Genomic DNA, 72089 nt, shown 5'->3' on the forward strand with positions numbered 1-72089 from the left:
CGACCACGATCATGCACCATTAAGTGCCTGACCCTAAGATGGCGGCTGGGAGGAGAGATAGGCTCCATTACACCAAGGCGCCCCCAGAACATCGGTACTGCTGACTCTGCCTTTGTGTGCCATCAATGCTGCGGCAGTCCTGGAGAAATGTGTCATGGGAGTGCTTTTGCGTGTGCGTCTCTGCGTGTATGAGGGGGTGTGTTTCTGTTTGTGTGCTTATGTCTGTGCCTGTGATGTGTGTGCATTTATTTATTGGAGTGTTTTTGTATTAGAACATGGGATTGTATGTATGCTTGTGCGTGTGGATGTTTCTGTATGTGCGCCCTCTGTTCGTGTATGGTAGTGTGCGTGCACATTTGTTGTGTGCTTCTGCATTTTTTTTTTTAACATCGTTTTTATTGCAGGACCAATCTCACATACGCTTTACAGTTTTAAACAGGTCATCAATGCAGCAATGAAATGGAGAGTTTGCTTGCCTAGACCATGTACACAGCCGATCAGCCCACATCCCGAAGGCCGGGCGTCGTCAAATTTGTATTCATCCTTTCAAGTTGCTTTCCACCTCTTACATTCCGTATTGCAGGATATCAGTGGTCTGCTTTCACATTTTTCGCCCCCCCTCCCCTTTAATTTCAAGCCCGCCCAGAACCCCAACACCCCTGTTCTCCCCTCCACCCCCCCCCCCGTGCCTGCGCCTGGATTTCTAAACAACAAATGTTCTGGTGATTGCAAGGAGGACTACATCATTCGCTAAGAGTGTGTCCCCGGCGTGCTAATGGGATTCTCCGTCTCGGAGTCTGTACGCTCCCCCTCCTCCTCCCCCACCCCATCACGGAGCGCCTGCACTAGTGACTCCCAGGCTGTAGCCCCCTCCAATGCCTTTTCGTTTGCAGTGCGTCTGGCTAATTGATACCGTAAGGTGCTTTCGCTCGCCGCCCATTTCAGACATTCAGAGTACCATCGCTGATATGTAGGCCCTCTCCTGGATTTCCAGTTCCTAGTGATTTCACGTTTCGCTAGTATCAAACCCATGTCTATAAATGTACTTGTCGTTCTATTCTTGGGTGTATGAGGAAACCAGTGCAGTATTCCCACCGCTTTAGTATATTGCAATTCCCTATCCGTAGCATTATTCAGTGCCTCCCCGATCTCCTGCCAGTAGTCCTGCAGCTGCGGGCAGTCCCACAACATGTGTCCGAAGTCTGCCTCCACCATATTACATCTAGGGCAGGCCGCTTGCTCATCTCCAAAGTATTTCTTAAGTTTCCCTGGGGTGAGGTACACCCTATGTAGGATGTAGAAGTGTATTAATTGGAACCTGGCATTTCTCGTGCTCTTTCTCGCTCGCCGTAACATTTGCGCCCAGGTGGTATCGGGGATCTCCATCTGGAGATCCAGTTCCCATTTACCTTTTAAGGTGGCAAGTGGCTGCAGGTTTTCCCGCAGCATCCGAGAATACAGGCAGGTCACTGCCTTGTAAGTACCTGCCGCCATCATTGTGTACTGGCAGGCCATAGAGATAGCGGGTTCCTGCAACCCCTCGCCCTCCTGCATGCTCCTGCATGGCTCCGGTCACTGCAGCATGCAGCAAGTAATCCCCCCTAGGCAAATCAAATCGATCCTGTAGGTCCTGGAACGGGAGCAACACGCCGTCCTCATATAGGTCCCCCAGCATCTGCAAGCCTGAATCTTCGCAGCCCCGCAGTCCCGACCAGTCCCCGCCATGGGGGAGTGCCGTCACCATCCCCAGCGGGATCTCCGGTGCGTACATCCGTCGGATCCCTGCTCTCCGTCGTGCTCGATTCCAGCAAAGTCTAAACGTCTGCTCCTCCATGGACAAGTCCCTGAGGAGCAGCCTTTGATGAAGGGCAATGTACGCCAGCACATGTCGCGGGGTACCCTCGTCTCTCCCTAGTTCTGGACCCCGGTAGACCCTTGCTACCTCTTGCGTGAGGGTCTGCAGTTGAGCCGCCAGGTAGTAGCACTCAAAGTCAGGCACTGCCATGCCCCCTTCGTCCTTGGGTCGCAACAAGGTGTGAAGCGCTATTCTGCGTCTGCCCGCACCCCACAGAAAGGCTATCACCAGTGATCTCAGCCTCCGGAAGATAGAGGCCGGTATCCACACCGGCAGTGTGCGGAAATAATAGAGCAACCTCGGAAGCGCTACCATATTTAACAGGGAGATACGGCCCGTCACCGCGAGCGGAAGAGTGGCCCAAAAGGCCATGCTCCCTTTCAACGCCGTGATGCAACGGACCACATTACCGTCCAGCATATCCGCCGCCGAGTGGTAGATATATACTCCCAAATAATGTAAGCATGTGGGCTCCCACTTGAGTGTCTGGAGGTTGGTCGGTTGCGCCTCTCCTCTCCGTAGCGGAAATAAACAGGATTTGGTCCAGTTGACCGTCAGGCCTGATAACCTCCCAAAAATCCGGAGGAGCCGCTTTGCTCCCTCTAACTCCTCGTCCGCATTCGCTAGAAACAACAGGAGGTCATCCGCGTACAACGAAATGGCTTGTGGTCTACCTCTGTAAACCAGGCCCCTGTAATATCGTCCCATCCGTGCCTCCGCCGCGAAGGGTTCCATTGCCAGTGCAAACAGCAGGGGAGACAGTGAACACCCCTGTCTGGTCCCACGGCCCACCCGGTACTGCTCCGATATAACAGAGCCCACCCCGACTCGCGCCGTGGCCGTGGTGTACAACACCTTGGTCCAACCGATATAGTTATCACCCAACCCGAAGTGCTGCATCACCCTGTAGAGATACTCCCACTCCAGACGGTCAAATGCTTTCTCAATATCAATGGAGAACACCAAAGGCACAGGTGCTTCCAGAAGGCTGTCCCCAAGTAGTCGTGTCAATCTACGGATGTTGTTGGTAGTGTTCCGCGTGGTGATGAATCCTGACTGGTCCTTGTGTATCAGCTCCGTCATATGGCGCAACAGCCTGTTGGCCAGAATTTTGCTCAGTATTTTATAATCCGTCATCAACATAGATAACGGGCGATACAAGGACAAGTTACTACTCTCCCTTCCAGGCTTCAACAGCGGGATCATTCGAGCTTCGCGCATGGACTGAGGCAACCTCCCTCTCGATTTCGCTTCATTATATACCTCTAGTAACTGTGGAGCTAGGAATTCCAGGTACCTACTGTAGAACTCTATCGGCAGACCATCCAATCCCGGGGTCTTTTTACGAGCCATCTGTTTCACTGCACTTCTTATTTCTCCTAGAGTGATGTTACTGCCCAGCTCATCCGCCTGTTCTTGATCGAGCCGCGGTAATTGCAACCCTTCAAGAAAGGCGTCAATTTCATCCTCTTGGCCCATGGTTCCACTCTCATATAGTCCTTCGTAATACATTCGGAACCTATTTAGGATCTCCGGTTGGGTATGATAAACTGCACCCCCTTCCTCCGTAATAGACAAGATCGGGTGGCTGCGCCTAGTTGGATTGGCAAGCCAGGCTAGCATTGTCCCCGCCTTGTCTCCCTCCGCATGCGCTTTAGTCAAATATACCTTATGATCAAAACTCCACAACCGTTCCAGTTCTACCGCTACCGCTTCCTTGGCCTTGCCAACTGCCTCCTGAAGCTCGGGACGATTAGGGCGCTCCCGTTCCACTTTCCGCAGCTCTTTTTCGGCCAGATCAAGGTCATCTAAGAGCGTCTTGCGAACACCCGCACATGCCCCCATGCAATGGCCCCGGATCACCACCTTGAAGGCATCCCATTCCGTTGCCCTGGTGGACGCGGTGCCACCATTTACTTGGAAATAGCTAATCAGTCATTCACCTAAGGCCTCCCTAAATACCAGGTCATCCAGGGCATCTGGCCGTAGCCGCCAGGTCGGGATTCGCGAGTTCTCAGTCATCCAGTTCAAGGATAACAATAGGGGGTTGTGATCAGACAACGTGCGGGTCAGATACTCCGCGTTTGTTACAGCGGGGATTATGAGTGAGGAGCACAAGAACACATCCAACCGGACATGCAGGTCGTGTATACCGGAATGAAATGAATAATCTCTCACAGTGGGGTGTAGCGCCCTCCAAGCGTCCTCCAAGCCCCATCTTCCCTGCCATTCCAGTCTGCGTTTCGCCAGTCTATGCACCGGAGATGCATGCAGCGGTGGGTGAGATCTATCCATGGTGGTATCTGCTATCGAATTGAAGTCCCCTCCCATGAGTATAGGGCCTGTCAAGTAGCTCGCCAGCCTGCCCGACAGCTTCGTCAGGAAGGCAGGCAGATCTATGTTAGGAGCGTATACACTACATATCGATATGTCTCGACCTCTGAGCTTCCCCTCCACAGCCACAAATCTACCTTCTGGGTCTACCACCTGTTTAGTCATCTGAAAAGGGACCCCAGCCCGGATCCATATCAAGGCACCCCTTGCATATGCGAATATGTCGTATTAAACAGCTGCCCTCGCCACCTCCTTTGCGGCACTATGCCCTCCTGCTTCGTAAGGTGTGTTTCTTGCAGCAGCGCTATGTGGACCCCTCTGCGGACTAAGTAAGCGTGTATCTTATGTCTCCGCGCTATAGTGTGCAGGCCCCGCACATTCCAGGTCACACATTTAAAAACACCAACATTACCCATTGCCCCCTGCATTCCCAGTCCTAACATCAGTATACAGTGTCCAGGCGCTTAATTTGGCACATCTCTGAATCCCCCACCCTCTCCCATCAACTATTCCCTCAACCCCACTCCCCTCGCCTCGAGCCCCCCAACTTTCTCTCGGCCTCCGCCCCCCCAGGACAGGACCCCACCTAACCAAAGTAGTTCCCATCCAAACTTTGTCAACTAGGTAAACCTCCCTAATCGCCCCCACTATAGTCCACAGTCTCCACTGCGGTGACCTTAAGGGCCAGTAGGGCACCGCTCGAGTCCGAGGGTGTTTAATACACCATAACATTCCCGCCTCCCCCGCCCCTCAATCCCCCCATGAGCACTCACGAGTCTTCATAGTTCTGTCAGTTAGCCTTCGGCATCCATGGGCACGGCCCCCCACGTCCAATATGCATTGCCGCTTCTCGAGAACACCTCCCTTAACCTTCTATAATTTCTTCCGACGTTTGTGGCGTTACAATTGGACCTCCGCCTCCAGCAAGTTCCGAGAGGTCCGTGTCTGTCTCTGTTGCCTGTACCTCAGAGTCTGAGCCCTTACCGGACTGGCTACGCGCTGCTCCCGACAGGTCCACCACCGCCTGAAGTGCTGCCTTCCTCTGCTCCTCCGTCTGCGACACTGTTGGTTTCCCAGTCCGACGCCGGTTCCTCCGGATGCGTTGCGATTTTCTAACCAGTTGTTTCTGCTGCTCCTCCTCAGCCCTGCGCCGAGCCCCATCCGTCCCAGCCTTGTACGTATCCCACCAAGCCCAGGCATCCGCCGATGTTGGAAAAAAGAGAGTTTTATCGTCCACCACAATTCTGAGCTTGGCTGGGAAAAGGAGTGAGTACTTGATACCCTCCACACGAAGCTCTCGTTTAATCGACAAGAAGCTGGCACGAAGTTTCTGTGTCTCATACGTAAAGTCAGGGAACAGCGTCACTCTGTTATTGTCGACCTGGAAGGGGCCCGCCTCCCTGGCCCTTTGCAGCAACCAGTCCCTATCTTTGTAGTGCAAAAGCCTGATCCCCACGGGACGCGGTGGCAGGCCAGGGGCAGGTGGCCTGGCCGGGACTCTATGCGCCCGGTCCAGCGAAAAGAAGGGAGAGAGCCCCTCCGGCGCCACTTCAGTCCGCAGCCAGTTGTCAAGGTAGCCCACCATGTCGTCGCCCTCCTTTTTCTCCGGAAGGCCCACTAGGCGAACGTTGTTGCGCCTACTACAGTTTTCAGCGTCTTCTGCCCGTCGTTCCAGCACATGTATTCGGACCAGAGCATCATCCAGCCGACCTTCCATAGATTTATGCTCCGGGACCATCTCTTGTAGGGTTACCTCCGTGTTCTTGACCCTGTCCTTTAACTTATCATGGTCCGCACGCAGGAGCCCCAGTCCCGTCGCCACCTGGGCAATGTCTTGCTGCAGGGCTTCCTTAGTGGCCGAGATAGCATCTAGGATGCGGTCCTGCATTCGTTGTAGGTCCGTGTGACCTTGATCCGCCCCATCCGTTGGTTCGGAACTAGCATCCCCGTCCCCTTTCCCCTTCGTCTTCCCCATCTTAGAGTGTCCTTCCGGCGATGAGGCTTCTCCAGGGGTCTACAGATGATGGTCGGGGAATACCCCGTAGTGTCAGGGCTGAGGGCAGGACCCACGTTCAACAGCAAGCAGTGGCCCGAGTAGCCCCAGGGTCCGTGCCTCGACCGGCCCTTGGCATCGCCCCCACTCTCGGATCCTCCGTCACTCAGGGCCCAGGACCCAATCGGCCTCTGCGGAGAGCCGTCCAAGGCTATAGAAGCCCCCCTCCAGTAGCCTCACGGTCTGCTCCCCCGTAAGTAAAAGGGGAGTTACCAGCCCAGGCCAACACGGGGCACTTAGGTCTCCAGTGAGCGTGCAAGCTCCGAGGTGTACAGGGGCTCCGCCCTGCGGTCTGGGACGGGGTGTTCTCGGCCCGGCCTCCCAGTCGGGCGTACCACATTCAGGGTCTCATGAGTCGTCGTTCGGAAGCTCTCCGCCTCATGCCGCGAGCCCCTACCAGCCCACAATTCCACTCGGGGACTGCTTCCGCAAAGCTCCAGATCTATCCCCAGGGTCTGTATGTGGCAACTGGACCAGCGCTCCCCCGCCAGCCCCCGGACAAGGGCTTGCACACGCACAGTCCAGAGAGAGCACCCAGCCTATCCCGACCCCCGGGGGTCGCTGCACGGGGAGCTGGTCGCCCCAGGTTCAAAGTTTATATGCCAATGCCTGTGCTGTAAATCCGGGTCGCGAACGAGGCGTAGGGATCAACACAGCATGTTCTTCCAGGCAAACCGGGGGAAGAGGCAGTGTCACTGTGGTCCCCGCATCCCCACTTTGGTCGCGAGGTCTTCAGCATACAGTTCTCACGGACGCCGCCATCTTAGGTGCGCTCCGGAGAAGCCCTCCATTCGTGAATCGCCGGCTCCCTTCAACGGAGTCATGTACGGTCCATGCAGTCCCCCCGATTACGATCTCGCAGCTTCTCCCCTCTCGGCGCCTCCGGTCGCACTGGGGCTCTAGGGGTGTGGATCGCCGGTCTTCCTTTTTTTGTGATGTCCCCGAGCCTGATCACGAGCCGCCATCTTGGACCAAAGTATCCCGCATCGCAGGCATCTCTTAATGTCAGGCGTTCACGGCAATCAGAAGTCGATAGCCGCGAACACGGGGCGCCGTTGCCTCACCGCTGCCTTCCGCCAATATACCAGTCGACGTCTGCCTGACTTCGTTCCGGTTTCAGGATGCTAGCCGGGATCGGGCGCGGAGCTCCGGGCTCACGCTGCCTACTTCCTCGGCATCCAAGCCACGCCCCTTCTGTTGTGTGCTTCTGCATGTCTGTGCGTGTGATGGTGTGTGTGTGCATGTATGTGTGTGTACATCCTTGGGTATTTTTGTTCTGGAGCATGTGATTGCATGTGTGCTTGTGTTCTTGATTGTTTATGTACGTGCCTTTGTGCGTGTCTGCGTGTATATGAGAGTGAGCGCATTTGTGTGTGATTGTGCATGTTTGTGCATGTGATGGTGTTTGCGTGTGCATGTATATGGGTGTTTTTGCATTAGAGCATGGGATTTTATGTGTGTTTGTGTTCTTGGAGGTTTCTAGCTATGTGCTTGTCTGTGTGCGGCAGTACGCATTGGAGAGTGTGTGCTCTCATTGGTGGGTGCTTGTGCATGTCTGTGCGTGTGATGGTGTGTGCACGCTGGATTTGATATTTTGGTCCCCTACACGTTGTTTTACTTCCCTGGGACAACAATTGCACATTGACCAGACATTGAACCTATCCCCTACCTTGCCTACACATCAGGACTTAGAACCTGTGGAACTTACCCCAGACTGTGGAGACCTAGCGATTTGGCTGATGCCCGGTAGAGCTACCATATAGCTAAAGAGGAGATGGGTTGTGGACTCCCCCTCCCTGACGTCACCTACCCAGCCGGACCTTGGACAGATTTTCCCCTTGTCTCTACGTCCTGTTTTCCTCCTACCCCTTTACCCTATCCTCTTATCCTTCCTGCTCCATTCACCTTGTTCCCTATGTTCTTTAAATGCTTTTCTTGATACTTATATAATTTTTAACTGATGTAATTTGCAACATTATTGTCCCTCATGTAAAAAGCTTTGATTCAAATGGGTCTAGCCGGCGCTATATATTAACTCATTAATTAAATCTGTTCCCATTTAGTACTCTTTCTCCCTTTGTCTACCTCCCCAGCTCCTAGCTCCTATCCACTCTCCCCTGACTCTCTCACCTTCCCTGCTAGTCTGCCTAGCCTAGGGAGCCACTCACAGCTGAGGTATGGTATGGCACCCCTTGCCAAAGCACTCCCTCTCCCCTTTCTGGGGAAGGATCCAGATGTAGGCCTTGGAATCTCAGAGACCCCTCTGAGAGAGTCCACTGCGTAAAGGGAGCCTCCCGCAACAGAGATAGGGAAGCGATACCACTTCCCCTGGGAACACAGCTTACTGGACTTTGGACGTTTCTTTGACTCATCTACCGGTTTGTGCACCCGGCACCCTTCCCCTCCCCTTTACATGTGATGTCCTTCACCCTACCCTCCTCTTTCCCACCTTCAATACCTGTCTACTTCGCCAGTTCCTTCCCCCCTTCCCTGAATCTTTCCCCTTGCCTGCTTTTCCCCTTACGTATTTGTGCTTATTGTTTATCTTGACCTTACAAGTAACTATGTTGCCATGCTCTAATAACTGTGTAACCATTGTAGCAATGTAACCTGTAACTATGATCTGATGCTCATGTAAAGCGCTCTGATACCTCCGGGTCTAGCCAGCGCTATATAAAACCTTTAAAACAAAAATAAATAAAATAACATGTGTGGCACAGTGCCCAGAGCACATGACTTGACACTTGTACATGAATTTAGTTTCATTAGGCCTACCTTACAATGAAAAATAATGCCCAGAGTGTGGAAATCCATTACATATTGAATATATAAATATATATATCTCAACCAAGAAGTGCACCTAAACATATAAATATATGAATATATGAGTATAAATACATTATAAATAAATATGAAAAAGATTTTTTGCCAATATAAATGTGTCAAAATAAATGGATGTCATCTGTATAAAAGTAACCCAATGTTAAAGTTTAAAACAAATGAATACTCCTATTAGACGGTTTACACAGTGAGCCTAGCGGACTTTAATCTTGTTTTCAGCTAAATACTTGTAACGTCACCTCGCCCATGGGTATACATTATTATATATATATATATATATATATATATATATATATATATATATATATATATATATATATATATATATATATATATATATATATATATATTCACTGAAAAAACCATAGGTTATACACCATATATAGTTAGGAATTAGCATTTAAAAAACCTTATGTTACTCACACAAAACCAATGAAATTCCATATATAGTTAGTTGTACTAACTATATATCACGCACCCGCAATCCACTGCTGATCATGTCACATATGACATCATTCATGACATGGTCAGTGACATCACTGATGACATCACTGATGACATCTCAAATGACACCACTGATGACATCACTGATGACATCTCAAATGACATCACTGATGACATCACTGATGACAACATCCAGTGACTGTATTTTTCTGTAAAGTTAAAATATGTCTTACATATTTAAGAATGAGTGGATGTATAAGTGTCTGGATGAAGGATTTAGTAGGTGCATGACTGACTGTATGAGTGAGTGGTTAAATGTGTCTCACTGAGTGCATGGGTTAGTGACTAAACTGTCTTAATTTGTGCATCATTATGTCTGTTGTTCTGTAAACTGCTGCATGTGTTGATCAGTAGCTATATGAGTAACTATATGGGTTATTGATTGGTTGCCCAAGCATTTGTATGGGAGACTGAGAGTGTGTGTGGGTGGCTGGGAGGTGTATGACTCTGTGCATAGATGTATGGGTTCAAAAGTGCATGTGGAAACACCTGTATGGGTGGTTGACTGTGTGCATGACTGTATTGGTGAGTGAATAGATATCTCAGTGCTACATGTCAAAGTAAGTACATATGTAAAATACAGTACATGTGAGAGTTGACATATATAAATAACTGTGCATAAGAGCCAGTGAATGTGTGAGTGGCTGTATGGATCATTGTGCTCTTGTATCCAGGATTGTATAAGTGAGTAAATATGTTTTAGTATATGTTTGAATAAGTAAGGTGTGTATAACTGTATAGTTGTGAAAATGGAGCTGTGATTGATTCTTTGCATGACTGACTAGGTGTGTAAGTAACTCCATGGATGAGTGACAGTCTGTGAGTGTCTGTTTACACTGAGTGTATCTAAGGTTATATTAGAGTCTGAAGAGGTTCATCGTATTATCACATGAATGATGTCATCAGTGATGTGATCATTAATGTCAAATGAGATTTTATCAGTGATGTCATCAGTGATGTCATTTGAGATGTCATCAGTGATGTCATCAGTGATGTCATTTGAGATGTCATCAGTGATGTCATCAGTGATGTCACTGACCATGTCATGAATGATGTCATATGTGACATGATCAGCAGTGGATTGCGGGTGCGTGATATATAGTTAGTACAACTAACTATATATGGAATTTCATTGGTTTTGTGTGAGTAAAATAAGGTTTTTTAAATGCTAATTCCTAACTATATATGGTGTATAACCTATGGTTTTTTCAGTGAATTTTCAAGGTTTTGTAAATGCAAATTCCTAACTATATATGGTCTATAACCTATGGTTTTTTCAATGAATTTCATTGGTTTTTTAAAAGCTAATATCTATAGCTGTAAAATGTATTCTTCTTTAAATACAAAAATATATTTTATATGTTTATTAATAATTTTTTTTAAATATTTTTTTTGTTTCGCTCCCGGTCCGCGAACCGGGAAGCTTTCCGTTAGCTCAAATAGATGCCGCGACCCGGTCCGTGAACCGATAAGAAATCAACATAGTGACGGTATCGCGTTGCCGCGTAATGCGTCTTATGACGTACTGCGTTAGCGCACCCGGAAGTGTCCCGGGGCGCGGACCGAGGCGCGAAGCGCAGCGACCCAGAAGCGATCCGCGGCGCGTCGCGAAAGCGCGACGTATCGCGTTGCCGCGTAATGCGTCTTGTGACGTATCGCGTTAGCGCACCCGGAAGTGTCCCGGGGCGCGGACCGAGGCGCGAAGCTGAGCGACCCGGAAGCTAACCGGGGAGCGTTCCGCAGCGCGTAACATGAGCGTGAGAGGTCATGTGACTTGGTAATAAAACTTTTCATTGGTTCATTTCACTTTTGGTTTCATAATGATGGAAGGCTAGGTCAGGTGACCTAAAAATAACACTTTTCATTGGTTGAGAACTTTTGCTTTTCCCAAATGATGAAAACCCCTCCTTCTTTCCTCACTCTGACTTTCATCTTGGTGAGAGAAAGACCCTTTTACATTCTAGAGAAATGGCTTCCATTGTTGCTTCAGCTAGTGTTCCCCCACCACCACCCCCACCTCCTCAAGGGAAGAAAGGACCACCTGCTCAACCAATCTTTGAAGAAGAGGAAGATCAAGAAGAGGAGCAAGAGGAGGAAGAGCCTGAGTTTTTGCCAGAGGAGCCCAGGAGGTACAATAGAAAAGATAACTACATCTGGCAATTTTTTAAATTTCCAGCAGGGCAAAAAAAAGTCAGTGCCAGATATGTGTTTTGCCGTATTTGCGACGATCGACTTTCAAGGGGCACTGACAAGAAATACAGCTTCGGAAATTATACGATGCACAGGCATATGAGTAGGTGGCACCCAAATAATTATAGTGCTGCCCAGCTTCGTGATGAACAGCAAAATCCCCTGGCAATGGTGAGAAGATCTGTTGTCAAAGAAGTATCTGGACCAGAGGCGAGGGAGGTGATCCCGAACATTCAAATGGACATGGGGGAAGTAAAGCAAGTGTGCGTGTGGTGCAGCCAAACACTTTGCTACCGAGAAAGTAGCATTACTCTTATAATGAGAGCTATCAATAATCATGTTTGCCCGAAACGCCCCAAAAAATAAATTCTTCTTTTTTTCGTTGCTCCTGTTGAGCCCTTTTCAATTAATCATTTTTGTTTCCCCCCTCCCCCCCAAAAAACAAAAAAATTACAAAATGTTCAGAAAAAACAAAAAAAATATAAAAAATGTTCAGAAAAATAATAAAAAAAATTTAAAACAACAAAAACCAAAAAAAAAAGTTCTTTTCAGAACTACCTCCCCATTATAAAAAAAATTGGTAGAATTTTTGAAACTCTGCCAACCTCTATTTCTTTTAGTTCGCTTCCAGTTCGCACTCCGGTACGCGAACCAGGAGCGAACCCAAAAATTTTTTTTAAAAAGAGAACAGTAAGTATAAGGGAAGGAAACAGACAGTTATGTTACAAGAAAGACAGCTACAGGGAGTAAAGAAAACATACTGTTACCCGCAATCCACTTCTGATCATGTCACATATTATATCATTCTTGACATGGTCAGTGACATCATCAGCAGTGGATTGCGAGTAACAGTATCTTTTGTTTACTTCCTATAGCTGTCTTTCTTGTAACATAAATGTCTGTTTCCTATCCTTATACTTACTGTTCTTGTTTTAAAAAAATTTTGAGATCATTCAGAAACAGTAACATTAATAGAGACAGAATGAGTGAATAATAATGAAGAAGTATGAGAAGAGAGGGACTGAGAAAAATACTGGAAGGAGTAGAATAATTAAGTAATAGAGAAAGGAATGAGAGAAGTAGCAAACGCAGGAAAGTAAGGATTAAAGAAATGAAGCAGTAGAACTAATAGATGTTAAATGTGATAGATTAAATGATTGATTCAGGATGACGATAAGGTGTGTCCTCTCCAAAAGTTTGTTTAAGATGAGGCCTACTCAGGGTTGCATATCAAATTTATGCTTGTTGAAGAATACAGAGGAGATAATACATGTGAAGGCCTACCATTGAAGTAAAACATGTCCACTTCACTCTTGAACAACGGCCAGACCTCTTCTGTGTCCATAGACAGACCTAAAGTTCATCTGCACAATGTCATCCGTAAACTTAGAAAACACAAGTAATGTAATTGAAAAACGTGGAGTTTCTTTTGCTCATTTCAAAATCACATCACCTGTGTTGCCTTTGCTTAGGTATCTCATAGTGCAGATGTAGTTCAGCATATGAAACAGTACGCAGAAGTGCAGCAGTGTATGCATTAATACATGTGAAGGCCTACCAATGAAGTAAGTCATGTCCACTTATTACATCATTCATGACATAGTCAGTGACATCATCAGCAGTGGATTGCGGGTTAAAAGAGTAGAAAACATTTACCTTATAATTCTTGTTAACTTTTTCAAATATTTTTTCATACTTTCAATCTGTAAAAGAGAGAAGAAACATTTCAAAAATATTAAAACATGTATTTAAAAATTTGAAAAGACAAGGGAAAAGGTTCAAGAAGAAACAGTTTTTCAAAAACTTTGAGATTTACAGAAGCCTCTGCTGCTATACGTCCCCTACACAATCCTAAAGATATATATTTTAAACAAACAGTATCTTGATGCTGATGAAGTGAGGCCTATTTTGGAACATGGTGCATCTTTTGCACTGCTGATGTCTCACAATAGTGATGCAATAGCAGCGCAAAAAAGATGTAAAGCCATCATAAAATTGTGTCTAACATTTTAAATTATTCTTTCAGGATACAAATAAGATGTGTCCTTTCAAGAGGTTTCTTTAAGGTGAGGCCTATTCAGTTTTCAAAAAAAAACAGTACCCAGAAGTGCAGCACTGTAAGCATTAACTTTGACACTTACAGAAGCCTCAGTTTCTCCATATCTACCTCACATTTCTAAATGTATATCATAAGTACAAAAAGTAGAACATTAATTATACATGTTAAATGGTTTATTTTTGCTGTTCTCAGAATGTATCAAATTTCACTAAAAACAGTGACTTGAAGGTATTCATCATGTAACAGCGGGGAAAAAAAAACACAATCAAAATGATTGTGTTTAAAAAACCCATACAACATAAGAAATCAAAATTCAGAACTCCTTAAAGTTAACTTACTTTCCATGACGTCCAAGGATGTCCTATGAACAGCTTACACTCTTTTGTGCTGTTATTACTTTCAGCCCGCCACTTTCTGAAAGAAAATCTCCATCGTTTTTAAAAACACGTTACATGCAATAAATGACTTCTTGCTCTCTACCACAAGTTTCCACAAGGCCAAATCTGGTCAGAGCCATTTATAACTCTTGGATTTCTTGTAAGCCAATCCCGTCATTTGGCATTTCCGCAACTTTCAGAATTAAAATGTTGAAGATCATTTTCACAATCCTGGAATAGTAATATCTTCCCCTTCTTGCTCAGTCATGTTCTACATTTCCTATGACACTGATACTGCTTACTATGAAGCAGACTTACACTACCTCTATGACTACTACAATTATTTAATTCTCTACATCACTTTTAATCACAAAGCAATGTAAAACAGTAGACAGCATTGCAGACTTACATTCCCTCTACTCCATGTTTTGATTGGCTGCTTCAATTAGCTTATAAAAAGAAACAGTTTTTCTGAACTCATTCAAAGTGCACGTATTTCTCCATGACGTCCAGTCTTATGGTTAGAAGTTATGTCTCTGAACTACACTTATCCTCAAGGCCAAATTGTGTAGGAGCCATTAGAACTTCTTGAAATTCCACAGAGCACATCCTGAGATTATTTCCCTAAAATTTTGGTTTTAAAAACACCAGGTAAGAGTTTTTAAGGTCATACGGCAATTTTTGTGTGAAAATTAAAACAGAATCATTGCAGAATGACCAGCCATTTCTAGACTTTAAATAAGCTGTGTAATGTCCTGATGTTATTGAAGGGCCGTCATGATATATAATTGCTGCAGTTACAAAAGTCCTTCCTGATATTGACAACTGCGAAGCTACAAAATTTTTAATTAAAGTTGTCAATTTTGTTCCATCAGGCCTACATCGTTGGAACATTAAAATTACATACTGGCCATATGTTCGTATAAATAATGTGGACATCATTTCAGATTTACATTGGATACACTCCATGTTGTGATCAGCTGCTTTTACTAGCTTATTAAAAGAGACTGATTTACTGTCTGGCAAAGTTAAATATATAAATCTTTCTGAGTCTACACTAGTAGTACTTGATACCATACAGTTCTCGCAGTCATGCTGCCATTGATAAGAAAGCCCAAACAGCTGATCTACATCTACACCTTCAGCATGTAATACATCAAGCATATACATTAAAAACTCCTGACAATCTTGCTGAATATTTTGAGAGAATTGTGTTTGCCCTGAACATCTGTCTAACAGATTTCGAATTTCAGACACACTTTCTATGTTTCTTCTATCAGTGCTACATTTCTCTAACACAGAATTTAACAAACTGCAAAATCTTTGATCAGAATTGACCACAATCTCTTCTTTTACATTTTCTAGAGAAAACAAAACATTAACCACTACATTAGCATAGCAGTTGACACCAGAACTGTTTTCAAACTGAAAACCAACAACATCTTCAACAGAATCCTTTTTGTTTCTGCTTGTAATTTTAGGTTCATTGACTTTTTGTCTTTTTGCTACAACCTCCACAGTATTGGTCACATTTCTTCGTTTCCGGCCTACCACACGTTTCTCAAACAAAGGATACTGAGGCAAATGTGGCGCATACTCTCTTCTTAACCTATTGTATTCCTTAACACAATCTAGATCCGCACAAATGTTTGTGACATCACACTCAATCAAGTACAATCCCGATAAAGTTCTAACTCGTGACAATGCCACATATGCCATACCCTCCTTGAACACAGAACTGCCAATATTCACCAATGCACTGTCTACACTTAAACCTTGCGATTTATGAATTGTCACCGCATATGCCAAGCAAACAGGAAACTGCTTACGGCGAACATATAAGTCTTTTACAAGCAAAAATCTAGCAGAACAACGACCAATTAGCTGTACTTCCTCAATGCCATCAAATTTAATTTTTAAAAATTCAATTCCATCTCTATTTCTGTATTTCACAAAATCAACAACATTACCCATTGATCCATTTACCAGACCTCTTTCAACATGTAAATTCCTTCTTAAAATTATACGGCAGTTCAAGCACACATTCAGAGTCTTTTCAAAACCTGCAGTTTTAGATATACTCTTCTCTAATGAATCCAATTTTGTTTTCAGATTCTCAGACAAAATAATTGTTGATCCCATATGCTCTACTCTATCAATAGCTTCCAGTTTCACAATCTCTTGCTTTTCTAAATGCAACATTTTGTTGTTAAATTTGGCACATTCTGCAAGAGTTGGCATCAAACATATTCCAGATTTCTTCTCAGTAATTTTCTGAAAAATATTCTCAGGCACAACATCTTGTTCTGGATATAAATTTGACAGTAATCGTGCATGTAAAGCTTCTTTCCCATGCTCGGTCACTTTTCCAATTCTAACATCTTGTAGAATAGTCTTGTAAACTTCATCCTTCGCCTGACGCATATTTTCATGCAGTTCAGCATAATTGAAGTTTAACCATATATTGACGTTGCCAATGCTGCCTAGGCACTTCCTGGTATCTTCATGCGTGAGCATTTTGAACACAGGTTGCCCTTTCACTGGTGTCAGCTGCAGAAGATCTCCGAAAACAATGATGTGTTTGCCACCAAATAACACATCATACTCTGTTTTGAGAACTTCTTGCATCCTCAAATGCACAAAGGCAAGCATGACATTGGAAACCATGCTTACTTCGTCAATGATAAGAAGTTTCATTTTCCTCAAGATTCTTGAAACTTCAAAACAAGCATCTCCAGATAGCTTGTGATATTGTAATTTGTTGTCATGCTCCACTGGCAGCATCAGTAAACGATGTAAAGTAATCCCTTTAATATTATGTGCTGCCAGTCCAGTTGGAGCAGTGACAACACAAGACAGCGATGACTCTGTCCTTTCCTGCAAATAGCATGAAATTGCTTTAATGAGGAAACTTTTTCCAGTTCCCGCTTCTCCACTCATGTACAGTCGGACAGGCTTCAACGACGTACATGAGCACTCTTTCTTATCATGACTTAATCCATGATCAATTTGCATGGTAACTTCGTCATATATTTTCCTCTGCTCAACGTTGAGTTGTCTTTCCAACTCTTCTAAGTTAACCGCATCCTCTTGAGCATGTGCCATGGCTCTTTCCACTTCATTCATAGCAGTGGCAGCTTCATTTTCAATAACAGGTCCTCCTAGTGGATCCTGACTCAATGAAGCAGAACTCTGACTGTCCTGAGAACTGTCTCTGGCAATCTCGGCTGCAATCGTTGCTTCCTGCTCAATTTCCGCATTCAACATTTCTACATATTTGGGAAAAGCAGGACATTCTATGGTCTCCTTGGCGGCATTGAAAGAGTCTTCGTAACAGAGGAAATCTCCAAGCAGTTCCTCTTCTGCACGCCAAGGCTTGAAAAGTTGCAAAAGTGCTAAATAGAAAAACTCCTTTTTTTCAGGAGATTCGCCACTCAATTTTCGATGGTTTACCAAGTGGCATTTTCTTTGCTTGACCAGACATCCCTCACTTCCTATTACAGCATACACTCCTTTCTCACTATCTTCTTTGATGTTCCTCTTGAATATGTAATTTTGAAGAACCTCATACAGACAAACATTCTCGAGGTGAATGCTTCGATTTGGATAATATGTATCCAACATGTTGGTCTTCAAAATGTCGGTACTGTTTGGCTCCTTTTCCGCCAAATACTCAATTTCCCGCACAGGTTTGAGAACTCGATTACGCGTTGCAGCAAGACCAAGACTCGCCCAAACGATACTCCTGGACTTGGCATAGAGACTTGCTGAAGACAACCGGTCAGAACATTCGTACGCTCCGATTTCTCGATGCGACAACATCTTCAGACTGAAACTGTACAACTTCTTGCTGAGGCTCTTTTCATGGGAAATGTCCTCCCACATATCCTTCAATTCTGTCTTCTCTTTTTTGGTGATGTAAGACGTCACATACCGAGCCACAGCCATACAGTTATCAGCCACAAACTGTATATCCATGTTAGCATTCCACATGGACAAAATCACCGGGTTGTAGTCGTTGATGTACTTGGACTCTTCGTTCCTCTTCAAATTGTAAGTGTTTTTAGGTGATTTCTTCATGACATTGTGTCGCAGCGAAGACATCAAACTGTTTACTCTTCCTTTAGAAATCACCGGTCGTGGAAAGCCGAAACGACATTTAGTGTAGAACTTGTCCTTTTTTTCGGAATTTACGACGGCAGTACTTTCCACATCGATGGCTTTGGAAACGCAGAACTTTTTCTCTTAGGCTTTTCTTCTCCTTTGCGTTTGGAACAGCACACGTAGAATACTGTTGGATGAAACTCATCACTGAGTCTTCTGGATCCGTTCCAAATTTAGGTGCATCCTTGATCCACAGCAACATATGTATATGAGGAGCACCTCTTGCTTGGTACTCCTTTCTCCAGAAGAAATCCAACACCTCTCCAAGAGGTGGATTCTTCTTATTCATGATGAAAGACATCATAGCTTCAAATCTATGATTGAAGTACCTACATACATTGACTGGATCCAAAGAGCACAATTCTCCGGGTGTCTTGAATTCGATGTTATCTACTTTAGCATTTGCCTCTCGTAGAAATTCAAGTAAGTCTTCCCAGCCATACTCGGCACAGCTCAGAGTGAGGAACCATGTGGGAGTACCTAAGTTCCTCAGCATACATTTTAAATCACCATGACGACGGTACCAGTACTCATTAGTACCACGCTGACACGCCATGAGATTAATCAGGTGAGAATCCAAAATACTGTCTTGGACATTGACTTTATCCATAAAGTCACTTGCCGAGATGTTTTGCATGTGTATACCACTTTTCAAGATGTGGTTCACTGCATATGACAGTCCAGACAGATCGCTTTCAAACAGGAGATGAAACAAATAAGGAATGCATTGTCGAAACCTAGCATCTCCTGCATACAATCGCAAAGTCCGGTATTCAGAAGCAGGAATTTGATGAGGTCGCTCATCATATCTTCCTCCCTGACCTGTTGGAAAAAGCTGTGGGAAACACCGAGCTTCCAAACTTTCCTCCCAAACACTAATGGGACTCCCTTTGGCTTGTTTCATTTGAAACAACTCAATAGCATTCCCCATGACTTCCTTGGAATGCAAAGGATGAACACTATAATGTTCATATATTTCTTCACTAGTAGAGGGTTCTACTTTCTCAATTTGACCAGCACACAAATCGCTATCCTCTTCCTCACTTACTTCCTCTTCTGCAACATATACATTCTTATAGTATTTTTTTTTTTTTTCAAATACAATGTTGCCTTTTTAACTTTCCTAACATCTACTAAATCTTGCCATATTTTCTTATTCTTTGTCGGAACCCCATTAACTAAGATAACCAGAGGTTCCTCTTCCACTTTTTCTACTCCAATTGTGTTAATGTTTTTCTTCAAATCTAGAGGCAAATAAACAACTCTTCCCTTTAATCCTCTCTGTAAATCTGATGGAGGCAATTTCCCTGTCTTTGGCTCCATTCTTACAATAGCCTGAAAGGGATGGATACTTTGAATCAAAATAGATTCATAAGTATTTAAATCCTTCAATTCAGAAGGAATCTCAACCAATTCCAGATTATTATGAACTGCTCTAGCAGGCATCTGGTTTTGATTTAATTTGCAACAACAATAACTACACACACGTTGATCCAATCCCAAATCAAAACAATTTTCTACCATCAAGTATGTTGCGAAATCCTTCCATTCACTATTATTTTCCCTTTCACTTTTTGCATATAAATCCACTAACTTAGTCTGATTCTTATAATAAGTGCGTCGACAACACACACAAGTGAAATTAGGCCTCTCACTTGATTTCACCTCAAACGTCGCAATTTCCCTCTGGAAATTATCTGTACTGGAAACCTGTACACTATCTTCCACATGACCCTCTTCTTCTTGCTCAATTTCAACATTCTCCTCTTTACTTCCAAAGTAACAAAACTCAATTTCTTCACATATATTCTTCACATCTATTTCAGAACCATGCAAAAGAGCAGCGCATAATTGTTTAAGCATAATTGCTGGACTCTTAGCATAATACAACATTCTAACTAATTTCCTCACTTTATTATGATGCACTGCTAGCATCCTGAAATGATGAAAAACACTCTGGCATACTCTCCTGGAAAGACAAGCCAGTGAATGACCATGCAAACCTGTCACTTCTCTTACTCTGCAAGGATCTAATTCTTGCAACAACCTTATTTTCTGCTTCAAACTTTTCTTATTAAATGACCGTACAAAATCACAAAGCAAATTGATGGAATCCTGTCGCACACTGCAAATACTACTACACTTCCAGGTGTACACAGGACCCTTAGCACGTCTTCCTAAAACCTCATTACCTAACACCTCTTCTGCCTCTGTTGTCACAAGTTTTTCTTTTTCAACTGGACAACCATCTTTCACTTCATAAGCACGACCACTGGTGTCAACTGCATGCACCAAATCATTATCCTGGAAATAACTCTCCTCATTAAAAAATGCCTCACAGCTTGAACTATGCATCCATTCTCCAGAAAAAACTTCACAAAAATTACTACGATTAACTATTCTCTTCCATCTACTATTTCTTTTGAAATCATAAATTGCCTTGTTTAGCTTCCTAATTCTATTGATTATCAAAATAAATAACTTACGTTTAATTTCAAATGCCTGATCAATAACTTTCTCAACTTTTTTTTTCTCTTATAAAAAACCAGTTTCTGTTGACCTTTCTTAATATTTTTTAACAAATTGCCAATTATCCTGTTGCGGAACATTCGTTTACGAATCTCCCTAAACTGTTGTTTCCTTCTACTATCATGCACAGAGTTATCTCTTGCTCTAGCAGTAACATTTTTGATTGGCCTTTCCTTTCCATTTGAATTCCTTCTCGTTTTATGGACTGAAACATTTTCTGTAGTAATATTTTTTTTACTACACATATTTCTTATGAAATATTTTGTGCTCTTACCCGGTGCTTTCTTCGTGACTTGACAAATCTTTTTGTTAGAGGACTGCTGCTTATTTTCTTTCACCTGCTGTCTTTGACGTTTTGCAGCCTTTCTCTGTCTTTCTATTGTTGGCATGGTGAAATCTTGAAATGATCTGCAGTTGAATCTGTGGTAAAATATAATAAAAAAATTTATTAACCATTATTACCAAACAGTAAAACAATAACAGTGATCAAAAACTTAACACACTACTTGACATTTTAAATAGAAGATTTTTTAGTCCTTGCAAATTTACAATACAGAAATAGCAGAAAAGAAATGACATTTATATTTATGTTACCTGTGCTATTTTATATGTGAATCTGATCTAATTTTATGAGCATATTTTAATATTTTATTGAAGACACTACACATAACCTGCTTTTGAAGGTGTCTTTATTTTTAAATTAAACGGTTTACCTTTTTACTTTTTATTAATTATAAATTTTAAAAATAAATGTTTATATTTCCATAGGCTCAAGCAGGTCAGCTTCCCATCCTATGTCATATAATTCGGACAAATCTGCATCCTCGTCACGCTCTTCTTCATCCTCAGGATTTAAATCATCCAAGGGATCAACATCCACTGATGTTTCAATTACAAGTTCAATGATGAGGTCAAAATCAACTGATTGCAGATTGTCGCTCATGTTGAGGTTGTCTTTATCTTTAAAGAAAGATAACAACAATGAGATGTTGCAGAGTAAGAGACAAATCTCAGAGATTATAATAGTAAAATTGTTTAACAAGAGTAATATTTTGCAGCTATTATTTAGCCATGTCCAGCAATGCTGAGCAGGTGAAGACTATGTCTAAATTTTCAGTGAACAGGACTCATCTCTTCTTAACCTTGGATAAGCCTCACCGACTCTGTGTGTCCAGCACATACTTAAATGTAAAGGGGCAGATTTATGTTAAATGGCACATCCCCAGGCATGCACCAGTTAACGTGCACCACTACTCTGCCACCCATGGTGTGCCGTATTTACAATCAGATAGGAGAAAGCTTCGTCAAAACCCTGCGCCTGCTTTAAGCAGGCATAGGTCTTGACGCAACATTGTGGAGATGGGGCACCCCTGAGCCTTGCTTGAGCTGCATCGCACTTGCGATACAACTCCAGCAATCACTACCTTTACAGCACAGATACGTCACGCATCTGTGCCATTTTTGCCCCATGATGCCCCGCATTCTAAATGCAGCACACCATGGGTGGCGGAACAGCGGCGCAGGATGACTGACACATCCCTGGTGATGCACCAGTCATCATAAATCTATCCCTAAGCTTCTTATCTTGTTACAGATGAACCGCCATATGTAGCATGAAACTATTTTGCATTTCCTAAATAGCGAATTTTAAGGAATAAATAGCAATTCTTTACCATTCCTAATTTGCAATGAGCAAATTGCTAATTGCAAGTTACCCATTCATTTCCATGGGCTAGGAGGCTCATAGGAATGAAGGTTTAATTTGCGATTAGCAATTTGCTCATCACAAATTAGGAATTTTTCCAAGGGTGCAGGGGTGTCTCAAGAACACCCTGCTGCACCCCTGAAAAAGAAATTTGGGGGCATATGGCACACATACATGCCCTAAGGGCATGTGTTGGCGTCATATGGGACCTTTTGTTTTTTTGAAAAAAAGCTTTTTGAAAAGAATTCACAAATTACCACCAATTTACTACAATAGTTTCCAAATCCTTAATGTCATTTTTTACATATTTTTTGTTTGATACATTGCATTTAAGTAGTCACAAAATTTGCAAATCCTTCAGTGCAATTGCAAAATAAGGAATAGCAAATTTTGCTACTCCTTATTTTGCATCAAACTTGTTTGATACATACCATTTGTCTAATTAACATTCGCAAAGGCCGAAATTCGTAGAATTTTGATCTTTGCGAATGCTAATTAGCTTGATACATATGGCCCCAAGTGAGGCCTGTCTTGCGACATGGTGCATCTTTTGCATCACTGCTGCATCGGTTTCATGTGGTACGTTTTTTTTACACCATGACATATCTGCCTAAATGCATCAATTTGTAATGTTGTCGCCTCATAGCAAATCTTTTGCACCGCCGCTGCATCATAAAAGTGACGCACAGTGGCACAAAAGAGGCATACACCTATCATAAATCTGTCCCTAGCATTTTAAATGATTAATCCAGGATGACGATAAGGTGTGGCCTATCCAGAGGTTTGTTTAAGGTGAGGCCTACTCAGGATTGCAGATTAAAGTTACGCTTGATGAAGAATACAGAGGAGATAATACATGTAAAGGCCTACCAATGAAGTAAGTAATGTGCACTTTATTGCGCCAGTCATCATAAATGTATCCCTAAGCTTCTTATCTTGTTACAGATGAACCACCATATGTACCATCAAACTATTTTGCATTTCCTAAATAGCGAATTTTAAGGAATAAGTAGCAATTCTTTACCATTCCTAATTTGCAATGAGCAAATTGCTAATTGCAAGTTACCCATTCATTTCCATGGGCTAGGAGGCTCATAGGAATGAAGGTTTAATTTGCGATTAGCAATTTGCTCATCACAAATTAGGAATTTTTCCAAGGGTGCAGGGGTGTCTCAAGAACACCCTGCTGCACCCCTGAAAAAGAAATTTGGGGGCATATGGCACACATACATGCCCTAAGGGCATGTGTTATCGTCATATGGCACCTTTTGTTTTTTTGAAAAAAAGCTTTTTGAAAAGAATTCACAAATTACCACCAATTTACCACAATAGTTTCCAAATCCTTAATGTCATTTTTTACATATTTTTTGTTTGATACATTGCATTTAAGTAGTCACAAAATTTGCAAATCCTTCAGTGCAATTGCAAAATAAGGAATAGCAAATTTTGCTACTCCTTATTTTGCATCAAACTTGTTTGATACATACCATTTGTCTAATTAACATTCGCAAAGGCCGAAATTCGTAGAATTTTGATCTTTGCGAATGCTAATTAGCTTGATACATATGGCCCCAAGTGAGGCCTGTCTTGCGACATGGTGCATCTTTTGCATCACTGCTGCATCGGTTTCATGTGGTACGTTTTTTTTACACCATGACATATCTGCCTAAATGCATCAATTTGTAATATTGTCGCCTCATAGCAAATCTTTTGCACCGCCGCTGCATCATAAAAGTGACGCACAGTGGCACAAAAGAGGCATACACCTATCATAAATCTGTCCCTAGCATTTTAAATGATTAATCCAGGATGACGATAAGGTGTGGCCTATCCAGAGGTTTGTTTAAGGTGAGGCCTACTCAGGATTGCAGATTAAAGTTACGCTTGATGAAGAATACAGAGGAGATAATACATGTAAAGGCCTACCAATGAAGTAAGTAATGTGCACTTTATTGCGCCAGTCATCATAAATGTATCCCTAAGCTTCTTATGTTGTTACAGATGAACCACCAAATGTACCATCAAACTATTTTGCATTTCCTAAATAGCAAATTTTAAGGAATAAATAGCAATTCTTTACCATTCCTAATTTGCAATGAGCAAATTGCTAATTGCAAATTAGCACCGCCGCTGCATCATAAAAGTGACGCACAGTGGCACAAAAGAGGCATACACCTATCATAAATCTGTCCCTAGCATTTTAAATGATTAATCCAGGATGACAATAAGGTGTGGCCTATCCAAAGGTTTGTTTAAGGTGAGGCCTACTCAGGATTGCAGATTAAAGTTACGCTTGATGAAGAATACAGAGGAGATAATACATGTAAAGGCCTACCAATGAAGTAAGTAATGTCCACTTTATTGCGCCAGTCATCATAAATGTATCCCTAAGCTTCTTATCTTGTTACAGATGAACCACCATATGTACCATCAAACTATTTTGCATTTCCTAAATAGCAAATTTTAAGGAATAAATAGCAATTCTTTACCATTCCTAATTTGCAATGAGCAAATTGCTAATTGCAAGTTACCCATTCATTTCCATGGGCTAGGAGGCTCATAGGAATGAAGGTTGCAATTTGCAATTAGCAATTAGCTCATCACAAAATAGGAATTTTTTCAAGCGTGCAGGGGTATCTCAAGAACACCCTGCTACACCCCTGAAAAAGAAATTTGGGGGCATATGGCACACATACATGCCCTAAGGACATGTATAGGCGTCATATGGCACCTTTTGTTTTTTGGAAAAAAATGCTTTTTGAAAAGAATTCGCAAATTACCACAAACTAGAAGTTGGTGGTAGTTTCCAAATCCTTAATATCATTTTTTACATATTTTTTGTTTGATACATTGCATTTAAGGAATCGCAAAATTTGCAAATCCTTCAGTGCAATCGCAAAATAAGGAATAGCAAATTTTGAATTAAGGACATTTTAAGTAATTTCCACATGTGCAGTGTTTTCAAATTATGATTTGAAAATCGTTTTTGGGGAAAAGTAATGGTTTGCAAATTTATGACAAGGACATAATGGTGTATGCTTCTCTATAAGGCATTTCAGTGTCTCTGATGTCATTTTTCCCATATTACATTATAAGACCTTTCCCCATAGAGCACATTCCTTGTAAATATGCTCCCATCTGTGCATGGTGAATTTAGATTTTGACAGTTTGAGTCACATAGCCATGTTAAAAGTCACCCCAAAAAATTGCAAACGCTTTAAAAAAACACATTCATGTGTCTTAAGGACATTTTAAGTCATTTCCCCGTGGACAGTGTTTTGTAAGTGGCGCAAAAGAGGCATACACCTATCATAAATCTGTCCCTAGCATTTTAAATGATTAATTCAGGATGACGATAAGGTGTGGCCTATCCAGAGGTTTGTTTAAGGTGAGGCCTACTCAGGATTGCAGATTAAAGTTACGCTTGATGAAGAATACAGAGGACATAATACATGTAAAGCTCTACCAATGAAGTAAGTGATGTCCACTTCATTGCGCCAGTCATCATAAATGTATCCCTAAGCTTCTTATCTTGTTAGACATCAACCGCCATATGTATCATATAACTATTTTGCATTTCCAAAATAGCGAATTTTAAGGAATAAATAGCGATTCTTTACCATTCCTAATTTGCGATGAGCAAATTGCTAATTGCAAATTACCCATTCATTTCCATGGAGCAGGAGGCCCATAGGAATGAAGGTGCAATTTGCGATTAGCAATTAGCTCATCGCAAATTAGGAATTTTTCCAAAGGTGCAGGGGTGTCTCAAGAACACCCTGCTGCACCCCTGAAAACGAAATTTGGGGGCATATGGCGCACATAAATTTTAACAACATTCCTTTACCTCAAAAACGATTTTCAATTCATAATTTGAAAACACTGCCCACAGGGAAATTACTTAAAATGTCCTTAAGACACATGAAAGTGTTTTTTTATTGCATTTCCAGCATGGTTGGGTCACTTTTAACATGGCTATGTAACACAAACATTTAAAATCTAAATTTCCCATGCACAGGTCGGAGCATATTTACAAGCAATTTGCGCCACAGAGAAAGGTCTTACATTAAAATGGGAAAAATAACATCAGGGACAGTCAATTGCCTTATAAAGAAGCATACACCATTATGTCCTTGTCATAAATTTAAAAACAATTCCTTTTCCCCAAAAACGATTTTCAAATCATAATTTCAAAACACTGCACATGGGAAAATTACTTAAAATGTCCTTAAGACACATAAAAGCGTTTTTTGATTGCCTTTGCAGCATGTTTGTATCACTTTTAACATGGCTATGTAACACAAACATTCAAAATCTAAATTTTCCATGCACATGTGGGAGCATATTTACAAGCAATTTGCGCCACATAATTCATAATTTTCTCCTTAAAGCACACTATTCTCTATCTAAATTAAAGAAATATTTTCTCACCTTAGCAAATACTTTGTGTTTGAAAACAGTCTCAGAAACACACCAATTTGTCTTCAGCAGAGCAAAAGGTATGCACTCCAGAGTCTGCAGCTATCAAAAGCACAGAAATGCTGTAATTCTTCACACATATCTCTCATGTCACCCAATCAAAACTCTTCCCTCACTTTTTTTCAAATGAAAACCCTTCCCCCCTCTGCCCTTTCTGCCTTTTCTGCATGGCAACCACCTCTTGGAAGACTTCTGGTGTTTGCAAGTTCACACAACAATGTTGCAATTGAACTCTGAACTCTCAGTGCACCTGCATATCCAGTGCATTCTTTCATTTAATGATTTTTTATTGACCATTCAAAATACATCTTTCAAAGAACACATCCGTGCACCCTAACTTTCTGTTTTCAGCAATCAAAATCCACCAATCACTGTTACTGCTTCATGAACACAGAAACTCCACAGTTTTTTTCATTTTAAACTCTCATTTTTTCAACTGCCATTTCATTGCCACACTTCATCTGACTGCAGGAGAACCTTCTCTCACCATGTTTTCTGTCTGGATTGTTGGACATAGTTATATTCACTGGGCTCAAAGGTACGTTGAAAACAGGAAATTACCTAACCTCAATTTACAAGATGTGGAAATTAAGTGGTTTGGCCACAGAGGATTAAAATGTCACCAATTGATACCATTGGTGAAAACCTTTATGCATTTGCCCAAACCTGACCTGTTAATTGTGCACTGTGGAGGTAATGACTTGGGCACTTTGACTGGTGTAGGTCTGGAAATGCTTTTAAAGGACACCTTTGAGCAATTAATGGCACTTTTTCCTCAGACTGCCTTGGTATATTCAAATATATGCCAAAGACAGAAATGGAGGTGGTCAAACCAATTTTGTCCACAAATTGAGAAGTCGAGGAAGCATGTAAACAAATCTGTTTCAGCTTACATGAGAGACCATGGAATGGGCTCCCTGTACAACAATAACTTGCGTTACTACATGCAAGATATCTACAGAGGAGATGGAGTTCACTTCTCAGATGAGGGCAACAGAATTTTCACTCTGAATTTAAGAATGTGCATTGGTACCTACTTATAAGTACCTAAATGTACCATAAACCCAAATGCTCTTCTCAGAGCTACCCTACATCTAATCACTCACAATTATTATTTTACTCTAAAATTTTTCACTAATTTTCAACAAAGTACGCTCCCTGGGGCGCTACCCGGTACGCGAACCGGGAGCTAACCTCGCGAAATTGTTTTTAAAAATGTTTTTTTTTCGCACATATAAGCCTCCTCAGCCACCCTCAGAAAACCTAGGGGGTCAAGATAACTCTACCGTGCCCCCTTCTACCCATTCTGAACATTATTTGCCCTCCATCTTGTATCTTAATTCGACCGAAACACAAAATGGTGGACTCCCGGAACGCTTAAGGTTCGCGAACCGGGGCGCTCAACGGTTCGCCTACCGGGTCGCTCCCTGGGAAGCGCACCATCAAAAAAGGTGGGAAAGTAGTTCACAGAAAAGCCACTGGAGACAATTTCACCAAATATAGATTAGCTCATACTACATACCAATCCCTACCATTTTCACAAATTTGATTGGAATTCCATTTAGTCATTTAGCCTGTAGACCTCTCTAAATACCCTGAGGTAAATTACTTCACAAAACACATCTGAAGTGTTGGAATTGACAACCAATGAAAATGTTACTTTCATTTTCTACTTTTTTTACCTGACATTTCATTGGATCTGCACAGTCCCCACCACCACCAGTACCACCAGTACCACCAGTACCACCAGTACCACCACTACCACCAGCACCACGACTCCTGCCGGTGCCACCCAGCATAACCCAGCGCGCAACGCTGGTCCAACGGCCCCACACACAAGCAGGGTGAGTGGGCCACAAACACAGGCAACGGGACAACAGCCAATCAGGCGAGCCACACACCGCCGTGCAGAGGAAGGACAGCTACCCGAGCCAGTGGCACAGTCCCTACAAGCTCTTGCCAGGTGCCAGGCGTCATACGACCGGTCCCAGGCAAACGCTGATCGTGCACACCAGGACTCAGTGGACAACACCAACATCCAGCGCGAAATCTCTGGCATCCTTGGCCAGATGTTGCTGATCATGGGCCAGCAGGCAACGATGTGGAGGGAATGGGTTGCCCGGAACAACCCCCCCCCTCCACCAAGTGTGTTAGCGCCACCGCCACCGTCACCTCCGCCTCCCCCGTCACCTCCGCCTCCCCCGCCACCTCCGCCTCCGCCTCCACCGCCGCCACCACCACCTGAGCCCCTGGCGACGGATGTGGCCCATCAACAACCTGCCCTCCCAGCTGACTCTGTTCCACCTCAGAGACGGAGGGGCCGGCCGAGGCAGGAAGTGGCTGAGAGCAGTGTTGGAGCGCCAGGCACACGCTCCAAGAGGGGACGACCATGACAATGCCACTGCCTGTGCCAGACATTCACCCTGCAAAGCATCCTGTCCCACATAGACAATCATTGCCACTGGTCTGCTGGACTAGCCTGACACCCCCCAATGTGGTGTCAGCACGGACATTTCATCTGCCATTACCTTCAACTCCAACTCCCTCCCCCCCACTTACTTGTAAATATTCACCAGCACAAAAGCACAACCTGTCAATAAATTGCATTTACTCACACAATGATGTTTTGCCTCCATGTTTATTCACATGATTGCCATCAGATACAGACGTAAACAGGTACAGGGATCATAGTCGCACATGATCATGGCGCTGCGGGAGTGACCTAGAGAAAACCAGAGACAGCAAACACACGTCAGTAAAGAGATTCACACACATCACAACACAATGCACAGCAACATTACACAAACGACAACCATCACACAAGCATGGGATGAGAGCACACACATCATGGACACTCCTATGTCCAAAGACATGAAGACACACATGTGCAACCATCACAAACCACACCCAGCTGATTAACCCCATATCCACACAACACCAGCAAACATACATGAGGCATTGTCAACCGCCACTAGAGGTAGATACTCACATTCAAGGGAAGTAGCGATCTATGAGCTGGCGCCTCTGGTCCACACCTTCCTCCTCACCACTATCCTCATCAGTCGACATGGGTGGGATGGGAGGCCGAGGAACTCCTTCGTCTTCAGGGTCCAACAGCAGTTCAATGTTATTGCGTACTGCCAGGTTGTGGAGCATGCAGCAGGCAATCACGATCTTGCATACTTTTCCTGGTGAGTAAGGCAGGGCCCCTCCGGTCTTATCGAGGCACCGAAACCTAGACTTGAGCAGTCCAAAGGTACGTTCGATGACTCTCCGTGTCCTTCCATGTGCCTCATTGTACCGCATTTCACCCGCCGTCCTCGGATTACGTAGGGGACTGAGGAGCTCATGGCCGGGCACGGCGGTTGCTCATGGCCGGCCACGGCGGTTGTTCATGGCCGGGCACGGCGGTTGGTCATTGCCCGGCCGCTCCGGCCGGTGTACGGTGGATGATGCAAGGTGACTGTAAGGGGGGTCATGAACTGGCATGTCCATTGAGTACATCTACAGGGTGTATAGGCCTGCACCTCCCCCGCTGTGTACGTGCACCGCCATGGAGGCGCCAGTGATAGTACATTGTTGCAACTGAAGCATCCGTGCCTGAGGCTTGCACGTGCGGTTGCCGATGTGTGCCCGTGACGGTCCCTGCACATGCAGCCAATGGGAAGAGGGACGCTGGCCGCATACGGCCAATCGCAAGTAGCGGAAGCTGTGCACCGCAACAACAGGGCCAGTCATTGGCCCATTTCACGATCACGCTTCCAGGGCTGACCAATTGCTGGCGACGTATGCCACTGACACGTGCTGAGGGCCCTATATATGTGTGTTGGCCAAAATGAAACTTCCTACCCTGGGGACCAGTGCTGCCTGTGACCATCACCTCGACCTGCTGCTGCTGCTGAGCTGACCACCGACTGCTGCCTGTGACCATCACCTCGACCTGCTGCTGCTGCTGAGCTGACCACCGACTGCTGCCTGTGACCATCACCTCGACCTGCTGCTGCTGCTGAGCTGACCACCGACTGCTGCTCTAGTGCCATACTCCGTGATCTTGCCATGTCGAGTGGCAAAGAGATCCGGTCTCGACCCTTCACCGCCGCGGAGCTTGATGTCCTCGTGGACGATGTACTCCGCAACTATGGACGCCTCTACGGCGCACCGGGACGGGTGGTAAGTGCAGTGTGGGACATGTTGGTGTGCATGAGGGGGCCAAATGATCAGGCCTATTTCTATCTTAGCTGTGTAGTGTGGGCTAGACATATGTTCCTGATTGTGCATGGCTGCTGACAGTAACGTCTTGCCCCTATGTGTGTGACAGGCCACCTGTCCACTGACTGAAACCCTTTTGTCTCCCATCATGGTAGGTCAAGCTGCACCTTCGCAAGGACCTGTGGAGGAGCATAGCACGGGAAGTACGGGCATTGGGGGTGTGCAACAGACGACATACACACTGCCACAAACGCTGGGACGACATTTCCAGGCTGAGCAAGAATGTAGCGGAAGTAACACTGGGCCTGATTCCAAGGACGCCCCGTCTGGCCCGACGCTCCATGACCCCTCTCATGCACCGTATCATTGCAGTGACGCATCCTGAACTGGCCGAATGTCTGAGTGCCGATCAACAGCAAACTAGCGGTGAGCATACTGTCTGTGTAGGAAGCTTGTGAGTGCTATGCATGTATTGGTGCACAGACACACTATTGAGTTCCGTGTTGCGTATGTATGCCTGTGATGCCATTTTGGTCCCATTGGGTGGTACTCATTTGACATCCAGGTCCGCCATGTTGACACGCCACTTGCTTAGTAGTTGAGTGTTAAAGCACATCCCCTAGTGGTCCATGGCCCCATGGCAGAAAAAGTGAGGATGACTGGTAGGGGTGGGCCATGTGCAGGATGAGGGCTCCTAAACCTTTGTCTGCTATGTGATTTGGCTATCCTGTTCCTTCTGTACGTGAGTGTGCCCATGACTCACACATCTTTTCTGTGCATTTCAGCTTTGACAGAGGACACTCAGCCACAGACGGTGGAGAGTAGCCGAGGAAATGAGTCCGGCTCAGACTTCGCACACACGCAGACTGACACGGAGGAGGCCAGCGCCGGAGAGGGGGACAGGACCGTCCCTGAGGACTCGCATGTGGAGACACCATCGTCCTCCTCGTCGGACACTCTTGGTGAGCCTGCACTGTTGTCACAGACTGGGAGTGGGCACTCATCACCTTCTGTCGGAAGACAGCACACAGGGCCCACACTTCCGCCAACTGCACCATGTACTGTTCGTGGCCGGAGGAGTAGGGGGAGCAGAGTGGCGTTCGGTGCAGACACCGCTGCCCCTGCCACGGTGAGCCAAAATGCACTGTGTGCTGAGGCCGTTGATCTGCTGCGACAGCTGTGTGTGGGGCAGACCAATATGACAAATGCTTTCCAGGACCATGATAGGAAGTTGGGGCAGGTGGTGGCATTCATGGAAGGGATGCATGGCGATCTTGCAGGTCTACACAGGACAGTGCAGTCATTGGCAAGCAGTGTGTCGTCTGCAATAGTACAGTCGAACGAACAGGGTGCTACTTCTGTTTCCCCATCTACACCGCTGGATGTCTCAGGGGGTAGTGATTATTCTGAGCAGGACTCAAATACAGCTTATTGCACTAGAAGCAGCGTCAGACAGCACGTCAGGGCACGCAGGGCACAGACCCCATCCCCTAGATCAGCTAAATCTGTTCACGTAGACGACGTCAGATGCACTGGAGTACACACACAGGATCCACAAGTGTTGTTGGGGGACATGCCTTCCGGAGCTACACAGGCATTCAACACGAAAGGTACTCCCAAGGCAAGGGATACTCACATGTCCATGGACTGTTCCTTGGACAAGGCCAGTCAGAAGACAAAGGCACCTACTAAGAGCAGGGAGACTCCCAAGAGCAGGCCCACAGCAGAGGTAAGGGACACTCCCAAGGACAGTGAGAAGACTAAGGCACCTACTAAGAGCAGGGAGACTCCCAAGAGCAGGCCCACAGCAGAGGTAAGGGACACTCTCAAGGACAGTGAGAAGACTAAGGCACCTATTAAGAGCAGGGAGACTCCCAAGAGCAGGCCCACAGCAGAGGTAAGGGACACTCCCAAGGACAGTGAGAAGACTAAGGCACCTACTAAGAGCAGGGAGACTCCCAAGAGCAGGCCCACAGCAGAGGTAAGGGACACTCCCAAGGACAGTGAGAAGACTAAGGCACCTACTAAGAGCAGGGAGACTCCCAAGAGCAGGCCCACAGCAGAGGTAAGGGACACTCCCAAGGACAGTGAGAAGACTAAGGCACCTACTAAGAGCAGGGAGACTCCCAAGAGCAGGCCCACAGCAGTGGATAGGACCACTCCCAAGGGCAGGGACACACACAGAGAGCAGGTGTCTGCTGGAGACAGGTGCACCACAGACGACAAGCCTGCTGGCAGGAACAGGGCGGCGAGCAGGGCACAGGCTACATCCAGAGACAACACTCCACCTAAGGATAAGGCACATCCTACGGACAAGGCATCTAGCATGGACAATGGCGCTATCAAGGACAGGCATACTTCACCCCTGGCTGCACTGAGGCTGATGTTTTCTACTAAACGCCAAACTGATGTCTCCGCGGCGGAGTCCCCCCATACCTCCACTCCCATCCAGGCCAGTCAGAAGCAGAGGAGGGTGTCCCCTGTTGTTGCATCCCCCATTACACATCATTCCGAGTCCAGGCGGCAGGCACAGAGCAAACGACAAGCAGGCTCCAGCACGTCCCCAGAAACCAGATCCCCGGCAGCAGTTGCTCCACCTATGCTGGGTGGTGATTCTTTGGAGTCCCCACCACTTGGCAGTCCAGTCCTGTCCAGGGTGCACTCACACCTCCCTAAGAAACGCAGACACACACCATTGACACCTGCCAACCCCGATTTGGCTCTAGGTGATCTATCCCCAGCTCCCAGGCCCACCCTGCCTCCTGGCCCATACAGCCCTGTGGCTCATCATTTCAGTTGTCCCAGTGGCGCTGGTGCAGTTGACTCTCATGTATCAGATGGTGGCACAGTGTCAGTTGTGCCCTCTCCTGTTGCAGATCCTGGCAGGGTATCTGGGTCTATGGCTCACGTGTCAGTTAGGAGATCTGTGGCTGTGTTGCACACTCCTGTTTCTGGTGCTGGCAGTCTGTCTGGGTCAGTGGCTCACGTGTCAGTGACTACATCTGTGGCTGTGTCTCACACTCCTGTTGCTGGTGCTGCCAGTGTGTCTGGGTCCGTGGCCCATGTGTGTGTCACTCGGGCTGTGGCTGTGTCTCACACTCCTGTTGCTGGTGCTGCCAGTGTGTCTGGGTCCGTGGCCCATGTGTGTGTCACTCGGGCTGTGGCTGTGTCTCACACTCCTGTTGCTGGTGCTGCCAGTGTGTCTGGGTCCGTGGCCCATGTGTGTGTCACTCGGGCTGTGGCTGTGTCTCACACTCCTGTTGCTGGTGCTGCCAGTGTGTCTGGGTCCGTGGCCCATGTGTGTGTCACTCGGGCTGTGGCTGTGTCTCACACTCCTGTTGCTGGTGCTGCCAGTGTGTCCGAGGCAGGTAGTTCACGCAGTCCCCCTGATTCTGTGATGTGAGGTGCTGTACACTTCACTCAAATGTTACTTCACATGGTGTGTCCATTGAGAACTGCGTGGCACTCTTGTGGTCCCTGTGACGGGTTGGTAGGGACACGTAGTTGTGCAGCCTCTGATGTACCTGCTCTGTACTGCACAATGCCCTGTTGATGCTCTGATACTGCATGCTGCCCTCTCGTTACCTGCTCTGATGTACCTGCTCTGTACTGCACAATGCCCTGTTGATGCTCTGATACTGCATGCTGCCCTCTCGTTACCTGCTCTGATGTACCTGCTCTGTACTGCACAATGCCCTGTTGTTGCTCTGATACTGCATACTGCCCCTCTCACGTGCTGCCTCTGATGGGCCTGTTCTGTGCAATGGACTGTTGATGCACTTAGCCCCTCTCACGTGCTGCCTCTGATGGGCCTGTTCTGTGCAATGGACTGTTGATGCACTTAGCCCCTCTCACGTGCTGCCTCTGATGGGCCTGTTCTGTGCAATGGACTGTTGATGCACTTAGCCCCTCTCACGTGCTGCCTCTGATGGGCCTGTCCTGTGCAATGGACTGTTGATGCACTTAGCCCCTCTCACGTGCTGCCTCTGATGGATCTGTTCTGTGCAATGGACTGTTGATGCACTTAGCCCCTCTCACGTGCTGCCTCTGATGTACCTGCTCTGTACTGCACAATGCCCTGTTGTTGCTCTGATACTGCATACTGCCCCTCTCACGTGCTGCCTCTGATGGGCCTGTTCTGTGCAATGGACTGTTGATGCACTTTGCCCCTCTCACGTGCTGCCTCTGATGGATCTGTTCTGTGCAATGGACTGTTGATGCACTTAGCCCCTCTCACGTGCTGCCTCTGATGTACCTGCTCTGTACTGCACAATGCCCTGTTGATGCTCTGATACTGCATACTGCCCTCTCGTTACCTGCTCTGCTGTACCTGCTCTGTACTGCACAATGCCCTGTTGATGCTCTGATACTGCATGCTGCCCTCTCGTTACCTGCTCTGATGTACCTGCTCTGTACTGCACAATGCCCTGTTGATGCTCTGATACTGCATACTGCCCTCTCGTTACCTGCTCTGATGTACCTGCTCTGTACTGCACAATGCCCTGTTGATGCTCTGATACTGCATGCTGCCCTCTCGTTACCTGCTATGTTGTACCTGCTCTGGTGCCCACTTTGCCCATGCTCACGCATACACTGTGATTTAACCCCTATTTTGTACAATAAAGGTAGTCTATCAAGTCTCGTGGTCTGTCGTTGTCATTCCTGCTTGCGTACTACAAATGTGTATTCGTATTTGCTTCTCATCAGTGGTTTCGGTAACATGACACTCCCCCTCCCTACGTCACGTCCCTTGCTGGTATTCACCTCCAGCCAGCCAATGGTTTGTGCCTTACCTGCGTCGTCGTCCATAGTAGGCCATGACTAGGACGTGGTGGATCGCGAAGAGCATCGGGAAAGCGTGTAGCGCCGGGTCCATGGTGGTGGTCAGCTTGCGGTGGGTATCTCGGCTGTGTCACCTATGTTCGCTGTGGGGATTCCGCCGTGTTCAGACAGGTTGTTTTTCCGCTGCGGTTTTATGTGTGTTTTCCGCCATCTTGATTGGGGGGACGGTCTTAGACGTCAGTGCGTACGGCGGAGCGTCCGGATGTGTTACGTCCGCCGCGTGGTCGTGTGTAGTTGGCCGGCGGAGCGTGCTTTTCCGTCGCGGACGGAAATTTGACACGTTTTCCTATCCTGATTTGGCGGACGGAGTATCCGCGGCAGGCGGACACGGAAAAGGCTTTTTCCGCCTACTCACGGGCCGCGGTGGCTCTTCCGTCCGCCATCCTAATCGGCCCCATAAACTGGTGTGAAACCTATGGTTTTTTCAGTGAATTTTTCTGTGAATTTAGTAGGTTTTTTAAATGCTAATTCCTAACTATAACTGGTGTGAAACCTATGGTTTTTTCAGTGAATGTGAATATATATATATATATATATATATATATATATATATATATATATATATATATATATATATATATATATATATTACCTACTGGCGGTCGCCAGTAGGTATATATAGTTAGGATTTTTTCTCTATGGGTCTTTTGAAAATTCTATGTCTAATAACTTTGGCGTTTGTGGACGGAATCGGCTGAAATTTTCAGGAAAATGGCACATTTTGTTTCTGAGCAGCCCTTGAAAATTTGGGGGGGGTTCGTCCAGTGGGGGCCGAGAAAAAAGGGGGGTCCCAAAACGTGTTTTTAACATTGAGTTTTCCATAGGGCGGTTGGCCTCACTTTTAGCCCGAACGGCTGAATGGATTTGCACGAAACTTGGCAAAATTGTAGGGACTGGTAGCCCGATGTGCCTTTTGTAGGTCTCAATATATGTGCTCCAGTGGATTTTGAGAAATTAACGTTTAAAAAAAGATATATATCTGTAACAGCGGACCGGTTAGCGCTCTGGTTCGCGGACTTTTCGCGCAACGGAGCTTTGTGAAGCGAAGCTGATTGGTTCTCCGGCGTCTGTCAACATTCCAAACAGTCCGTAGCGGCCGCCATCTTGTCTCTCGGTAGGATCGAGAGACAAGAGGAGGTCAAAACAAAGGGGGAAATAACTATAAGGGGGCATAGTAGATCCTCGCTGACCCCCTAGGTTTGATGTGGAGGTTTTAAAAGGGCCCCGCGGGGCAAAAAAAAAACAAAATAATAATAATCGAACGGCTGAATGGATTTGCACGAAACTTGGCAAAATATTAGGGACTGGTAGCCCGATGTGCCTTTGCTAGGTCTCAATATATGTGCTCCAGTGGATTTTGAGAAATTAACGTTGAAAAAAAGATATATATCTGTAACAGCGCTCCGCTTCGCGTACTTTTCGCGTTACGGAGCTTTGCGAAGCTGATTGGTTCTCCGGCGTCTGTCAACATTCCAAACAGTCCGTAGCGGCCGCCATCTTGTCCCTCGGTAGGATTGAGAGACAAGAGGAGGCCAAAGCGAAGGGGGAAATGACCATAAGGGGGCATAGTAGATCCTTCCTGACCTCTTAGGTTTGATGTACCATTTTGCCAAGTTTGGTGTAATTCCGTTCAGCCATTCAGGCTGTAGACGTATGTAAATGTCCTATGGAAAATTGCATGGGGAAAACACATTTGAAAGTGTTGAAATTTAGAACCAATTAAAATGTTACTTTGGTTTTGTATTTGTGTGTGATGAAAGTTAATTGGTTATGTATATATGTCAAATGAGAGGAAACCACAGCCATTTTGTGATACTACTGTCTGAGGTACATTTGTGAGGAATTTTTGGTGGTGAATTTCTGGTGTTTGATTTACACAGTACTAACACTTCTGCTACTTTTAAAAAGGTGAGTTGTTAATTTGTAAGGGGAACTATGTTGTACACTTGAAGATAATTTGAAAAATGTTTTCTGTTATTTATTTGCAGTCCTTCTGTTATACTAAATACTTGATGAAGTTAGTTTTATATTATGTATTACTAAAAACGATAAATGAAAGTGATTATTTTTTTCTGCAATTTACAGCAAGCAATTTCAAAATAAAATGGCTCACAATGAAGAGACCGTGGCAATTTCTTTTGAATTGTCCACTACATTGATTGAAATTGAGAGCACCAATAATGAAATATTGTCACAAGGAGGACATGACTTGTATGATTCCATTAGATTGATTGAAATGGACAGCACCAAGAATGAAATATTGTCACAAGGAGATGACTTGAATGATTCCACTACATTGATTGAAATTGAGAGCACCAATAATGAAATATTGTCACAAGGAGGAGATGGCTTGTATGATTCCATTAGATTGATTGAAATGGACAGCACCAATAATGAAATATTGTCACAAGGAGGAGATGACTTGAATGATTCCACTACATTGATTGAAATTGAGAGCACCAATAATGAAATATTGTCAAGAGGAGATGACTTGAATGATTCCACTACATTGATTGAAATGGACAGCACCAATAATGAAATATTGTCAGAAGGAGGAGATGACTTGAATGATTTTTTTGATCAATCTCTTGATGGCGAATTTATCGAGTGTTTGGAGACCATAGAGTTACAAGAATCATCATTGCAGACTTTTAATGAGGAGATTCCAGATGAGATGATTGAAGAGGAAATTACTGATGAGGACATGTTACTAGTTGTTTCAAATTTAGAAAATTCTGAAGAATAAATTTATATTTAGAAATCAAAAATTGTTTGAGACATTATTTATTTTTATTTTTAATTTATGAGGTTGTAGCGAAGTGATTGTAGTATAAAATGAGACTTATAGTATAGAGTGCAACATTTTTATGTTACATGGTAAGTTTACTCATATTTACTTCCCTTCTGCCACTATATTATCTCCAATGTGTATTTGACATGTCTTCTTCATCTCCGGCCTCCTTTCTCTCAGTGTGTGTCTCCGATGCATCTTATCGCTGGTATTTTGTGTAATTACAGAAGAGAGTAAAATAAAATAGTTCGGAACGTGAAAAGGGGGCAAAGTAGAGTACTCCTCACCCCCTAGGCCTTTTTAGGCGGTCCCAAAAGGATCAGTTTCTGCTTTCCTGAGAGATTATGGTATGAGTTCCATATACCACAATAACTTGCATTACAACATGCAAGATATCTATCTCCTATTACCAACTTTTGGAGATATTCGCGCTAAGCGCGAATATCTCCAAAAAGTAAAACCTGCCCTGAGCAGTTCTTAGCCATGTTATCCAATGGGAGGTGGATAACATGGCTAAGAGTATTAGCTCGGTAATGCATGAATATCGCTGAGTTTTTAGCGATATTCATGCATTGCGGCCGTTTATTATCGCATTTGCGATAAACCTTGATAATAGTAAGGTTTATCTTCGATAATTTCTGACGATGCTTAGTGGTAAAAAATTGGTTGGTAAGCATCGTTAGCGATAAATATCGCTTAACTTTGGTAATATGCCCCAACGTCTGTTAACGTTCGATTCGAAGGAAATGAGGAAGTGTTGAAAAACATTGTCTGCGCCATCTTGCCTTTTTTGAAATGCCACACTTTTGTCGTGCACGGCAGCCATTTTAGATGTCTTGACCAGACCCACTCTCTGCACGCTGTCGATTCGTAGCATGGCTCCTCACCCTCGTAAGCATCTCCCCCAGGCACTGGTCACCACCGCTCTCTGTCTTATGCATGGGCAATAAACCTTCCCCCATCTGCGCTGCTCTTCCCTGAGAATCACACTCTGTGCCCGCCCGACACCTCCCTTTCGCCCTATTCACTACCGCACCCTCTGACACTCCTCTTCCTCTGTGTCCGAATGTCCAGGCCGGTCCTAGGCTATCAGCTAGCCCTGCAGATGTAGTTTATGGCCCCAGCTGTAAAGAATCACCCCTCTTCAAAGGAGTTATAGTAGATCAAGGCCCACACCCGATGTGATCCGTCACAGCACACGCGTTCCTACTATCTGAAAACCATCCTGTATTGTGATTGGGGAGGGGACCGAGCCTGAAGCGGAAGATTCCAGGAATGACTCTTTGTACATCAAAGTTTTTACAATTATGTGTCACATTAAAAATATATAGCACTCCAACAAAGTAGTAGGAATATAAAACTTTAATAACATATAAATATATACAACAAAACAAAAACAGTAAAAACATTTAAACAACGAAGAGACCGTGGCAATTTCTTTTTAATTATCCAATAGATTTATTGAAATTGACAGCACCAATAATGAAATATTCTTGTCAGTAGCGGTCTGTTGTGCGAATAGTTCCAAGGCAGCAGAACGCGCTGAAATCTAGATGGCACGAAAGTGATGTCTAGTAAGTTGCCGCCCAGCAAAAAACGGCGTGGGGCGCCGCGGGGGTGAGTGAGTCCAGTAGGCACCACAGCTATTCTTACCGGCATTGCAGAATTACTGCTGGGGACAATGCCTGTGCTGTAGCAGGGTCACAGCAGAAACAAAAAGGATTCTGTTGAAGATGTTGTTGGTTTTCAATTTGAAAACAGTTCTGGTGTCAACTGCTATGCTAATGTAGTGGTTAATGTTTTGTTTTCTCTAGAAAATGTAAAAGAGGGGGAGGCAGTCCAAAGTTCCGTTAAAAGGGCAAAGGAAAGGATCGGTGGTTTGAACTATCAGTCAAAAAGGGGAGGGGGTGCAATAATTTTTCCTACCGGGTCACACTGTGCTTTCACCGGAAGTGAGGTCTGCAGGATTGTAGTAATTCAAAGTGAGGCTGGCGCCAGCATGGGAGCGCCGACGTCCCGCGGATACAGTTTCGTCACTCCACGGGCGATCATGGCAGTCATTCCCCATCGGGGGTCGGAGACTCCCGCGGCTCCTCTAGAATCTTCAAGGTCGTGGAGGACTACGGTGGTGGAGTCAACCAGTGACCGGGCCATTTCTTTATGTTGGGCCCGCTCTTGCCAGGTCGACCGCCATTTTGAGAGTTCGGCAGCTACCGGCGATCGCGGGGTCACATGAGCGGACGGGCTCCACCCTGCCGGGCGAGACGTTGCAGCATGGCCACAGTGGAAGAACCGTTATCTAGGTCGTTCCGAAACTGTGCAGCACTGTAGTTGTTAGGATGCCACCGCCTGGAGCGCTGAGGGTGCAGCTGGGAAGCCTCCACCTGGGGAGGCGGGAGAGGCCTGTTCGCACCGTCTCTCCCTCCCAGTGCACCCCACGGCGTCTCGCTTGAGATTTGTTATGGCCGGACCAGGCGATGAGGACGAGGGGGGGGTCGGAGGCATGTGCAAGACATCCCCCTCCAGTGTTGTCGCAGCCATTATAAAAGAAAGAAGTGTCCCGTCCGTCTTCGGGCCGGGCTTCCGGTGGATGTCGGCCGGACGCCCCTGGCTCTGGCCCCATGAACGGGTTTCTTGGTTTATCGGCTGCAGCCGGATCCCGTCGGCCTCGGCCCCCCGACCGTTGGTGGTCGGACCGGAAGAGCATGTGGCGGGACTACCTGCAACTCTCAAGGGCCACCGCGGCCGGACTGGGAGAGAGAGGGGAGGGTCGAGGAGACATTCCCCCCCCCCTGCAACTGTTCAGCGTTGTAAAGGCAATCCCCTGGCCGGGTCCCGCTGGTCTCGGCCTCTCCTCCGGCTACACCCTACGTTAGGATCTCCTGGCCGAGGCGTGGCAGCAGGACCTGCCTTATATGGGCTGCTCCCGGCTGGGCGTAGCCGGAACCCTGCCCCACCTTGGAAGTTTCCAGAGTGGGGGTGGATGTTCTACTGACTTGCATTTTCCCTAGTCTATCGATTTTTTTGGCGTGGCAGGCGGTGGGACAGCGAGGGGTGATTTGGTTTCTCTTACTGTTTTTCTGGTCTCTCACCACTGGCATATTTTAACGTTTTCTTGTTTCTAGGACATTAATAGGTTTTATCATTACGTTATGTTATCGTTTCTTTGTTCGTTGTTTAATAAAAGTTCATGTTCATCAGTGGCCTACTGATTTTCGTTTTCCTATTTTTTTCTTTCCAGGTTGTTTCATGGTAAAGTTTCTGTTAACAGGATACAGTGATCACTTCGTTATTATTGCATATGTTCTTTTCACTAGGGGTGCTCTCTGGTCGGGCCAGATGACGTATCTCTAGTAAATGGTCCGGGTGAAAAAGGTGCATCAATCAGTGGGGAGTAGATAGGCATGACAGATTACAACGGGGGAGAACGGTCCGCATTACGTACCTTTTCACTACTTGCAAAGATTTTCCTACGTTTATTTGCAAACAGGGAATACCTCCAAAAAGAACTAATTCCCAAACAGTCAATGTTCGGACAATCAATCAATCAATGAGGAATGAAATAGGTACGACGTGTTAAAGGCTTGCGTTACCTACCCTTCACTATCTGCAAAGGGAGATAGAATATTCCTATTCTTCCTCGTTTGCAGGTAGAGAAGATCGTTAAGAGAATTAACTTCGAACAATTCAATGCTCGATTGAAACAATCAACAAGGGGTACTGTGAACACAAATGAACGCCGCTTATATACATACGCATTGCTATTTTCAACAGGTTGTTCCTAATGTTTCTATTTTAGCGAGGTCAAAAGAGATTCCATTAGTGGCCTACTGATTTTGCTCGATTCCTTTTGTTTTTTTACACGATTTTTCGCTATCTGCAAAGACTAAACAGAGTATTGCGACTCTGTGCTTGTTTGTAAATAGAGAATGAACCAAAGAGAACAATCAATCAAATGGAGAGAGAAGCAGGCACGACGGATTACAAAGGGGGAAAGGGCTGCGTTAACTACCCTTCACTATCTGCAAAGAGAGAGTACTCCTAATAGAAATGAGGGGTGGGGGGCAGCAATCAAAGCAGATCAGTGTGCATAAACACGAAAAAAAAAATTCTTACCACGTACTTGACATTCGACAGCTTATGATATTTGCTATTAAAAAACCATTGAAATTCACTGAAAAAACCATAGGTTATAGACCATATATAGTTAGGAATTAGCATTTACAAAACCTTGAAAATTCACTGAAAAAACCATAGGTTATAGACCATATATAGTTAGGAATTAGCATTTAAAAAACCTTATTTTACTCACACAAAACCATTGAAATTCCATATATAGTTAGTTGCACTAACTATATATTGCGCACCCGCAATCCACTGCTGATGATGTCACATATTACATCATTCATGACATGGTCAGTGACATCACTGATGACATCACTGATGACATCTCAAATGACATCACTGATGACATCACTGATGACAACATCCAGTGACTATGTTTCTGTAAAGTTAAAATATGTCTTACATATTGAAGAATGAGTGGATGTATAAGTGTCTGGACGAAGGATTTAGTAGGTGCATGACTGAATGTATGAGTGAGTGATTAAATGTGTCTCACTGAGTGCATGGGTTAGTGACTAAACTGTCTTAATTTGTGCATCATTATGTCTGTTGTTCTGTAAACTGCTGCATGTGTTGATCAGTAGCTATATGAGTAACTATATGGGTTATTGATTGATTGCCCAAGTATTTGCATGGGAGACTGAGTGTGTGTGTGGCTGGATGGGAGGTGTGTGACTCTGTACAGATCAATGTGTACTTGTATCAATGATTGTATAAGAGAGTAAGTATGTGTTAGTATATGGTTGAAAACGTAAGGTGCTCTATGTTTAACTGTATAGAGTAGAAAATGGAAGTGTGATTGATTCTTTACAGGACTGACTAGGTGTGTGAGTAACTCCATGGATGAGTGGCAGAGTGTGAGTGTCTGTATAGGTGTATGAGTGCATATGATTGTGTTGTAAACATGAGTGATTGTATGTATGAATGATTGTATGGGTGAATGAGTGAATGTGTGTGTAGACGTAGGAATCAGTGAGTACGTATGTAGTAACTAGTATTGGTGTGTCAATGGTTTCAAAAATTATACTCTGTTTTTAACACTGGGTGAAACAGAGGTTATATTAAAATGTGAGGAGATGCATTGTATTGTCACATGAATGATATCATCAGTGATGTGGTCATTGATGTCAAATGAGATGTCATCAGTGATGTCATCAGTGATGTCATTTGAGATGTCATCAGTGATGTCATCAGTGATGTCACTGACCATGTCATGAATGATGTAATATGTGACATCATCAGCAGTGGATTGCGGGTGCGCAATATATAGTTAGTGCAACTAACTATATATGGAATTTCAATGGTTTTGTGTGAGTAAAATAAGGTTTTTTAAATGCTAATTCCTAACTATATATGGTCTATAACCTATGGTTTTTTCAGTGAATTTTCAAGGTTTTGTAAATGCTAATTCCTAACTATATATGGTCTATAACCTATGGTTTTTTCAGTGAATATATATATATATATAATTTCTATGGCAAAATGAAACCCCTCATTTTGTTCCTTTTCAAATTAAATGTATTAAGTGTTACCACTTTATTCCAATCAAGATGACTTCAGGTGTGCCATACTTTTGTCATAAGTAAGACTGTTAGCGTTCTAGTTGTTCTTTAGAACACTCTGGGACATTCTGTCATTGGGCTATAGTTGGGTTACATCTGGCTGATATTTGGGCTACATTTGGGCTCTTTTGTCTCTGGTGGCCATCTTGGGAGACTGCATATCAGAATTTTTTTAATGAAATATAAGAGGATTTGAGAAGTCACTCAAAATGTTCCCTAATTTTTCTTTCTTCAGCACTAATCATAATTTCTATGGCAAAATGAACCCCCTCATTTTGTTCCTTTGCAAATAAATTTTTTAAGTGTTACCACTTTATTCCAATCAAGATGACTTGAGGTGTGCCATACTTTTGTCATAAGTAAGACTGCTAGCGCTCTAGTTGTTCTTTAGAACACTCTGGGACATTCTGTCATTGGGCTATAGTTGGGCTACATCTGGCTGATATATGGGCTACATTTGTTTTTTTTGTCTCTGGTGGCCATCTTTGGGCTACTTTGTGCTACATTGGGCTACATTGGGCTACATTGGGCTACATTTGGGCTCTAACATATATATAGCCCAATGTAGCCCAATATATATTTTTCATTAATTTTCGTAAAAACCACTGGAGCATATATCTTGAGACATAGCAAAGGCACATCCGGGTACCAGTCCCTACAATTTTGCCAAGTTTGGTGGAAATCCATTCAGCCGTTCGGGCTAAAAGTGAGTCCAACCGCCCTATGGAAATTAACATGGGGAAAACACGTTTTGGGACCCCCCTTTTATCTCGGCCCCCGCTTGACGGATCCCCCCCGAAACTTTCAGGGAAGGAGCGGAGCGCAGCGAGGCAAAGTTAAGGAAAATTACAGGCAGATCCCTCATTCGGCACCAAAGTTATTCCCAATAGAATGTTGCGGATTTCCTATGGAAAACGATCCTAACTATAACTACCTACTGGCGACCGCCAGTAGGTAATATATATATATATATATATATATATATATATATATATATTCGATATAGGACTTATTTTGTAACAATAAATCATCCAGGACTCCGAGGTAGATTCTAAAAGTCCTTTTTATTTTGTGACGAGGTACATCTACGCCAGGGGTACTCATAGTACGGCCCCGAGACATCATACCTGTGTTTTACGTTTTTTTTTAAGTGTCTGCAGCAGCGTGAGAGACTCTGCTGCTCTGTGGGGGATGCCGGACGGGCGATCCTAGCAATGGCCGGAGTACAGCTGCAGGGGCCTAAGAAGAGGTGAAATACAAAGGCCTCATTAACATGCAAATGGTCTTTTGAAGACCTGTGAACTGCTCGGGTGCAGCTGTGAATGTGTGTGTGCCCCGGCTGGCACACAGGCAGGGTGAGGTGACAGAGGGAGTAGGAAGGAAAGGGAGGGGGAGGGGGACGGAGAGGGAGGGAGGGAGGGAGTGAGTGAGAGAGGGAGGGAGTGAGTGGGAGGGAGTGAGAGGGAGGGAGTGAGTGAGCGGGAGTGAGAGGGAAGGAGTGGGAGGGAGAGGGAGGGAGTGAGAGGGAGTGAGTGAGAGTGAGAGGGAGTGACTGCGAGGGAGTGAGAGGGACTGAGTGAGAGGGATGGAGTGAGTGAGAGGGATGGAGTGAGTGAGAGGGATGGAGTGAGTGAGAGGGAGTGAGTGAGAGGGAGGGAGTGAGAGGGAGTGAGTGAGTGAGAGGGAGTGAGTGAGTGAGAGGGAGTGAGTGAGAGGGATCGAGTGAGTGAGAGGGAGTGAGTGAGAGGGAGTGAGTGAGAGGGAGTGAGTGAGAGGGAGTGAGTGAGAGGGAGGGAGAGGGAGGGAGTGAGTGAGTGAGTGAGTGAGTGGGAGTGAGTGAGTGAGTGAGTGAGTGAGTGAGTGAGAGGGAGTGAGTGAGAGGGATGGAGTGAGTGAGAGGGATGGAGTGGGTGACAGGGATGGAGTGAGTGAGTGGGAGGGAGTGAGTGAGAGGGAGTGAGTGAGAGTGAGAGGGAGTGACTGAGAGGGAGGGAGTGAGAGGGAGTAAGAGAGAGGGAGTGAGAGAGAGGGAGTGGGTGAGAGAGAGGGAGTGAGTGAGAGAGAGGGAGTGAGAGAGAGAGGGAGTGAGAGAGAGGGGGTGAGAGAGGGAGTGAGAGGGAGTGAGTGAGTGAGTGAGTAAGTGGGAGTGAGTGAGAGGGAGAGGGAGTGAGTGAGAGGGAGTGAGTGAGAGGGAGTGAGAGTGAGTGAGTGAGGGAGTAGGAGAGAGTGAGTGAGTGAGAGGGAGTGAGAGGGAGTAAGTGAGTGAGTGAGAGGGAGTGCGTGAGAGTGAGTGAGTGAGAGGGAGTGAGTGAGTGGGAGTGAGTGGGAGAGGGAGTGAGTGGGAGAGGGAGGGAGAGGGAGTGAGATAGACGGAGAGGGAGAGAGACAGACAGGGAGGGAGAGGGAGTGAGAAGGAGACAGAGAGGGAGGGAAAGGGAGGGATAGGGAGGGAGACTGAGAGGGAGGGAAAGGGAAGGAGAGGGAGGGAAAGGGAGGGAGACGGAGAGGGAGTGAGAGGGAGGGAAAGGGAGGGAGACTGATAGGGAGTGAGATGGAGGGAAAGGGAGGGAAAGGGGGGGAGACTGATGGGGAATGACATGGAGGGAAAGGGAGGGAGACTGATAGGGAATGACATGGAGGGAAAGGGAGGGAGACTGATGGGGAGTGAGATGGAGGGAAAGGGAGGGAGACTGATGGGGAGTGAGATGGAGGGAAAGGGAGGGAAATGGAGGGAGAGGGAGGGAAATGGAGGGAGAGGGAGGGAAAGGAAGGGAGACAGAGAGGGAGTGAGAGGGAGGGAAAGGGAGGGAGATGGAGAGGGAGTGAAAGGGAGGGAGACGGAGAAGGAGTGAGAGGGAGGGAGACAGAGAAGGAGTGAGAGGGAGGGAGAGGGAAGGAAAGGGAGTGAAAGGGAGTGAGACGGAGAGTGAGTGAGAGGGAGGGAAAGGTAGGGAGACAGAGAGGGAGGGAGAGAGAGAGGGAGGGAGAGAGAGGGAGGGAGTGAGAGAGAGGGAGTGAGACAGTCAGAGTGAGACAGAGGAAGACAGGAGAGAGGGAGAGAGAGCTAGAGAGAGGGAGAGAGAGCTAGAGAGAGGGAGGGAGACCGAGAGAGAAAGAGAGAGAGAGATGTGTGTATGCTGGGACGGCTCAGTGGACGAAGGCGTCCGCTGCAGGGACCTGTGATCAACCTCATGGTCAGTTTTATGTTGTTGCTCTAGCCCCGCCCCCTCCCCCACTGACCCCGCCCCCCACCGATGCGGCCCTCGGACACAAACCAAACTGTAAATTTGGCCCCCGAGAGAAAGTTTGTGAGTACCCATGATCTATGCGTTTCGGGAGTCTAGCTCCCTTGTTCACGATGTTTCACCACTGATTCAACTTAATTAAAATACGTTTCATGGAAGTAATGGAGACAAACAATGGACTCAGCATTTGAGAACACCACAATTCTCTACAATATGGCAGCCATATTATAACGTGTTACTTCACCAAGATTTTATCAGACATCAAACCTCATTTTAAATATACTGCATGTGCAATTTTAAAACGATTATTTCTTTTTTTATATAGTTAAAATATCTATATTCTAACTATACATTTCAACAGGGTTCAAATAATTAAATCTCCCTAGACAAATCGCACATGTTGTTAGTATAGATGTCCGCTTTCTAGTTTTTAAACTAGTTCTTTTTCATCACAATTATATTGGCAAGTGCTATTTTTTATATTTTTTATATTTTCTCGCATAATATAACATTTTATAAAAATGGAAAAAAGTGCTTGTGCAAAATTTTCTAATTTGCATTTAAAATGCAAAATTACAGTACATAAAAAATTAAAACTCGCGCGCTAACATTTTTTTTATAGCAAAAGGTGAAAAATTAAAAAATATGCACAGAAGCAGCTCATATTTATATTGACATAATAAAGTGCTAGTGCTTATTTAAACCTTGATCATTTCCTCAATGTAAACATTTTATACTACAATACTCAAAACATTAAAGTGCAAGTGCTTTAGTAAACTATAATCAACTCTCTTATAGTAAACATACCACTCTGTACAGATATATTTAATCAATTCTCTTCCGTACTAAAAAGATTTTTTCAACTCCATCATAAAGTGCAAAATATATAACAATCTTTAAAGTGCAAGGATATATATAAAATGTCGGTCCTAAAAATGTGTATATCGACTCCAAACATCACCTCCATTTAAGCGTAAAAGAATATGCATATTTGGTTAAAAACACAAACAATTCATGGTTACTAGTGTAGTTTTTCATTTCAGATTTCATTATTATTCTCTTCTAATAGTATCAAGGCAGACTTGTATACAAATCCTCGTCAATATTGAGCCCTAGTGGTGCCATACAATTAAACTCCAGAATGAAATACGTTTCTAACCTTCAAAGTTCTCTTTCCCTGTCCCCCCCTCTCTTTCTTTTGGGGACTTCTGCTATACAGGTGTATTGCAGACTCTCAGGGTTACTCTGGTGGTGGGACTCAAAATGTCTAGCGACAGGATATGTTCTATCCTGATTGACAATTGCTCGCCTGTGCTGCAGGATTCTCTGGTGAACAGGTAGTGTCGTACTACCTATATAAATCTTTGGGCATGAACATTGTAACAAATAAACAACAAAACTGCTTTTACATGTTATGGGACTCCTAATGGTGATGGTCTTATTAAAAAATGTTTTAAGGCTAGTTCGATTCATACCATGAGTGCATGCCTTGCATTTCGTGCATCTCTTAAAGCCAGGTTTCTGTTTTAGCCAATCCGACGAATTTTTCTTTCTCTCTACGAATTCACTTTTAACAATTAAATCTTTTAATGATTTAGATTTCCTATAAGTGATTCGGGATTTTTCTGAACTCTGGAACCTAGCACCGGGTCATTCTTTATGAGATACCAATGTTTTTTTAGAATGGACCTTATCTCTTTGTGTCTCACAATATAGGTGGTTATAAATCTAGAATTGATCTTATTATCTTAGATTTTATTTAGTTCCTGTTGTTTTTTGGTTCTCGATGGTTTAAACAAGATCTTTTGTCGTTTTAAATTCCTGGTTTTGCTAGCCGCTCCTTTCAGAATACCAGGTTTGTACCCTCTTTCAATGAACCTATGGGTCATCTCTTTTTCAATTTTGTCGAATTCTTCCTCACTGCTGCATGTTCTCCTTGCTCTATAGTACTCCCCAAAGGGGATACTTCTAATTAATGCGGCAGGATGGGCACTGTCCGTATGGAGAACGGAATTGCCCGCAGTGTTTTTACGGAAAACTGTTGTTTCCAGCTTATCATTACATGGACTTATCCTAACATCCAGAAAGTCTATTCAGGTCTTACTATACTGACCTACAAATTCCAAATTAATGGTATTTTGATTGAGGTCACTGATAAATAAATCAATTTCCGCCTCCGTGCCCTGCCACAGCACGAAGACTTCGTCGATGAATCGAACCCACAATAGAACATGTTCAGTCCAATGGTCCAGGGGACCGCCCCCGAGCACCCGTTCCTCCCACTAGCCGAGATGTAAATTGGCATAACTCGGGGCAAAACAGGTGCCCATCGCGGTCCCCATTTCCTGTAGGAAGTATTCATTACCAAATAGGAATATATTTTTTGTGAGGCACCATTCCATTAGTTCCAGTATCATTCTGTTTTGCACAGCAAAGCGAGTAGGTCTTCTATTCAGATAGTGTTCGCTTGCTCTCAGACCATCTACATGTCTAATGCTTGTATATAATGTAGAGATGTCTAGTGTTAATAAAACCATCGTCTCATGATCCCATCGGATGTCAAAAATACATTTTAATAAATCGGTTGAATCCTTGATGTAGGAGGGAAGTGACCTTGCTATGGGGTTGAGAAAGTAATCTATATAGCGTGAAGCATTTTCAAATAAACTATTGCAAGAAGATATAATTGGTCTCCCTGGTGGACTAGTGGGGTTCTTGTGGATCTTGGGGAGCATATAAAATACTGGGATAGTCGGTTTTTCTCTTTTAAGAAATTTATGCTCATCCCAGCTTAAAAGTCCCTCGTCCCTCCAAGTATCTAGCCTTCCAAAGAAATCCATTTTTACTTGATCATATTCTTTAGGATTAATTTTATTATAATAATTATGATCTTGCAATTGATTCAAAGCTTCCTTTTTGTACTGCTCCTTCCCCCCACAAAACAATATTTCCTCCCTTATCAGAAGGTTTGATAAGGATTCCATCTTCCTCTTGTAATTTCTTCACTGTTTTATGAAATTGAGCTTTCCTAGGATCCATCTTATGTTTCTTCATATTTTCTAACATATAAAGTTTTTTTAGATCCCTGGTTACATTTTCCCCAAAGAGGTCAAGATTATCCTTAATAGTTTGTGGTAAGAACCTAGACAGTGCTCTGAAAGGTGTATGATCACTTGCTTCCATGCTAGATTCCGAATGTGTCATTTCCTCATTTTCCCCTGAGTCGGTGTCATTGAGTAAGATTATCATGTCTTGAAGTGCCGGGATGTCATTGACACTTAGTACATTTGTATCGCTTTCCACAGTCATTTTCTGTCTCTCAAGTTGAGGGGTATTGATATGCTTTCCGGAGTGCATTTTTGATAACTTAAGTTTACGAATATACTGATATAGGTCCATTCTACTGTTAGGATAATTGAAGTCATTGCTGTCACAGTAGGATAGTCCCAGGCTCAATATTGCTTTCTCATCCTCTGTTATCTCCACAGAGCTCAAGTTAATAACAGTTGCATTCTCCTTCAGTGCATTAGCTACTTCCGTGTATTTGAGCGCAATGTTCTCTTTGTTTGCCATCCTTGCGCTCCTCCTGTATCCCTCTCCTCCTCGCCTTTGTCTCCTTTTCCTCTGCCTCTTCCCCCCCAACCCCTTCCTCTTCCCGCACGATGGTCTGACTGTTGTTCCATCAACATAAAACGGTATTCATCAGTATCTACTAATCTCACATCTCGGGAACCTCTTCTCCCTGGTTCACCCTGTTCCTGTTCAGAACCAGTATCAAAACTTGCTTCGCTCTGGTAGGTAATATGCTGATCAACTTGGCCACTTTGGATTTTTTTACGTCTTGCCAGGTCAAACTTTTTCGCAAAAGTATAAATTCTCCCGGATTCGTAGTCAATACGATCCCTGGTGAACTTAGTTGCTTTTGTGTCTTTTATGCGCCTTTTATATTTTTCTAGTCTCCCTTTTAAATCAGTCTTGAATTTATTAATGCGCAGCTTATCTTCATTTTTGTCAAGAATTTCATTTAATTCTTTAATTTTTGCCACCACTTCATTGCGTTCTTTTTCTGCATATTTCAGAAGAATGTGCACCATGTTGATTGAGCTGGCAGCGCTATTCTCCGCCCACTCTCCGAGCATTTCCATATCTGGGTTTTCATAAGAGGGGGTGATCATGATTCTCAGTCCTCGCGGGACACGATTTACTTCTAAATATTTGCGTAGGGATGCCACTTCCCACCATCGTGAGATTTCTCTCTTCTTTAATTTTTCATAATTTTGCAGTTGACGTGTTAAATTAATGTTGCCTGTTGGGGCAGCCGCCCCTCTTTCCTTGGACACAGGCTGCTTTGCCACTTCAAAGAGTTTACTAGCCTCCAATTCTCTGGCTGCACATTCCTCGTCGCTCATTTTCCTTTTCTATAGGACTCACTACCAAGTTCGTTTTATTCACAATTTCCAGCCGCTCTTAGTTCCAAAAGCAGAACAGTTACGCACAAACAAAGAAGTGCGTCCGCATAAACGACCCAGCTCCCTTTGCTCTATGGTAGCCACTGCCTCACAAAAAGCCGTATCGCAGCGCAGCCTTACCGGGTTTCCGTGATCCTCCGACCGCGATTCCCCAGTAGGTCAAACGCTGCTCGGCTTCACATATGATATTCGGGCTCCACTTCCAAGCAATTCCGGGGGGCGGGCCTGTATCTGTTTCAATCCAAGTGTAGACGGTAAACGCTGGCGTGCTTCCAAAGCGCTGGTGGTGCCGGTTTGCAACGGCGGTCCGTCACGCCGCTCTATATTCGATATAGGACTTATTTTGTAACAATAAATCATCCAGCACTCCGAGGTAGATTCCAAAAGTCCTTTTTATTTTGAGACGAGGTACATCTACGCGGTTCGGGAGTCTAGCTCCCTTGTTCACGATGTTTCACCACTGATTCAACTTAATTAAAATACGTTTCATGGAGGCAATGGAGACAAACAATGGACTCAGCATTTGAGAACACCACAATGCTTTACAATACGGCAGCCATATTATAACGTGTTACTTCACCAAGATTTTATCAGACATCAAACCTCATTTTAAATATACTGCATGTGCAATTTTAAAACGATTATTTCTTTTTTTATATAGTTAAAATATCTATATTCTAACTATACATTTCAACAGGGTTCAAATATTTAAATCTCCCTAGACAAATCGCACATGTTGTGAGTATAGATGTCCGCTTTCTAGTTTTTAAACTAGTTCTTTTTCATCACAATTATATTGGCAAGTGCCATTTTTTATATTTTCATATATTCTTGCATAATATAACATTTTATAAAAATGACAAAAAGTGCTTGTGCAAATTTTTCTAATTTGCATTTAAAATGCAAAATTACAGTACGGAAAAGATTAAAACTCCCGCGCTAAATTTTTTTTTATAGCAAAAGGTGAAAAATGTAAAAATATACACAGAAGCAGCTCATACTTATATATATATATATATATATATATATATATATATATATATATATATCTATATATATATATAGATATATATATATATATATATATATATATATATATATATATATATATATATATATATATATATATATATATATATCACTGAAAAAACCATAGGTTATAGACCATATATAGTTAGGAATTAGCATTTACAAAACCTTGAAAATTCACTGAAAAAACCATAGGTTATAGACCATATATAGTTAGGAATTAGCATTTAAAAAACCTTATTTTACTCACACAAAACCATTGAAATTCCATATATAGTTAGTTGCACTAACTATATATTGCGCACCCGCAATCCACTGCTGATGATGTCACATATTACATCATTCATGACATGGTCAGTGACATCACTGATGACATCACTGATGACATCTCAAATGACATCACTGATGACATCACTGATGACAACATCCAGTGACTATGTTTCTGTAAAGTTAAAATATGTCTTACATATTGAAGAATGAGTGGATGTATAAGTGTCTGGACGAAGGATTTAGTAGGTGCATGACTGAATGTATGAGTGAGTGATTAAATGTGTCTCACTGAGTGCATGGGTTAGTGACTAAACTGTCTTAATTTGTGCATCATTATGTCTGTTGTTCTGTAAACTGCTGCATGTGTTGATCAGTAGCTATATGAGTAACTATATGGGTTATTGATTGATTGCCCAAGTATTTGCATGGGAGACTGAGTGTGTGTGTGGCTGGATGGGAGGTGTGTGACTCTGTACAGATCAATGTGTACTTGTATCAATGATTGTATAAGAGAGTAAGTATGTGTTAGTATATGGTTGAAAACGTAAGGTGCTCTATGTTTAACTGTATAGAGTAGAAAATGGAAGTGTGATTGATTCTTTACAGGACTGACTAGGTGTGTGAGTAACTCCATGGATGAGTGGCAGAGTGTGAGTGTCTGTATAGGTGTATGAGTGCATATGATTGTGTTGTAAACATGAGTGATTGTATGTATGAATGATTGTATGGGTGAATGAGTGAATGTGTGTGTAGACGTAGGAATCAGTGAGTACGTATGTAGTAACTAGTATTGGTGTGTCAATGGTTTCAAAAATTATACTCTGTTTTTAACACTGGGTGAAACAGAGGTTATATTAAAATGTGAGGAGATGCATTGTATTGTCACATGAATGATATCATCAGTGATGTGGTCATTGATGTCAAATGAGATGTCATCAGTGATGTCATCAGTGATGTCATTTGAGATGTCATCAGTGATGTCATCAGTGATGTCACTGACCATGTCATGAATGATGTAATATGTGACATCATCAGCAGTGGATTGCGGGTGCGCAATATATAGTTAGTGCAACTAACTATATATGGAATTTCAATGGTTTTGTGTGAGTAAAATAAGGTTTTTTAAATGCTAATTCCTAACTATATATGGTCTATAACCTATGGTTTTTTCAGTGAATTTTCAAGGTTTTGTAAATGCTAATTCCTAACTATATATGGTCTATAACCTATGGTTTTTTCAGTGAATTTCAATGGTTTTTTAATAGCAAATATCATAAGCTGTCGAATGTCAAGTACGTGGTAAGAATTTTTTTTTTCGTGTTTATGCACACTGATCTGCTTTGATTGCTGCCCCCCACCCCTCATTTCTATTAGGAGTACTCTCTCTTTGCAGATAGTGAAGGGTAGTTAATGCAGCCCTTTCCCCCTTTGTAATCCGTCGTGCCTGCTTCTCTCTCCATTTGATTGATTGTTCTCTTTGGTTCATTCTCTATTTACAAACAAGCACAGAGTCGCAATACTCTGTTTAGTCTTTGCAGATAGCGAAAAATCGTGTAAAAAAACAAAAGGAATCGAGCAAAATCAGTAGGCCACTAATGGGATCTCTTTTGACCTCGCTAAAATAGAAACATTAGGAACAACCTGTTGAAAATAGCAATGCGTATGTATATAAGCGGCGTTCATTTGTGTTCACAGTACCCCTTGTTGATTGTTTCAATCGAGCATTGAATTGTTCGAAGTTAATTCTCTTAACGATCTTCTCTACCTGCAAACGAGGAAGAATAGGAATATTCTATCTCCCTTTGCAGATAGTGAAGGGTAGGTAACGCAAGCCTTTAACACGTCGTACCTATTTCATTCCTCATTGATTGATTGATTGTCCGAACATTGACTGTTTGGGAATTAGTTCTTTTTGGAGGTATTCCCTGTTTGCAAATAAACGTAGGAAAATCTTTGCAAGTAGTGAAAGGGTACGTAATGCGGACCGTTCTCCCCCGTTGTAATCTGTCATGCCTATCTACTCCCCACTGATTGATGCACCTTTTTCACCCGGACCATTTACTAGAGATACGTCATCTGGCCCGACCAGAGAGCACCCCTAGTGAAAAGGACATATGCAATAATAACGAAGTGATCACTGTATCCTGTTAACAGAAACTTTACCATGAAACAACCTGGAAAGAAAAAAATAGGAAAACGAAAATCAGTAGGCCACTGATGAACATGAACTTTTATTAAACAACGAACAAAGAAACGATAACATAACGTAATGATAAAACCTATTAATGTCCTAGAAACAAGAAAACGTTAAAATATGCCAGTGGTGAGAGACCAGAAAAACAGTAAGAGAAACCAAATCACCCCTCGCTGTCCCACCGCCTGCCACGCCAAAAAAATCGATAGACTAGGGAAAATGCAAGTCAGTAGAACATCCACCCCCACTCTGGAAACTTCCAAGGTGGGGCAGGGTTCCGGCTACGCCCAGCCGGGAGCAGCCCATATAAGGCAGGTTCTGCTGCCACGCCTCGGCCAGGAGATCCTAACGTAGGGTGTAGCCGGAGGAGAGGCCGAGACCAGCGGGACCCGGCCAGGGGATTGCCTTTACAACGCTGAACAGTTGCAGGGGGGGGGAATGTCTCCTCGACCCTCCCCTCTCTCTCCCAGTCCGGCCGCGGTGGCCCTTGAGAGTTGCAGGTAGTCCCGCCACATGCTCTTCCGGTCCGACCACCAACGGTCGGGGGGCCGAGGCCGACGGGATCCGGCTGCAGCCGATAAACCAAGAAACCCGTTCATGGGGCCAGAGCCAGGGGCGTCCGGCCGACATCCACCGGAAGCCCGGCCCGAAGACGGACGGGACACTTCTTTCTTTTATAATGGCTGCGACAACACTGGAGGGGGATGTCTTGCACATGCCTCCGACCCCCCCTCGTCCTCATCGCCTGGTCCGGCCATAACAAATCTCAAGCGAGACGCCGTGGGGTGCACTGGGAGGGAGAGACGGTGCGAACAGGCCTCTCCCGCCTCCCCAGGTGGAGGCTTCCCAGCTGCACCCTCAGCGCTCCAGGCGGTGGCATCCTAACAACTCCAGTGCTGCACAGTTTCGGAACGACCTAGATAACGGTTCTTCCACTGTGGCCATGCTGCAACGTCTCGCCCGGCAGGGTGGAGCCCGTCCGCTCATGTGACCCCGCGATCGCCGGTAGCTGCCGAACTCTCAAAATGGCGGTCGACCTGGCAAGAGCGGGCCCAACATAAAGAAATGGCCCGGTCACTGGTTGACTCCACCACCGTAGTCCTCCACGACCTTGAAGATTCTAGAGGAGCCGCGGGAGTCTCCGACCCCCGATGGGGAATGACTGCCATGATCGCCCGTGGAGTGACGAAACTGTATCCGCGGGACGTCGGCGCTCCCATGCTGGCGCCAGCCTCACTTTGAATTACTACAATCCTGCAGACCTCACTTCCGGTGAAAGCACAGTGTGACCCGGTAGGAAAAATTATTGCACCCCCTCCCCTTTTTGACTGATAGTTCAAACCACCGATCCTTTCCTTTGCCCTTTTAACGGAACTTTGGACTGCCTCCCCCTCTTTTACATTTTCTAGAGAAAACAAAACATTAACCACTACATTAGCATAGCAGTTGACACCAGAACTGTTTTCAAATTGAAAACCAACAACATCTTCAACAGAATCCTTTTTGTTTCTGCTGTGACCCTGCTACAGCACAGGCATTGTCCCCAGCAGTAATTCTGCAATGCCGGTAAGAATAGCTGTGGTGCCTACTGGACTCACTCACCCCCGCGGCGCCCCACGCCGTTATTTGCTGGGCGGCAACTTGCTAGACATCACTTTCGTGCCATCTAGATTTCAGCGCGTTCTGCTGCCTTGGAACTATTCGCACAACAGACCGCTACTGACAAGAATATTTCATTATTGGTGCTGTCAATTTCAATAAATCTATTGGATAATTAAAAAGAAATTGCCACGGTCTCTTCGTTGTTTAAATGTTTTTACTGTTTTTGTTTTGTTGTATATATTTATATGTTATTAAAGTTTTATATTCCTACTACTTTGTTGGAGTGCTATATATTTTTAATGTGACACATAATTGTAAAAACTTTGATGTACAAAGAGTCATTCCTGGAATCTTCCGCTTCAGGCTCGGTCCTCTCCCCAATCACAATACAGGATGGTTTTCAGATAGTAGGAACGCGTGTGCTGTGACGGATCACATCGGGTGTGGGCCTTGATCTACTATAACTCCTTTGAAGAGGGGTGATTCTTTACAGCTGGGGCCATAAACTACATCTGCAGGGCTAGCTGATAGCCTAGGACCGGCCTGGACATTCGGACACAGAGGAAGAGGAGTGTCAGAGGGTGCGGTAGTGAATAGGGCGAAAGGGAGGTGTCGGGCGGGCACAGAGTGTGATTCTCAGGGAAGAGCAGCGCAGATGGGGGAAGGTTTATTGCCCATGCATAAGACAGAGAGCGGTGGTGACCAGTGCCTGGGGGAGATGCTTACGAGGGTGAGGAGCCATGCTACGAATCGACAGCGTGCAGAGAGTGGGTCTGGTCAAGACATCTAAAATGGCTGCCGTGCACGACAAAAGTGTGGCATTTCAAAAAAGGCAAGATGGCGCAGACAATGTTTTTCAACACTTCCTCATTTCCTTCGAATCGAACGTTAACAGACGTTGGGGCATATTACCAAAGTTAAGCGATATTTATCGCTAACGATGCTTACCAACCAATTTTTTACCACTAAGCATCGTCAGAAATTATCGAAGATAAACCTTACTATTATCAAGGTTTATCGCAAATGCGATAATAAACGGCCGCAATGCATGAATATCGCTAAAAACTCAGCGATATTCATGCATTACCGAGCTAATGCTCTTAGCCATGTTATCCACCTCCCATTGGATAACATGGCTAAGAACTGCTCAGGGCAGGTGTTACTTTTTGGAGATATTCGCGCTTAGCGCGAATATCTCCAAAAGTTGGTAATAGGAGATAGATATCTTGCATGTTGTAATGCAAGTTATTGTGGTATATGGAACTCATACCATAATCTCTCAGGAAAGCAGAAACTGATCCTTTTGGGACCGCCTAAAAAGGCCTAGGGGGTGAGGAGTACTCTACTTTGCCCCCTTTTCACGTTCCGAACTATTTTATTTTACTCTCTTCTGTAATTACACAAAATACCAGCGATAAGATGCATCGGAGACACACAGTGAGAGAAAGGAGGCCGGAGATGAAGAAGACATGTCAAATACACATTGGAGATAATATAGTGGCAGAAGGGAAGTAAATATGAGTAAACTTACCATGTAACATAAAAATGTTGCACTCTATACTATAAGTCTCATTTTATACTACAATCACTTCGCTACAACCTCATAAATTAAAAATAAAAATAAATAATGTCTCAAACAATTTTTGATTTCTAAATATAAATTTATTCTTCAGAATTTTCTAAATTTGAAACAACTACTAACATGTCCTCATCAGTAATTTCCTCTTCAATCATCTCATCTGGAATCTCCTCATTAAAAGTCTGCAATGATGATTCTTGTAACTCTATGGTCTCCAAACACTCGATAAATTCGCCATCAAGAGATTGATCAAAAAAATCATTCAAGTCATCTCCTCCTTCTGACAATATTTCATTATTGGTGCTGTCAATTTCAATCAATGTAGTGGAATCATTCAAGTCATCTCCTCGTGACAATATTTCATTATTGGTGCTCTCAATTTCAATCAATGTAGTGGAATCATTCAAGTCATCTCCTCCTTGTGACAATATTTCATTATTGGTGCTGTCCATTTCAATCAATCTAATGGAATCATACAAGCCATCTCCTCCTTGTGACAATATTTCATTATTGGTGCTCTCAATTTCAATCAATGTAGTGGAATCATTCAAGTCATCTCCTTGTGACAATATTTCATTCTTGGTGCTGTCCATTTCAATCAATCTAATGGAATCATACAAGTCATGTCCTCCTTGTGACAATATTTCATTATTGGTGCTCTCAATTTCAATCAATGTAGTGGACAATTCAAAAGAAATTGCCACGGTCTCTTCATTGTGAGCCATTTTATTTTGAAATTGCTTGCTGTAAATTGCAGAAAAAAATAATCACTTTCATTTATCGTTTTTAGTAATACATAATATAAAACTAACTTCATCAAGTATTTAGTATAACAGAAGGACAGCAAATAAATAACAGAAAACATTTTTCAAATTATCTTCAAGTGTACAACATAGTTCCCCTTACAAATTAACAACTCACCTTTTTAAAAGTAGCAGAAGTGTTAGTACTGTGTAAATCAAACACCAGAAATTCACCACCAAAAATTCCTCACAAATGTACCTCAGACAGTAGTATCACAAAATGGCTGTGGTTTCCTCTCATTTGACATATATACATAACCAATTAACTTTCATCACACACAAATACAAAACCAAAGTAACATTTTAATTGGTTCTAAATTTCAACACTTTCAAATGTGTTTTCCCCATGCAATTTTCCATAGGACATTTACATACGTCTACAGCCTGAATGGCTGAACGGAATTACACCAAACTTGGCAAAATGGTACATCAAACCTAAGAGGTCAGGAAGGATCTACTATGCCCCCTTATGGTCATTTCCCCCTTCGCTTTGGCCTCCTCTTGTCTCTCAATCCTACCGAGGGACAAGATGGCGGCCGCTACGGACTGTTTGGAATGTTGACAGACGCCGGAGAACCAATCAGCTTCGCAAAGCTCCGTAACGCGAAAAGTACGCGAAGCGGAGCGCTGTTACAGATATATATCTTTTTTTCAACGTTAATTTCTCAAAATCCACTGGAGCACATATATTGAGACCTAGCAAAGGCACATCGGGCTACCAGTCCCTAATATTTTGCCAAGTTTCGTGCAAATCCATTCAGCCGTTCGATTATTATTATTTTGGTTTTTTTTTGCCCCGCGGGGCCCTTTTAAAACCTCCACATCAAACCTAGGGGGTCAGCGAGGATCTACTATGCCCCCTTATAGTTATTTCCCCCTTTGTTTTGACCTCCTCTTGTCTCTCGATCCTACCGAGAGACAAGATGGCGGCCGCTACGGACTGTTTGGAATGTTGACAGACGCCGGAGAACCAATCAGCTTCGCTTCACAAAGCTCCGTTGCGCGAAAAGTCCGCGAACCAGAGCGCTAACCGGTCCGCTGTTACAGATATATATCTTTTTTTAAACGTTAATTTCTCAAAATCCACTGGAGCACATATATTGAGACCTACAAAAGGCACATCGGGCTACCAGTCCCTACAATTTTGCCAAGTTTCGTGCAAATCCATTCAGCCGTTCGGGCTAAAAGTGAGGCCAACCGCCCTATGGAAAACTCAATGTTAAAAACACGTTTTGGGACCCCCCTTTTTTCTCGGCCCCCACTGGACGAACCCCCCCCAAATTTTCAAGGGCTGCTCAGAAACAAAATGTGCCATTTTCCTGAAAATTTCAGCCGATTCCGTCCACAAACGCCAAAGTTATTAGACATAGAATTTTCAAAAAACCCATAGAGAAAAAATCCTAACTATATATACCTACTGGCGACCGCCAGTAGGTAATATATATATATATATATATATATCAGAAAGCATGGTGGAATTCTGCCTCAACAACAATGTCATTATTTTTGAGAACTCTCTATATCAGCAACAACGTGTGGGGGGCAGCTTCTCTCCCAGTTATGCTTATGCTTGCATGCATATGGGGATGGTGGGAGGAGCTGGTCCTCCATACAGAGCACAAAATGGTGATGGCTAACAATGGTAAAATATGGTATAAATATATCGACGATTTATTTTGGTGTGGAAAGGTGCCAGAAATGATGCCGAGATATTTGTGCAAAAACTGAATGTTAACAACTTAAATTTGAAATTTACTGCCTCAATTAGTGCAGAAACAGTAAACTTTTTGGCTGTACAGATTTATATAAAAAATGGACAGGTACATACTACATTGAACAGAAAATCCACCGCGGGTAACTCCTTACTACATTCTAGCAGTGCCCACCCGCAACACTTGATTCAAAGCATTTCATTTGGAGAAATGTTGCGATTGAAACGTATATGTAACAGTGAGGATGACTTAAGACAGGCACAAATGGCTAGTAGAAACAGATTTCTAGCATGTGGTTATTCCCTCGAATGTTTGGATACTGCCATTAGGAAAATTAATGAGATCAGCTAGACTTAGAGGATAGGAGGGCAGGCGGGACTTTCAGGTTTATTTTTGGATACAGCAAGCAGGCCAAAACTATCAAAAACATTATTGATAGAAATTGGCCTATATTGTTGGGAGATCCCATGAGTGGAAAAATCCTGCCACATAAAGCTGCCATTACTTATAGTAGGGCACCCTCTATGAGGGCCACGTTGGTTTGAAATGACTTAGAAGGGCCCATTAAAGGGACATGGTTGGGGCAACGCACAGGTTTTCACAAATGTAAATCGTGCAAAGCATTCTAACATGGCATCAATGTAACAGCAAATAAGACCCCTTTCAGTCCAAGCAAAGTCCCAATAACTAAGGCTCTGACCTGTAAAACCCACAATGTGGTATATGTGCTGGAGTGCCCCTGTTATCTCAGATATGTTGATAGTACTATACTGCAGGGACACAAGAGGGTACTCCAGCACATAAGAGCCATTAAAAACCAAGATCAAACATATCCGGTGACTCGTCACTTTGGGGACCAAGATAATGCTGATCCAACACTCCTGAAATATTTCCTTATAGATTTTGTCCCAAGTAAAAAGAGGGGAGGAGACCATATAAAAGCCCTTCAACAATTAGAAATGAGGTACATCCTAAACCTCGATACTAAACACCCTGGGGGCCTAAATCAAACAAAGGACCTTTACACATGCCTCTAGAACACAGCAATAAGAACAATTGGGGGGCAGCAGTGAATTTATCACAGTCAAGATATCAAAAAAGTTGCTAGTCGTTCAACAACACTTTAAATTAAAACATCAAGTTTTATGAATCTTTCGCCACATTTTAACTTTTATTCACAAAAGCACGTTTTTTTTAGTTTTTCAATAGGGGTTACATATCATCTTTTTTACATTGCACCTAGCACTTTTGCACAGTTTACAATTGTACTAATAGGACAACTATAGCAGACCAGTTTTCATTATAGATGTTTACATCCCTTGAGTACTGAAAAGCATTAGCACTTTGAAAATAGGCTATAAGATTGTCGACCTATGATATTTAAACCGGGATTTCAGAAACTAATATGTGAAAGCACAGTTAGAATCCTGTATAACAGTAAGAGATTTTAACGACTTTTAATATAATGCAGTATGATTTGAATGTGCTTCTTTTAACCTGCAAGAGAGATGTTTTTATGTTATTAAATGTATATTTATACAGCCTTAATTCCATATTCTATTTGAGTAAAAAGCGTATATTTATTTATTTATTTTTTCTATGTCTATACGGATGACTAATCAAGTTTGGTGCACACTTCACCTTAGGAAAAAATGCAAAAGAATGTATTTAAATGAGATACTCACCGTGTAGCGCGTCAGTTGAACAACATCCCCTCAGGGATCGAAACGCGTCATGCTGATGGAGTTTTGTTTGTTGCAAGCTGAATAAAATCTGAGCAGCTCAAGATTGTGGTGCACACTACGTTTATGGGCAGGAGACAGTGGCTGCGATAAAGAGTTTTCTACATATATATATATATATATATATATACATATATATATATATATATATATATATATATATATATATATATATATATATATATATATATATATATATATATATATATATATATATCGAGCTTTATACTGTCAGAAGGAAGCTTTGCAGGCTGCAATTCAGGGCTGTAGCCTGCAACAAGTTCGCACTTGATAACTATAAAGCAGGGCAGCCCGAGCACGAAACACAGTGCATCTACCCACTGGGGCTTAACATTTGCATTTGAATATTAGTGAATGAACATCGCATCCACTTGGAAATACAAACTACAAACACCATGAGGCATTGGGAATGCCACGCCCACACGGGCAGGTGTTTTAAATTGAAAATTCAACGCGACGTTTGCACTATCGTCTAAGCCACTGATGAAAGGAGTGTATTTCCTGAAACGCGTCTGGCAGATGGCAGAGCAGTTTACACGGAGAAGCCTGTTGCTTTGTGATTGGATTGCTGGCAAGTGTTCGAGTGCACAATAAATGGACTTTTACTATGCTTCCCGGGGCCTTTCTCAATTGTGCTTTCCTGAGTCGTTTGAATATATATATATATACACATATATATATATATATATATATTCACCCAAAATGCCTCTGGTTCAAGGACGCAACTCCATCGGAAGGTGAGATTATCAAAACCTTTATTATTTCAAAGCTGCAATTCACGGCTGTTTATTTAAGATTCCCCGACGCGTTTCGGAGTCACAAACTCCTTCCTCATGGGGCAGCATATGGCAAAAACCGGAAACAACCACACCTTTAATTGTCCCACACTGCATGTCTTCTCCAATGAAGCATGCTGGGAGATGTGGTTCCAATTCTCCCCGAAGGTCGGGTCCGTGTTGTTTTGCCAAAATAATATCCTTTATGTTTCTGCATATTTTTCAACAGCCTTCCAGTGGGCCCCAGACGTGATGTGCAGCTTTGCCAATGTCAAAATCCCTCCTGCGCCGCTTTTTGATTGTCCGATCACAACCAAGCAGTCCTACCACCACATTTCAAGTAGGTGGTGCATCCTCCGCGGCTGAGGCCGCCGCGCACATATTCACCCAAAATGCCTCTGGTTCAAGGACGCAACTCCATCGGAAGGTGAGATTATCAAAACCTTTATTATTTCAAAGCTGCAATTCACGGCTGTTTATTTAAGATTCCCCGACGCGTTTCGGAGTCACAAACTCCTTCCTCATGGGGCAGCATATGGCAAAAACCGGAAACAACCACACCTTTAATTGTCCCACACTGCATGTCTTCTCCAATGAAGCATGCTGGGAGATGTGGTTCCAATTCTCCCCGAAGGTCGGGTCCGTGTTGTTTTGCCAAAATAATATCCTTTATGTTTCTGCATATTTTTCAACAGCCCTCCAGTGGGCCCCAGACGTGATGTGCAGCTTTGCCAATGTCAAAATCCCTCCTGCGCCGCTTTTTGATTGTCCGATCACAACCAAGCAGTCCTACCACCACATTTCAAGTAGGTGGTGCATCCTCCGCGGCTGAGGCCGCCGCGCACATATTCACCCAAAATGCCTCTGGTTCAAGGACGCAACTCCATCGGAAGGTGAGATTATCAAAACCTTTATTATTTCAAAGCTGCAATTCACGGCTGTTTATACGGTTGTACGCGTCGGGGAATCTTAAATAAACAGCCGTGAATTGCAGCTTTGAAACAATAAAGGTTTTGATAATCTCACCTTCCGATGGAGTTGCGTCCTTGAACCAGAGGCATTTTGGGTGAATATATATATATATATGTATTTTTTTTTTTTTACCAGTATGACTCGTCTCTACTTAGTGACAAGCATTTCCACATTAGATTTTAGGAGCATGCTGGCAGACTTAGTGAGAGATGACTATTTTATGATGGCAGACTTAAAAAACAAAATGGAACAAGTCAGTTTTCCCTCACAACATTTGTCCTGTCCAATGGAGTGGAGACAGGAATGTTTTAAATGTGAAGCGATGTAATGATAGTGCATAATGGCAATGAGGAAGGGGGAATCGCCAAAAGCGCTTGCCACAATAAATTGAAGTTTAAGAACCAAAGAGTGTTCCGTGACTCCCTGGTGATGGAATTTGGTTGATAATATAAACATATATGGAAATCGGAGGTGTGACGATTTACTGCTGCCATATATATATATATATATATATGTATGTATGTATGTATATATATATATATATATATATATATATATATATATATATATATATATATATATATATATATATATATATATATATATATGTCAGGAACTCCGAGAATTCAGCAAACACAGCTGCAGGCTAAATAACGGAACGGACCCATTTGGATAATTTTAACGCTTTTATTTTCTGTGCACCCTCTTGATCGCCATGACGCGTTTCGGGCCCAAAAGCCCTTGATCACATGACATGGTCAAAACACACCCAGTGATTTGTAGTGCTGGATCGGTCACATGGCTCCAGGCCTATAGAAATAAAGAAAATACTTCAGCCTAGACCGGGTTTTCTTGACAAACCAACATTTACATTAAATTCATGTACTTTTTAAACCCCATTTCGGCATCACAATAGTCCCACCCATGGATTTGTGCAAAATTTCGCAATAAATACAATAAATATTTAAAATAAATATCTATACATGTGCAAAATTGCAATACACCTATATACAACCAATCTTAATAGATCACTGTACAATAAAGTTCTCTGTGCAAAATAGCAAGAAAATAAAGTGCATTGTGCAAATTTCCAAAAAAGGGGGGTCTATTATTTACGTGGGGTTTTAAAATAATTCTGCCCAAGTGGGCTTTGTCAATAAAATTCCGGACCACTGCTTCTACATTGCCTGGAATTCTATCTTGTTTTGTCCAAGCACCACTAAAGGAAGTAGTAAAAATAAAGTGATTGTTCCCTAATTAAGTGTTTTGTTATTATTTTGTGATTTTAAAAACTGGCAGTACTAGAAAATGTAGCTTACTTAGTTGTTCCTATTCCCTGGTATATTTGTGCAATTTTACTCATTGATTTATATATCTCGCTTCTGTTGTTATTCCAAATGTAAGCAAGTATATAAATCCTCAGTCGCATTGAGTCCAGACGGTGTCTTAGTGTCAAGTTCAAGAATGTACTGGGTTTCCAAAACTCTCAGTTTTGCTTCTCTGTTTCCACCACGGCGTGATGGCAGCACCATATCTATTGCATAATATCTCAGGCAGTTTACATCTCCTTTGTGGCATAGATTGATGTGCCTAGCCACAGGGTAGGCTTCATCCTTGTTGATTACTGCCCTCATATGCTGCAATATGCGCCTGTGGACTTGTAACTTCGTGCTCCCAACGTAGCAAAGTCCACAAACGCATTCTAAGACATAAATAACATAATCTGACTTGCAGGTTATTTTCTTAGAAATAGGAATTTCCGTTTCACTGAACGGAGAACTGTATGATGTTTTGTTCCTTCCTATGGTGCACGCCTTACACACGGCACATTTGAGGAACCCCCTACTTTTACCCAGCCAGTTACCTTTGGTTGGTATCTCCGGGCTGCTGCTGACTAACATGTCATTCATAGACCTGGCACGGCTATACGTAATAGCTGGAAACACTGCCATTGTTTTGCCAATCACAGGGTCCCCTGTGATTATGTGCCAGTTTTTTTTAACAATGTTCTTTATCTGTCTATGTTGGCAACTATAGCCCAGAATAAGTCTTGGTTGTCCCTCTGCTTTTTTTGACACTGTAGGATCTACTCCCGTTGATGTCGTCGTTGGTATTAAGGCTGCATTCGCCCTTTCTATCGCTCTGGACACCACACAAGCTGTGTAGCCTCTCTGTAGGAACCTGTCCTTGCTCTCTTTCTGTGCCATATAGCAGGCTGTGTCCGTGCTACAGATCCTTCTAATCCTCAGCATCTCCCCGTAGGGGATACTGCGGATTAGATGGTTGGGGTGCTGACTCGAGGCATGTAGGATTGTATTACCTGCAGTTTCTTTGCGATGTAATTTGGTCTGCAGTTCCCCTTCCTCTACAAAAACCTCTACATCAAGAAAATTAACTTTACTTTCACTGATGGTACCTGTGAAGTGCAAATTCAATTCATTCTTATTGATATTACTAATGAATTGTTCCACCTCACTCACTGTCCCCTTCCAGATTATAAACAAATCGTCTATGAATCTGTACCACGATATTATCTTACTGGACATGATTTCACTGAATGCATAGCCTAGGACCTGCTCCTCCCACAGCCCCATGTGTAAACATGAGTAACTGGGGGAGAAGCAGGCCCCCATTGCTACTCCCCTCAATTGCTGGAACATTTGGTTTTGAAATAGAAAGTAGTTGTTATTGAGACACATTTCCAACATCTCCACCAACATGATATTATGTTCCAACATGCACATCGGTCTTTTACTCAGAAAATGTTTCACTGCCCTCACCCCATCGACATGGTTGATGCTTTTGTAGAGGGCAGTGACATCCAATGTCACCAATAGGTATTCTGCAGTCCATTTATATATATATATTACCTACTGGCAGTCGCCAGTAGGTAGTTACAGTTAGAACCTAGTTTCACAGGAAAAGCATTTTTTGATTTGCTAATAACTTTGGCGTTGTTCAACAAATCTTCCTGCAATTCTCCCAAAAAAATTCTATCCAGGTCAGTTCCTATCCTGAAAGTTTGGGGGTGATTTGTCAAGCGGGGGCTGAGAAAAAAGGGGGTCCCAAAACGCATTTTCCCCATGGTAATTTCCATAGGAAATTTTGCGACGAGCTACAGCCCGAACTGCTGAACGGAATTACCCCATATTTGGCAGAAAGGTAGAGCTTGGTTCAGAAAGCATCCTTTTTATTTTTAAATGGTGTAAATCCATTCAGTAGTTTTTGAGAAATTCAAAAAAGAAGAGTGAAAAAATCATTTTCTCATAGGAAACTTTGTGCAAGGCTACAGCCGAAACTAATGAACGGAATTACCCCAAATTTGGCACGAAGGTAGTGCGTGGGACAGAAAGCAACCTTTTTTTTAAATGGTGTAAATCCGCTCAGTAGTTGCTTAGAAATTCGAAAAATAAAAGTTTTGAAATCTGGGCAGAGCCTAAGTGCCGTGGGCGAGCTTCACTTTGATTGACTGCCAACACTCCAAACCAGGAAGTGTTGGCAGCCATCTTGTGGCTCGGTAGAAGCGAGTCACCCAAAAATGGAGAAACAAAGGTATAATACAAGGCAAGGGGGCAGGGTAGAAACCCACTCCAAACCAGGGAGTGTTGGCAGCCATCTTGTTGCTCGGTAGAAGCGAGTCACCCGAAAACAGAGAAACAAGGGCATATAACAAGGGAAGGTGGCAGGGTAGAAACCCTCTGACCCCCTAGGCATGCTGAGGGGGTCCCAGAAAGACCCCCAGGGCTAAACAAAGTATACAAAAACATTTTTTGCAATTTGCGCTTGGGTCGCAGGTTCCCGCATATTATTTTAATGAGGCCCCTCAGTGGGCTTGGTTACGGGCCATTTCTTTAAAAAAAATAGTGTAGCCTTGCGGGCGCCCGCTGCGGTCCCGCAGTCTCGGGCTTCATTCATGTTGGGAGGAGGGTTGCGTGGCCCCCTTCCTGGAGCTCTCCATCTGCTTATAACTTTGGCGTCGTTTGACGATGCTTTATGAAATTTTCCAAAAGGTTTCTCATATTTGATCACCTCCTATCTTGAAAGTTTAGGGGTGATTGGTCAAGGGGGGGGGGCTGAGAAAAAGGGGTTACGAAAGCCTGTTTTCTCAGTGAATTTTTCATAGGAAACTTTAGACAAAGCTACAGGTTAAACTGCTGAACGGAATTACGCCAAATTTGGCAGGGAGAAAGGCCTTGGTCTAGAAAGTGCTTGTTCATGGAAATGGTGTCATTCTGTACAGTAGTTTTTTAGATATTAAAGGGAAAAAAATATATATATATCTGGTCGGTGCCTTATTCCCGAGCACGAGCTTGCCTCTGATTGGTTGCTAATTCTTCAAAGCAGGAAGTGTCCTCTGATTGGCTGCTAACACTTGAAACCAGGAAGGGTTAGCAGCCATCTTGTGCCTCGCATCGAGTGAAAATATAAAAGAAAGGTTCCGGGGTCAATTTAATATAGCGGAGCTCTGTGTTATGATGATTTGGACGTAGTGAAGGTTTAAGATTTTTTAACAATAAAGGAGAAACAGGTGAGCGCCAGTCAGTACGAGTTCCACTCCAGGACACTACTAGGAAGATAACTCTTTCACGTTCCCTCTGCCCAACATCACTACTTCGGAGGTATGTCTTTAGAAGCCAGTCCATTGGTTCGCAGCTCTCTACCTTTGCGAACTAGTACGGTGCTGTGCCTGTATGTCTGCGAGCTACTACGCTGCCGTTCCTTTTGGAGCGGACGGCTCATAGTTCTGACTCTGTGAGCCTGGGTACGAACTGTTCATAAGTCTTACTATATGAGCATTGAAAAGCCATTTTGTGATTCAGTCCATCAGCTGGCATCTGTCCGAGGCATTTCTGAAAACATTCCAGAGCTCTGTCTGTGAGTGATACCCCTTTCATGCTGTCTCTCCCCACATCAGCAGGTAACGCACCCTCTTCCCACATCACTAGCTTACCGTCAACAACATTCTTGGGCCCACAGGTCTCCCTCTGCAAACCGCTGGTAGGGTAGCAGCTCATCCGGTGCAACTTTTCGGGCCCGGACTTTTACGAGCCAGCCCGCTCGTTTGCAGGTCTCTGAGAAGGGATGCAATGGAGGAAACAATGATGCAGGTCCGATATCCCCCAGCAGCAGCAGCTGCTTGTCCGCCATCCCCTCTCACCCCCCACAATCAAATGTGACAGGAACGTTTTTAAAAGTGGAGCCTAACAAATCCGCCGGTTTTAATAAAAAAGATGCTTGTGAGGTTGGACGAATAAGAATCTTAGTCATGTATGGATTTACTTATAAACCATTTTATTAAAACAAAACTACAACAAATAAAACTATGTGAGTAAAATATTTTATTAAAAGAAAATAACAACAAATAAAACTATGTACAGCCATGGCGTGTCATCCCTCGACAATTTGTGAATCACAGCCTGCAAGAAAAAAAGAAAAATAAGATGATGCGTTATGCGTCCAGCAAAGGAGAGAGAAAGAGAGGAAGAGTGAGATACAAGGAAGATATACAGAGAGAAACAGTGTGACAGAGAGGAAGAAAGAGTAAGAGGGACAGAGAGAGGAAAAGAGATAGCGAAAGAGAGAGAGGAAGACAGAAAGAAAGAGTAAGACAGAGAGTAAGACAAAGAAAGAGAGAAAGAGTGAGAGAGAAAGTGATAGAAATAAGGAAGAGAGAAGGAGAAACACTGTGTGAGAGAGAAGAGAGAGAGAGAGAGAGGAAGACAGAGAGAGAAAGAGAAGAATGGAGAGAAAGAGTGAGAGAGAAGAAGGGAGAAAGAGTGAAACAGTGTGAGAGAGGAAGAGAGAGGGAGAAAGAGTGAGAAAGAGGAAGAGAGGGAGACAAAGAGTGTGAGAGAGGAAGAGAGAAAGAGAAAGAAAGAAAGAAAGAAAGAAAGAAAGAAAGAAAGAAAGAAAGAAAGAAAGAAAGAAAGAAAGAAAGAAAGAAAGAAAGAAAGAGTTACAAGGAAGAGAGAAAGAAACAGTGTGAGAGGAAAAAAGAGACAAACAGTGTGAGAGAGAGGAAGAGAGAGAGAGGAAGTGAGAGAGAGAAAGAATGCAAGAGAGAGGAAGAGACAGAGAAAGAGAAAGTGTGAGAGAGAAAGGAAGAGATGGAGAGAGAGTGTTGACACTAGAGAAAATCTTCGCAGCTCACCTTTGTGTTACCGGTGTGTCTCCAACCACGTGCCGGGACATACTGCACTCTCAAGTTTAGTTATCTGAAAGAAAGTATAGAATTTGTAATTGAAGACTATATACAAATGCACATGCGTAATATTATGTTTCGGCTCTGTGTGCCCAGGCTGCTGCATTCCATCCACTTCCACTGCCCAGAGGTTTCTGACAGCCGCTGCGCACCCATGGGCAGATTATCAAGAATGCCGATAACATTATGGCCGCTTTAGCGGCAGGAAACTGCTGCAAAAGCGGCGATAGGAGGCTTGATAATATGCCCTTTTGAATTCCCATAGAAGCTCAGGTTTGATGTCCTTCACATCAGAACCTGGGCTTCTATGGGAATTCTCAAGGGCATATTATCAAGCCACTTATTGCCGCTTTAGCGGCAGTTTTCTGCCACTAAAGTGGTGATAATGTTATCACCGTTCTTGATATTATGGTCCCCAGTCTGCTGTAGCCCATACACTAGCACTGTCCGGAGGTGCATAACAGTCGCTGCGCACCCAGGCTGCTGCACACCATGCACTCCCACTATCCGGAGCTGACTGACTGTCGCTGCACATCCAGGCTGCAGCACCCCATCCACTCCCACTGGCCGAAGGTGAGTGCCCGCTGCTGCTCAAACAAGCCTCTCTGCTCACCTTCCGCCACTGGCGTATGTCGAAGACAGTCAATCACGTGCCAAAGGAACCTCTTCAGCCTCAGTACACGTGGTCAACGGAGCTCACAATTTAAACTGGGTGTTGATTTCCAGAATGGCCACGCATCATCGCAGGTTCTACATGTGTTCAGCTCTGGTGGTGTTGGGGGTGGACACCAATTTGTGAATCAGAGCCTGTTAGATAAAAAGCAAGATAAGATTGTGTGTCATGCGTCCATCAA

The sequence above is a fragment of the Lissotriton helveticus genome, chromosome 1_1 (genome assembly GCF_964261635.1).
Source record: "Lissotriton helveticus chromosome 1_1, aLisHel1.1, whole genome shotgun sequence".
Classification (NCBI taxonomy): Eukaryota; Metazoa; Chordata; class Amphibia; order Caudata; family Salamandridae; genus Lissotriton; species Lissotriton helveticus.